This window comes from Alosa pseudoharengus, unplaced genomic scaffold (assembly GCF_046254945.1).
Source record: "Alosa pseudoharengus isolate Yale_2024_CS ecotype anadromous, Long Island Sound unplaced genomic scaffold, YU_APseudo_1.1 YU_APseudo_1.1_scf_22, whole genome shotgun sequence".
Taxonomy (NCBI): domain Eukaryota; kingdom Metazoa; phylum Chordata; class Actinopteri; order Clupeiformes; family Clupeidae; genus Alosa; species Alosa pseudoharengus.
The window spans coordinates 29,921,084-29,992,513 of record NW_027468680.1 but is presented as its reverse complement, the minus strand read 5'-3'; the positions used below and the strand labels follow the sequence as shown (position 1 = coordinate 29,992,513).

The 71,430-nt window shown below is 41.6% G+C and overlaps 5 protein-coding genes across 7 annotated transcripts in view; 2 read left to right on the top strand and 3 right to left on the bottom strand.

The window, feature by feature from the left end:
- Positions 1–20,355: 20,355 nt before the first annotated feature.
- cgref1 (cell growth regulator with EF-hand domain 1) lies at positions 20,356–24,853 on the top strand. Its single transcript, XM_076300033.1, has 6 exons — positions 20,356–20,808; positions 21,086–21,184; positions 21,964–22,035; positions 22,622–22,692; positions 22,885–23,009; positions 23,386–24,853. The coding sequence occupies exons 2-6, from the start codon at positions 21,105–21,107 to the stop codon at positions 23,857–23,859; spliced, it is 822 nt and encodes a 273-aa protein (XP_076156148.1). The 5' UTR covers positions 20,356–20,808; positions 21,086–21,104; the 3' UTR covers positions 23,860–24,853.
- Positions 24,854–29,353: 4,500 nt separating this feature from the next.
- ctsba (cathepsin Ba) lies at positions 29,354–35,719 on the bottom strand. 2 transcript variants are annotated; one of them, XM_076299660.1, is made up of 10 exons: positions 35,577–35,719; positions 34,021–34,144; positions 33,633–33,718; positions 33,064–33,178; positions 32,763–32,878; positions 31,196–31,281; positions 30,556–30,702; positions 30,260–30,376; positions 30,007–30,135; positions 29,354–29,845 (listed from the first exon to the last, which is right to left on the bottom strand). In XM_076299660.1, exons 2-10 carry the CDS (start codon positions 34,141–34,143, stop codon positions 29,772–29,774), a joined length of 993 nt encoding a protein of 330 aa, XP_076155775.1. In that variant the 5' UTR covers position 34,144; positions 35,577–35,719; the 3' UTR covers positions 29,354–29,771. The 2 variants fall into 2 exon arrangements, with proteins under 2 accessions (XP_076155775.1, XP_076155776.1); XM_076299661.1 differs by having other exon boundaries at positions 35,573–35,712.
- A 4,138-nt stretch (positions 35,720–39,857) lies between these two features.
- On the bottom strand, positions 39,858–44,407 carry tmem30aa (transmembrane protein 30Aa). The gene is made up of 7 exons (XM_076299659.1): positions 43,916–44,407; positions 43,672–43,791; positions 42,841–42,948; positions 42,573–42,660; positions 42,334–42,480; positions 42,020–42,232; positions 39,858–41,599 (listed from the first exon to the last, which is right to left on the bottom strand). The coding sequence occupies exons 1-7, from the start codon at positions 44,162–44,164 to the stop codon at positions 41,406–41,408; spliced, it is 1,119 nt and encodes a 372-aa protein (XP_076155774.1). The 5' UTR covers positions 44,165–44,407; the 3' UTR covers positions 39,858–41,405.
- A 413-nt stretch (positions 44,408–44,820) lies between these two features.
- Positions 44,821–66,481, bottom strand: LOC143139093 (filamin-A-interacting protein 1-like). Of its 2 annotated transcripts, XM_076299657.1 has the most exons (7): positions 66,256–66,481; positions 58,105–58,393; positions 56,118–56,297; positions 55,782–55,853; positions 55,161–55,339; positions 46,613–49,406; positions 44,821–45,598 (listed from the first exon to the last, which is right to left on the bottom strand). In XM_076299657.1, exons 2-7 carry the CDS (start codon positions 58,384–58,386, stop codon positions 45,389–45,391), a joined length of 3,717 nt encoding a protein of 1,238 aa, XP_076155772.1. In that variant the 5' UTR covers positions 58,387–58,393; positions 66,256–66,481; the 3' UTR covers positions 44,821–45,388. The 2 variants fall into 2 exon arrangements, with proteins under 2 accessions (XP_076155772.1, XP_076155773.1); XM_076299658.1 differs by lacking the exon at positions 55,782–55,853 and having other exon boundaries at positions 66,256–66,479.
- A 4,475-nt stretch (positions 66,482–70,956) lies between these two features.
- The window catches only part of adi1 (acireductone dioxygenase 1), a 3,319-nt gene continuing 2,845 nt past the window's right edge, over positions 70,957–71,430 (top strand). The window contains exon 1 of the mRNA XM_076299656.1: positions 70,957–71,153. Within this exon, the coding sequence (XP_076155771.1) occupies positions 71,037–71,153 (117 nt within the window). The 5' untranslated portion in view covers positions 70,957–71,036. The remainder of the gene's footprint in view (positions 71,154–71,430) is intronic.

The following is a 71,430-nucleotide window of genomic DNA, read 5'->3' as shown; positions in this document are numbered from 1 at the left end:
ACAGGCCAAAAGGCATGTTTTTTAATTACAGCGCCCCCTAGAGGTCAAAGGTCACCAGATTTCTTGAGCGTCCCCCTGATTGGGTCCTGAGTCCATGTACTTAGTTTGGTTATGATAGATCAATGGGTTGCTGAGATATGAGCTCACTTCCTGTTTGGCGGCTTCGCCACAAATTTCGATTGGCTGTTACGCGCGAACGGTTTTAGTTCCGGAGACAAAAAGCAATGCATTAATGAGGCATGGTCTGTAGATGCTATCTGTGAAGTTTGGTGTCGATTGGACAAAATATGTGACCCCTGATACATTTTAAGTGATTTTGATGAAATCCAAAATGGCGGAAAATCCATCATGGCGGAAAATGACGTCATAGGGTGCGTTGAACTCGGCTTGGTCCAAGGATTCCAACGATACCGCATTTGTGACAATCGGGCATACGGGTCAAAAGTTACGTGCGTGAACGCAAGTCCAACTTTGGCCTGTTGGTGGCGCTAGAGTGGTCAAGGTGCCAACATGAAACTTGGTGAAATTAATCATGGGACTGTCCCCAATCGGTGTGCCAAATTTCACAACTTTTTACCAGACGGTTCTATGGGCTGCCATAGACTCCAATGGCAGAGGAAAGATGTTTAATAATAATAATAATAATAGTAAGAAATCATAGAAACACAATGGGTGCCTTCGCAGCTTCGCTGCTTGGCCCCCAATAAATATAGCTGCAAGCAGCAATGTGGGGGCCAAGCAGACTGTTCAGCAGGCCAGATTTGCCATGCAACTCAATGCCGTGGCATCAGGCATATAGCATTAAGCAGTCACAGCAAGTTCCATGTCAAACAACCCAAGAATGGCTGAGTTACAAGGTCAAGTTTCACATCAAAACATAACTGATTTTGTGGGGCTGAACCAGGGCTGAGAGTCGCCGCCCCCTCACCCAGCCAACCCACCGCCACTACCCGTCCCACCCCGCCCCACCCTTGCACGCACGCATTAGAATGAACTTGATGGAACTCGGTGTCATCAGTTTCACATCAAAAATAAAATTACAGAGCCCCCTAGAGGTCAAAGGTCACCAAATTTCTTGAGCGTCCTCCTGGTGGGTCCTGAGGACCATGTACTAAGTTTTGTTTTTGATACATGAAAGCGTTGCTGAGATATGAGCTCACTTCCTGTTTGGCGGCTTCGCCGCAAATTTCGATTGGCTGTTACAGGCGAACGCTTCAGTCAATTGTTCCAGAAAAAAATACACTGATAAGGCATGGTCTGAAGATGGTCTCTGCCAATTTTGGCGAGGATCAGCTGAAATTTGTGACTTGCGAATACTTATTCATGTTTTTGATTAAATCCAATATGGCGGCCAAATCAATTATGTTGATGTCACAAGTTGTCCTCTGTTGACCTAAGGACCTTCCACAGTATTGTCAGATACCACTAGTGCATTTTAATTCTAAGCACAACAGCAGCTAAAGGCCAAAAGGCATGTGTCTTAATTGCAGCGCCCCCTAGAGGTCAAAGGTTACCAAAATTTTTGAGCGTCCTCTTGATGGGGTCAGTAGTCTATATACTACGTTTGGTTATGATACATGAAAGGGTTGCTGAGATATGAGTTCACTTCCTGTTTGGCGGCTTCGCCACAAAATTTGATTGGCTGTTACGGGCGAACGGTTTTATTTCCGAAGACAAAAAGTAATGCGCTAAAGTAGCGTGTTCTGTAGATGATGTGTGTGAAGTTTGGTGTCGATTGGACAAAATTTGTGACCAGAGAAGCCGTTTTAGTGTTTTTGATAAAATCCAAAATGGCGGAAAATCCATCATGGCGGAAAATGACGTCATAGGGTGCGTTGAACTCGTCTTGGCCCAAGGAATCCAACGATACCTCATTTTTGACAATCGGTCATACGGGTCAGAAGTTACGTGCGTGAACGCACGTCCAACTTTGGCCTGTTGGTGGCGCTAGAGCGGTCAAGGTGCCAACATGAAACTTGGTGAAATTGACCATGAGACTGTCCTCAATCAGTGTGCCAAATTTCACAACTTTTCACCAGACGGTTCTATGGGCTGCCATAGACTCCAATGGCGGAAGAAAGATGTTAAATAATAATAATAAGAAGAAATCATAGAAACACAATGGTTGCCTCGCAGCTTCGCTGCTTGGCCCCCAAATATAGCTGCAAGCAGCAATGAGGGGGCCAAGCAGTTGAGCAGGAGTTGTCATGGCAACCCAATGTTGCTACATTATACACACACCCAATTAACCCCCCCTGTCCCACACACACACATATACACAGATAAACTTCTTCCCCCACACACCCCAATAACCCCCCACACATATGCATACCTCAAACATCACCAAATTTATTGTGCGTAGTCAGGTTGTAGTCACAAGTCCACATACCAAGTTTGGTGTCGATACAAGAAAGTGTTGATAATTGTAGCACCCCTAGTGGTCAAAGCTCACTAAATATATTGTGCGTCTTCAGGATGTGTTCCCGAGTCCATGTACCAAGTTTGGTGTCGATACGATAAAGTTTTTCTAATTATAGCGCCCCTAGTGGTCAAAGGTCACTAAACGTATTGTCCTTATTCAGGATGTGGTCCCGAGTCCAGGTACCAAGTTTGGTGTCGATACGAGAAAGTGTTGCAAATTATAGCACCCCTAGTGGTCAAACGTTGCTAAAATTATTGTCTGTCCTCAGGATGAGGTCCCAAGTCCATATACTAAGTTTGGTTTCAATATGTGAAAGCATTGCTGAAATATGAGCCCACTTCTTGTGATTATAGCGCCACCTATAGGTCAAAAGTCATCAAATTTATTGAGCCTCCTCCTAATTGGGTCCTGAGACCCTGTACTGAGTTTGGTGTTGATACGCAAAAGCCTTGCTGAGATCACTTCACTTCCTGTTTGGCGGCTTCGCCGCCAAACTTGATTGGTCAAGACGGGCGATGGGTTTTGAATATGGGTCCAAAAAGCAATGTGTTTGTGAGTCATGGTCTGAAGATCATCTGAACCAAGTTTCATGAAAATCGGATGAACTTTGTGACCTTTGATGCCTTTTAAGTGATTTTGATTAAATCCAATATGGCGGCCAGATCAATTATGTTGACATCACAAAATCACATCTGTCAGCCTTAGGACCTCCCAGAGACATCACTAGTATATTAACATTAACATTAACAGACACCAATAGTAAGTTTTAATTCCAAACACATCACCCGTTACAGGCCAAAATGTAATTTTGCTTATTATAGCGCCACCTATAGGTCAAAAGTCATCAAATTTATTGAGCCTTCTCCTTATTGGGTCCTGACCCCATGTACTGAGTTTGGTTTTGATACGTTAAAGCTTTACTGAGATATTACTTCGCTTCCTGTTTGGCGGCTTCGCCGCCAAACTTGATTGGTCGTCTCAGGCAACCGGTTTTGAATATGTCTCCAAAAAGCAATGCGTTTATGAGTCATGGTCTGACGATCATCTGCGTCAAGTTTCGTGAAAATCGGAGAAACTTTCTGACCTTTGATGCCTTTTAAGTGTTTTTGATGACATCCAATATGGCGGTCGAATAAATTATGTTGACGTCACATGTTGGCATGTTTCGGCCTAAGGACCTCTCAAGGTATTAACAGATATCACTAATATGCTTTAATTCTAAACACATGACCCGTTACAGGCTAAAACATAATTTTGCTAATTATAGCGCCACCTATAGGTCAAAAGTCATCAAATTTATTGAGCCTCCTCCTAATTGGGTACTGAGACCCTGTACTGAGTTTGGTGTTGATACGCGAAAGCCTTGCTGAGATATCACTTCACTTCCTGTTTGGCGGCTTCGCCGCCAAACTTGATTGGTCGTCACAGGCAACCGGTTTTGAATATGTCTCCAAAAAGCAATGCGTTTATGAGTCATGGTCTGACGATCATCTGCGTCAAGTTTCGTGAAAATCGGACAAACTTTGCGAACTTTGATGCCTTTTAAGTGTTTTTGATGAAATACAATATGGCGGAAGATCCAACATGGCGGAAATTGACGTCATGGGGTGCGTTGAGTTCGGCCTCATCCAAGACTTCCAAAGATATTGCGATATTCAAAATCGGGCATACGGTTCAAAAGTTAATTGCATGGATGCAATGTCAACTTTGACCCATTGGTGGCGCTAGACTCTCTATGGTTCAGGCATAAAACTTGCTCAAATTAATTTTTATACTGTCCCGAATCAATGTGCCAAATTTCACAACTTTTTACTGTACGGTTCTATGGGCTGCCATAGACTTCAATGACAGCGGAAAGATGTGTAATAATAATAATAAATATAACCGCAAGCGGTGATTTACGGGGTCCGAGCAAAACGAACATGATGGCATAGCTTTTTAGTTTTACATATGCTTTGATTGTTTGGGCACAATTGTTCAAAAGAAACGTGATCAGATTTCGGTTATCGAATTTCAGTTACCGGATTTCAGCTATCGGATTGGATCAAATCTTGAAAATGGGTTGTTCAAAGGGAAACAAGGATCCTGAAATTGGATTAGATCACATAATCTATTCTTGGTTTTGATCTGGATAAAACCTTCACTTTGTGTCGTTCAAAACTTTTGAGTTGGATTGGAATAAATTTGATGCATAAAATTAGGATTACCCTGTGCTGTAACATTATAGTGTGCTAACCTCCACAACCCAACAGTATTCTAACAATACTTGATTCTACAGGACTATTTATTTGTTGTGGATAAGATGAAGGGTTTGATAATGGAAGGCAGTGTTTCCCACAGAATTGAATTGTATTTGTGGTGGTGGGTTCTGTGTCGGAGTCAATAAGATAAACAGCGTATAATTATACAGTTATACTTGCCTTGCACTACAAGTCCATATTGACAAGTAGCTGTAATGCTGTAATGTTATAGTGTGCTAACCTCCACAACCCAACAGCATTCTATTCTAGTATGCCAACCTCCACAACCCAACAGTATTTTAACACTAATGCTTCAGGTGGGATTTGAACACTCAACATAAGGATGACCAGTACAAGGCATTATCCCACTAAGCCACTGTCAATCCTACATCTTTGCCAGTCACATTCACATGGTGAAAATGTGTATTGGTTAACACACAAGAAAAACTCCAAGTATACATTTGACAATAAAATGAAGGGCTTTCCTGAAAGAGAACACCTGAAAACGTTTGGAAATTCTGGGACAATTAGACATTTGTAGAGAAGAACAGTAATTGATGAAATATAAATATGATAGACTTAATGATGAAGGAAAAATAGTAAACAAAGAAGTTCCCCTATATGTCTTCGAGTGTGTCGGCATTCTGATTCTTGGCAACTAATGAGTGTGAATGTTGATTGCCTGATGTCATTCAGGTGCTGTTCAATGGTGTGACTCTTCAATAACCAATAGCATGTGCATCTTGAGCCTAAAGCTCTAGCAGGATTCGAACTCTCAACCTAACAAACACCAGCACTAGGCATTATCCCTCTGAGCCACTAACAATCCGACATATTAGGCAGTCACATTCACATGGTGAAAATGTGTGTTGGTAAACACACAAGAAAAACTCCAAGTATACATTTGACAATAAAATGAAGGGCTTTCCTGAAAGAGTACACCTGAAAACTTTTGGATATTCTGGGGCAATTAGACATTTATAGAGAAGAACAGTAATGGATGAAATATAAATATGATAGACTTAATGATGAAGGAAAAATAATAAACAAAGAAGTTCCCCTATATGTCATAGAGTGTGTCGGCATTCTGATTCTTGGCAACTAATGAGTGTGAATGTTAATTGCCTGATGTCATTCAGGTGCTGTTCAATGGTGTCAATCTTCAATAACCAATAGCATGTGCATCTTGAGCTTCAAGCTCTAGCAGGATTCGAACTCTCAACCTAACAAACACCAGCAGTGTGTAATGAGTGTGAATGTTAATTGCCTGATGTCATTCAGGTGCTGTTCAATGGTGTGACTCAGAAGGCTCAATGGTATGGAGTGATGACACGGAGATGGCAGGTTTCGGTGCAACACAAGTTAACTTTATTTGAGTTTCAATTCATCTGTTCTTTTGTTCTTTACTTGTATGTGTGCTGCATCAAAGAGGAAACAAACAGAAAATGGAGTAATCAGTGAAATGGGGTAAATCAGTACAGATCCCAACTCACAAACAAACCAATTGACATTTGAACAATAAACTGAAATCATATGGCTATATAAGGTACAACTAAACAATACTTGACATCCCAAGTCAACCAACATCACCTAATCATCTCTCACATGGGACTCCAACACAGCAAACCAACAAACAAAGACCTTAACTTTACACATGATGGCAGAGCTACTCTACAAACTGATAAACATCACAAAAGTCATAGTGAGGGTGATTAAAGTGATGACTTACGTTAACTCAAAGACGCACACAGAGCAGGACACACTGGAGTGCTGGGTTGAGATGAACAAAAGAGCGAACTGAGGGCGAGCAAACAATTTATCCTGGTCTGAGCCCCTGCTCCGGAGCTACAGGGTTTCCCAGCGGGTAAACTTTGGAAAGATTTGCAAAGATTTGGAAAAGATTTTTGAAAGACTACAGTCTCAGACCCTCTCACATCTAAAGACAAGTAGTAGAGTTTTAAGTCACAGACTATGATTTTGCAATGACTAGGGATCTTGCAGGGTCACTATTTACAAGACTGCAACATGATTCCTTTAAATTATTACCCATTGTGCAATAGATAAACAGGAACTGAAAATTATAGCCTACTAAACTCAAAGTCGTATTTTCATGTTTCTGCAGCATTGTTTCATGCGTGACATCCTTAACCGATATAGAGTTGTTCTGTCAAGTGGAAGAGCCGACTAAATATGTATAAGAAATTACAAATATTATAAGAATAACAAATAATTATAGGCTACAGCTTATAATTATACAGTATTGACAAGTAGCTGTAATGTTATAGTGTGTTATCCTCCACAACCCAACAGCATTCTATTGTAGTATGCTAACATCCACAACTCACTAATGCTTCAAGTGGGATTTGAACTCTCAACCTAAGGATCACCAGTACAAGGCATTATCCCACTGAGCCACTGTCAATCCTACATGTTGGCCAGTCACATTCACATGGTGAAAATGTGTATTGGTAAACACACAAGAAAAACTCCAAGCATGGAGGGGCGATTAGACATTTGTAGAGATGAACACTAATAGATTAAATATAAATATGATAGACTTAATGATGAAGGAAAAATAGTAAACAAAGAAGTTCCCCTGAATGTCATAGAGTGTCTCGGCATTCTGATTCTTGGCAACTGATGAGTGTGAATGTTGATTGCCTGATGTCATTCAGGTGCTGTTCAATGGTGTGAATCTTCAATAACCAATAGTATTTGAGCTAGAGCCTAAAGCACTACCGGGAATTCGAACCCTCAACCTAACAAACACCAGCACTAGGCATTATCCCACTGAGCCACTGACAATCCTACATATTGAGTAGTCACATTCACATGGTGAAAATGTGTGTTGGTAAACACACAAGAAAAACTCCAAGTATATATTTGACAATAAAATGAAGGGCTTTCCTGAAAAAATACACCTGAAAACTTTTGGATATTCTGGGGCAATTAGACATTTATAGAGAAGAACAGTAATGGATGAAATATAAATATGATGGACTTAATGATGAAGGGAAAATAATAAACAAAGAAGTTCCCCTATATGTCATAGAGTGTGTCGGCATTCTGATTCTTGGCAACTAATGAGCGTGAATGTTAATTGTCTGATGTCATTCAGGTGCTGTTCAATAGTGTGAATCTTCAATAACCAATAGCATGTGCATCTTGAGCCTAAAGCTCTAGCAGGATTCGAACTCTCAACCTAACAAACACCAGCACTAGGCATTATCCCACTCAGCCACTGACAATCATACACATTGAGCAGTCACATTCAAATGGTGAAAATGTGTGTTGGCAAACACACAACATCAAGAAAATTCCTAGCATACATTTGACAATAGAATTAAGGGCTTTATAAAAAAGAGTACATATCTGAAAATGTGCACTGTTAATGGTATCCACCTAATGATGGTTGTATGGTTGTTATCCAAGAAAAAAAAATTACTCATATAGGAATATAGGTGATATAGGAGAAATGGGCTGAGTGGTCGAACTTTATTGGCCTTTATCTCTGAAATGGAACAACGTATCCAAATTCTTTTGATAACTTTTGTGAGGCTTTGTCTAAACATTGTCTGTGAGAATTTTGGTGAAGATTTGATAATTTTTGAAGCCTGTGAAACTTTTTATGATGTTTGGCTTTTCTCTGAAATTGTGGCAAAAGTAAACATTTTTAGAGCATAAGACCAGGGTGAAAAAGATGCATCTGAATGTAGAGATTAATATGATGAAAGAATTTTGAGTCTAGGTAAATCTGGTAAGGAGAAATAAGCGTTTTTGACAAGAGCACCACCTTTGGGTGCAGTACCCCAAATTTGGGTTATGGGTAGTGGGGGGTACTGGTAACAATACTTGAAAATGTCAAGTTTCTAGGACTTACGGTTTATAGGAATATAGGTGATCTAGGAAAAAAGGCCTAAGTGGTCTAACTTTATTGGCCTATATCTCTGAAATGGAACAAAATATCAAAATTCTGAGCGATAACTTTTGTGAGGCTTGGTCTAAACATTGTCTGTGAGAATTTTGGTGAAGATTCGATTATTTTTGAAGAGTGTGAAACTTTTTATAATGTTTGGCTTTTCCATGAAATTGTGGAAAAAGTAAACATTTGTAGACCATAAGACCAGGGCCAAAAAGATGCATCTGAGTTTAGAGATTAATATTCTAAAAGAATTTTGAGTCTAGGTGAATCTGGTAAGGAGAAATAAGCATAATTAACTTTTTTTTTCAATAGCGCCACCTTTGGGTGCAGTACCCCAAATTTTGGGTTATGGGTAGAGGGGGGTACTGGTAACCATACCTGAAAATTTCAAGAGTTTTGGAGTTACGGTTTAGGCTGCAGTATGACTTTTACAGAATTTTGGCCAAAAAATGAACGGTACAGAAACAATAGGGTTCCTGCAGCTACGCTGCTCGGACCCCTAAATATAGCTGCAAGCAGCAATGTGGGGGCCAAGCAGTTTAACAGGAGTTGTCATGGCAACCCAATGTTGCTACATTATACACACACCCAATTACCCCCCCCCCTGTCCCACACACACACATATACACAGATAAACTTCTTCCCCCACACACCCCAATAACCCCCCACACATATGCATACCTCAAACATCACCAAATTTATTGTGCGTAGTCAGGTTGTAGTCACAAGTCCACATACCAAGTTTGGTGTCGATACAAGAAAGTGTTGATAATTGTAGCACCCCTAGTGGTCAAAGCTCACTAAATATATTGTGCCTCTTCAGGATGTGTTCCCGAGTCCATGTACCAAGTTTGGTGTCGATACAATAAAGTTTTTCTAATTATAGCGCCCCTAGTGGTCAAAGGTCACTAAATGTATTGTCCTTATTCAGGATGTGGTCCCGAGTCCAGGTACCAAGTTTGGTGTCGATACGAGAAAGTGTTGCAAATTATAGCACCCCTAGTGGTCAAACGTTGCTAAAATTATTGTATGTCCTCAGGATGTGGTCCCGAGTCAATGAGCCAAGTTTGGTTTCAATACGTGAAAGCATTGCTGAAATATGAGCCCAATTCCTGTGATTATAGCGCCACATAGTGGTCAAAATTTACCACATTTCTTGAGTGTCCTCCTGATTGGGTCCTGAGCCCATATACCTAGTTTGGTTTTGCTACGTGAAAGCATTGCTGAGATATCACTTCACTTCCTGTTTGGCGGCTTCGCCGCCAAACTTGATTGGTCGTCACAGGCAACCGGTTTGGAATATGTCTCCAAAAAGCAATGCGTTTATGAGTCATGGTCTGACGATCATCTGCGTCAAGTTTCGTGAAAATCGGACAAACTTTATGACCTTTGATGCCTTTTAAGTGTTTTTGATGAAATCCAATATGGCGGTCGGATCAATTAAGTTGACGTCAGATGTTGGCATGTGTCGGCCTAAGGACCTCTCAAGGTATTAACAGATATCACTAATATGCTTTAATTCCAAACACATGACCCGTTACAGGCTAAAACATAATTTTGCTAATTATAGCGCCACCTATAGGTCAAAAGTCATCAAATTTATTGAGCCTCCTCCTAATTGGGTACTGAGACCCTGTAGTGAGTTTGGTGTTGATACGCGAAAGCCTTGCTGAGATTACTTCACTTCCTGTTTGGCGGCTTCGCCGCCAAACTTGATTGGTCACCACGGGCGACGGGTTTTGAATATGGCTCCCAAAAGCAATGCATTTATGAGTCATGGTCTGAAGATCATCTTCGTCAAGTTTCGTGAAAATCGGACAAACTTTGCCAACTTTGATGCCTTTTAGGTGTTTTTGATTAAATCCAATATGGCAGCCTGATCAATTACGTTTACCCCATAAATTGACATCTGCGTTGAGTTCGGTCTCATCCAAGGATTCCAAATATACCTTAATGTTCAAAATGTGGTGTACCATTCAAACGTTATGTGCATAGATGTAATAAAAAATTTGAAATGTTGGTGGCGCTAGAGCACTCAAAGTGCAGACTTGAAACTTTGATAAATTAAAGATATGACTGAACCGAATCAATGTGCCGAATATCCCAACTTTTTACTGTATGGTTTAATGGCAAATTAGCGTTTCGTTATAATAATAATAATAATAATAAGAATACGTAGAATCACTATGGGTTGCCTCGCAGCTTCGCTGCTTGGCCCCCAATAAGAAAAGGTAGAATCACTAAGGGTTGCCGCGCAGCTTCGCTGCTTGGCCCCCAATAATAATAATAATAAAAATGATAAAATAGTAAACTACCAAACTACAAACACAAACTTAACTAAATATATATAAAAAAGAAAATAGAAAAGGTATACAGTATAGTACCCAAGACAAAATAAACAAACAGAAATGATAATAATGATAATAAATTAGCAGAGACATGAGTGGAATCATTCACTATTTAAGGAAAGCAATTTTATATAAGTGGGTCTTTAGACTAGATCTGAAAACAGCCACAGATGGTGCAGATTTGATGTTATAAGGGAGGCTGTTCCAAAGCTTGGGTGCTCTAACTGCAAATGATCGGTCACCCCTAGTTGACAGTTTACTTTCTGGAACAACTAAAAGTCCCAGGCTGGAGGATCTGAGGGGCCGAGCTGGACAGTAGGGGAGTAATAAATCTGTTAAATAGTCAGGTGCCAAACCATGTAATGCTTTATAGGTAATAATGTCACTATCTGTCATTAGCTGTCTTCCTTTGTTTACTTTTATGACTGCCCTCTTGTGGCCCCTTTGTGTACTGCTTCTCCCATGTGCTTTTGTTTTCCCCCCCTTGAGTGTTTAATTGTTTGCCACCTGCCCCTGATGGGTCTGGCTTAATTGTTTGATCGCTTCCCCTACTTAAGCTCGGTTCACCCTGTGCTCTGTGTCAGGTTGTCTGTCCGTCTCTGAGAGTGTGCTCCGTTCAGTAAGTCCTCTGTGTGTCCCCTTGTTGGATTCTGACTAGTCACTGCCAAGCTCATCATTTTGCCTTTTGGAATTTTTGTGAAGTTCTCTGTTTTTGGCCCTTTGAACTGCCTGTACTACTGTGGACATTTGCTTATGCAGTCTTTTGAGTTAGTTTTTTTTCTGTTGACTTTTATATGGACCACAACCAGTTTAACTTCTGAGCTTTTTCCCTTTGTTGGATTTTTTGTCGTCCACGTGCGAAATAATAAAAGCACTGAAAGGAACTGCTATTGGGTCTCCCTGTCTGTACTTTAACAGTACAACCTGACCAAGATGGACCCAGCAGACCACCAGCTGAGGAGCGCCCTTGAACAGCAAGGAATTGTGCTTGGAAGACACTCCACCCAATTGGACGCAGTAGCTGCAAGTGTCAGGGACCTGGCTGCTCAGATTCAGCCCCTGCAGCTAGCACGCTCAGCTTCTGCTTCAACACCTGCAGCCATCCATGAGCCTCGTCTGCCCCCACCTGAGAAATACTCGGGTGAGCCCGGCACTTGCCGCTCCTTTCTTACTCAGTGCTCACTCATTTTCCAACTTCAACCTGCCACCTTCCCTTCTGACCAAGCTAAAGTAGCGTATGTTCTCACTCAACTCTCTGGTCGAGCAAGAGAATGGGGAACAGCGTTATGGGAGGCAGAGTCACCGGTCTGTGAGGACTTCCGTGAGTTCTCTAACGAGATGAAGAGAGTCTTCGACCGCTCTAAATATGGCCATGAGGCTGTACGGGAGCTGCTACACATGCGTCAGGGCCGCCGGTCTGTTTCAGAGTTCGCCATTGATTTCCAGACCCTGGCAACATCCACTTCCTGGAATGCGGGAGCCATCTTTGACACCTTCTTGAATGGCCTTTCGGATGAAATCAAGGATGAGTTGGTGTCACATGATCTCCCATCAACCTGCGAGGAGTTGATCGACCTAGCCATCAGAGTTGACACTAGGCTACAACAGCGCCCGGGTAGAAGATCCTTCTCCTTTCGCCCCAGACCGGCCAGCAACATGGTCACCACTCAGCCAACTACCAGCACTTCCGACCCAGAGCCTATGCAGGTGGACCATGCCCGCCTGACCCCAGCAGAGAGACAGAGGCGAATGACCAATCGATCCTGTCTGTACTGTGGCCAGGTAGGGCACTTCATCGCTTCCTGCCCAGTAAAATCCAGCGCTCATCAGTAGCTAGAGGGGTACTGGTGAGTGTGACGGCCATAACACCCTCCTCTGCGCAACATTCTCTCCTCCCGGCCACCTTGAGCTTCGGCCGTCTCCAACAACAATTGATGGCTCTGGTGGATTCGGGGGCTGAGGCGAACTTCATTGACGCCTCCCTTTTGACCCAGTTGCAACTACCCACTACTGCCCTTCACAGACCCCTGGTGGCTAATGCATTGGATGGTCGGTGGCTGGCCAACATCACCCACATCAGTGAGCCGGTGAGTCTATGCCTTTCTGGTAATCACCATGAACAGTTGTCCTTTTATGTTATTGATTCTCCTCAAGCTCCTATAGTTCTTGGCCACCCCTGGTTAGTGAAGCATAATCCACACATTGACTGGGTAAATAAACTTATTGTGGGCTGGAGTCCTCTCTGCCATTCCCAATGTCTCCTCCAGGCGCAGACACAGTCTCCTGTCTCCAATCCAGCGGAGGAGTTTCCAGACCTCTCAGCAGTCCCGTCTCAATATCTGGACCTCAAGGCAGTTTTCAGTAAGTCCAGAGCCTCTTCCCTCCCCCCACTATGATTGTGCGATTGATCTGCTCCCTGGCACATCCCCTCCTAGAGGGCGACTGTATTCTCTGTCTCGTCCCGAAACTGAGGCCATGAATAAATATGTTCAAGAGTCTCTGGCAGCGGGCATCATCAGACCCTCCTCCTCTCCTGCCGGTGCTGGATTTTTTTTTGTTGGGAAAAAGGATGGATCACTTCGACCCTGTATTGACTACCGAGGTTCTCCCATCAAGAACAGGTACCCCCTTCCTTTAATGTCCTCTGCCTTTGAATTACTGCAAGAAGCCACTGTGTTCACTAAACTGGACCTAAGAAACGCCTACCATCTAGTCCGCATTCGAGAGGGAGATGAATGGAAGACAGCCTTTAACACCACCACGGGTCACTATGAATATCTGGTAATGCCTTTTGGACTGACCAATGCCCCTGCCGTTTTCCAGTCATTGGTCAACGATGTGCTAAGAGACATGATTAATCAGTTTGTTTTTGTCTTTTTGGATGACATCTTGATTTTTTCCAGATCTCTCTCTGAGCACACTTCACATGTCCATAGAGTCCTCCAATGACTACTCGAGAACCAGCTCTTTGTGAAATCTGAGAAATGCGAATTCCATCGCGACACCATGGGCTTCCTTGGATACGTGGTCTCAGCCGGAACTCTCAAGATGGACTATCCCAAGATCAAGGCAGTGGTGGAGTGGCCAACACCATCATCTCGTCGTGAACTTCAGCGTTTTCTCGGGTTCGCCAACTTTTACCGGCGCTTCATACGAAGTTACAGCACTCTGGCGGCTCCCCTCACCGCCTTGACCTCGTCCAAGATCAAGTTCCACTGGTCCCCTGAAGCTGAGAACGCATTTCAGGCCCTGAAACAACGCTTCACTTCAGCCCCGGTCCTAGTCCATCCAGACCCTGCCCGACAGTTCATAGTGGAGGTTGACGCTTCTGATATCGGTGTGGGAGCTGTGCTGTCTCAAAGATCTGCCAAGGACAACAAGGTTCATCCCTGTGCCTTTTTCCCCCTCCGCCACATCCATCCCACCTTTCACGTGTCCAAGATCAAGCCCTTCATCACTAGCCCCATGCACCCTTCCCCAAAACCCCCCCCACCTCCCCGGTTAGTTGATGGCGGGGAGGCTTTCACTGTGCGCCGTCTGTTGGATGTCCAACGGAGGGGTCGGGGTCTCCAGTACCTCGTGGACTGGGAGGGCTACGGCCCTGAGGAAAGGTGCTGGATCCCGGCCCGTCACATCTTGGACCCATCTCTCATTGCTGACTTCAAGCGCCAGAGACTTTTTGACTCTTAAGTGACGCCATGGGGCGTCTTCGGGGGGAGAGTACTGTCACTATCTGTCATTAGCTGTCTTCCTTTGTTTACTTTTATGCCTGCCCTCTTGTGGCCCCTTTGTGTACTGCTTCTCCCATGTGCTTTTGTTTTTCCCCCCTTGAGTGTTTAATTGTTTGCCACCTGCCCCTGATGGGTCTGGCTTAATTGTTTGATCGCTTCCCCTACTTAAGCTCGGTTCACCCTGTGCTCTGTGTCAGGTTGTCTGTCCGTCTCTGAGAGTGTGCTCCGTTCAGTAAGTCCTCTGTGTGTCCCCTTGTTGGATTCTGACTAGTCACTGCCAAGCTCATCATTTTGCCTTTTGGAATTTTTGTGAAGTTCTCTGTTTTTGGCCCTTTGAACTGCCTGTACTACTGTGGACATTTGCTTATGCAGTCTTTTGAGTTTGTTTTTTTTCTGTTGACTTTTATATGGACCACAACCAGTTTAACTTCTGAGCTTTTTCCCTTTGTTGGATTTTTTGTCGTCCACGTGCAAAATAATAAAAGCACTGAAAGGAACTGCTATCGGGTCTCCCTGTCTGTACTTTAACAAATAAGGAGGATTTTAAAATCAATCCTAAAACTCACTGGTAACCAGTGAAGATTGGCCAGAACTGGGGTGATGTGTTCCCTAAATTTAGACTTTGTCAAAAGTCTGGCTGCTGAATTCTGAACAGTTTGTAAACGAGAGATGGAATGACTATTTAAACAGGTGAATAAGGCGTTGCAGTAATCAAGTCTAGATGAGACAAATGCATGTATAATTCTCTGTGTCCTTTAAAGAAAGCATTGATCTGATTTTGGAAATGTTTCTCAGTTGATAATAACAGGACTGCACAAGGAGTTTTACATGTTGGTCAAATTTTAAATCTGTATCAAATAAAACCCCTAAGTTTCTAGAAGTAGTCTTGTTATTTGAGGCTAAATTTCCAAGAAAAGTCTTAGCTTGATTATAGACTTTGTCAGGGCCAATGAAAAGGACTTCTGTTTCGTCAGAGTTAAGCTGTAGGAAATTCTGAGACATCCAGTCTTTCACATCAGCTATGCAATCCTGCAGCTTGTTAAGCATGTTTGGTTTGACTGAGAGGTACAGCTGTGTGTCATCAGCATAGCAGTGAAATGATATGTTATGGCGGTGAATTATGTGGCCTAGAGGTAACATATACAGGGAAAACAATATTGGTCCTAAAATTGAACCTTGGGGAACACCGCAAGTAATAGCTGAGGTAGAGGAAGTACAATTACCTATTGAAACAAAAAATGTCCTGTTGGACAAATAGGATATGAACCAGTCCAAAGCAGGACCCGTTATGCCAACCCATTCTCTTAGTCTTCTAATTAAAATAGCATGATCAATGGCATCAAAAGCAGCGGTGAGATCCAGCAACACCAAAACAGAGTGCTCACCAGAATCAGCTGCCATTAGTAGATCATTGGTTACCCTGATAGGAGCAGTTTCAGTGCTATGCATAGGACGAAAACCTGACTGAAATTTCTCCAGGATGCTATTGCCGTTTAACACTTCAGAAAGTTGCATCAAGACCACCTTTTCCAGAATTTTGGAGATAAAGGGCAATTTAGAGATTGGACGAAAGTTTTTTAGAATGGAAGGATCAAGGCCAGGTTTTTTTAGGAGGGGCTGGACACTGGCTGTCATGAAAAGGTCAGGGACACACCCTGAGGAAAGAGAATTATTTAAGATTGATAGCAGACTAGGGCCTATAGCACTAAACACTTTTTTGAGAAGAGTGGCTGGTAAAATGTCTAAAGGACTAGATGAAGGATTCATTGCTGCAACAATGTCAGTGAGAGTCTGTATAGAGATAGGTCTAAAACAGCTCAGGTTATTAGGGCAAGAAGGGGGGCATGGAACATTAGCAAGAGACATCGGAGATGGGATATTTGACCTAATATTAGCAATCTTATCAATAAAAAATTATAAAAACTTTTCACACTCATCAGCAGAGGATGCCAATACAGTGGCGGGAGTAGGATTCAGGAGGCGATCAATAGTATTGAACAGGAATCTAGAATTGTTTCGATTGTTAGCAATAAGGTTTGAAAAATACTGTGATCTGGCATCTTTGACTGCTTTGTTAAAGGAGGAAGTTAGTTCTTTCAAATGTTGGTAATGAACCAGAAGCTTAGTGGCTTTCCATTTGCGTTCAGTTCTCCTACACAGTCTTTTGAGGCTACGTATTTCATTAGTGATCCAGGGAGATTTGTTAACAATAGGTTTCCTTTTAGTTTTAAGAGGAGCTACAGTATCTAGTATGGTGGTGCATAACTCATTAAATGTGTTAAGCATGTCATCTGTATCTTGTAACCCACCAGCATCAGGCATGGTATCACTAAGCTTGTTAAACAAAGAAGAGAAATGAAACTTTAATCATTTGAAGTTAAACCAATGAAATGTAACTAGCTATCCAAAGTCCCGGATCATCACATCGCCTTAGATCTGCAGATTTACAGTCAGCTGTACAGTCATGCCCAGCTTAGGACAAATGGTCCCCTCACTGCGCGGACATGCACCCTGACCTCCCTCTCACACCCGGCCCCACCCGAAAGGGTGCTGTGACATCACTTCAGAGCACAAGAGCATAGCTGCCAGTCCCACTTCCTGGGCAGCCTCCACCCCCCCCCCCCCTCCCCCAACCCTACACTCTGCTCTGCACTGGCGATGTTGGTTTAGCCGGTGAGAAAGGGAGGGGATCACGTCATGCGAGTGCTTGTTCTCTCTCCTCCACCTCCCTTGTTACTACCATGCCGCGGGCCAATCGCACTACCAGTCATCACAGTATATGGCACAGCCAGCGCAGCGCTTCCATTTGCGTAGCGCTCTCTAACATGCTCTACTTGGTACTGGAGCTGCATGGCTTTTCTGCTGAGTCTGGAAGGGGAGGCAGAGATGATGGGGTGGGGTGGGTGTGGGTGTGGAGGTCCATAAGATGGATGGTATACCAGAGAATGTGTTGGTTACAGTGTTTTTCATTAATAATAGTGCATCAGCTTTTTATTTGTGTGCAAAAGACTGATTGGGCAGATGCTGTTACAGAACCTCTTGCTCTGCACCAGTGGGAGTAAGGAATGGCCTGACACATGCTTACAAAACTTGGGCTGAGTTTCTTGTCATTGCTGGAACTGCATCCATGTCGAGTCCTGCAGCACACAGTTTCAACAGCTAAAAACCAACTTCAGACTCCAAGAGGACTTATTGATCGACTTTTGAGTGCAATAATCACCCTGCATATCTAAAGGGACTGTGCTTTGGCAGGTTTAAAGCTTCATGGTATTTGAGTTATTTTAAACTTGTACATCTATTTCAACACAGTAAATGTAAATACATTTGGGGCACATCTCATTTATTGTAGGCTACCTGCTATATTGATCCTTGTTGGCAGAGTTACTGTATATAAAAATCTGACTGAAAATGCATTAGATACTTTTAGATATTGGTTGTACTTGGGAAGATCCATGCAACTGTCCATCTTCAACACACCTGGGATGTCAAGTAAACCAAATTGGCAAAACAGTCAGTTAGTGATATATCTTCCCATGCTTGTGGAATACACACACACACACAACATAAAAAACGACCAATAAACCTACAATTAATTTATCTGTGGGATGGACAGAGAAGGCTACAGTGAGATCTTTCCCCATTAAATGTAATTGTATTATGACATCAGTCCAGATTGAATGGACAGCAGGAGAATCGATGGCTTTCGCCTGGTCCCAAGGGTACCTAGCTGACCCTCTGCCCTGAGAAGTGTAAGATAAACAGATGCATTCGATTTTTTCCAATGACTTTTCATGTACAGGAACCAGGAGCCACTGTCTCAATCCCACTTATCCATCAATGGGAGGCTTTTGTCTTGATTATACTACTCCCTGTACAATACATACAGTACTGTACCACATATAGCAGACTGGAGGATGCTCATGACACAACATAAAAACATTAGCTCTATGGTTTAGACCTAGCACACTTTACAAAATATTAAAAACAGTATGTGATAGACCAATATGTCATATGTACAAAATACCTTTAAATAGACGTCATACTATGGTGGTGTGGCGTAGGGGTTAAGGAGCTGGGCTAGCATGCAGTAGGTTGAAAATGTTGTCGGTTCAATTCCCGGCTTCTACAGTTGTGCCCTTGAGCAAGGCACTTAACAAATTGCTCCGATGACAATGGCCCTTGTAATATAATTGACATAGTAAGTCGCTTTGAATAGAAGCGTCTGCTAAATGAATTAATAAACTGAATTAACTATGTCATGCCTTGTGCGCATTGTCATTCTATGTCAACTCATTCTCCACAGGTGCAAGTGACTCTGTGCAAGTAATTCTACAGATGCCTCTGGCGTGCTGGTATGTGTTATTACAGGTAATGAATGCCTTACAGGCTGGTGAATAGGTGAGATTGACAGGCATGGAAGTCCGCTAAGTCAAGAGGGAGGGAGAGCTGAGAGCCTCATGTCTGGCTCTTTACCCGCCTTTGATCTCCCTCTCTCCTTCACTCTCTCTCTCCTTTCTATCTCTCTCTCTCCCGACTTTCTCTTTACAGCAATCAGCTGTTTTTGCCTCTTTTTTTAGTAGCTTCTCCAACCTCTCTTGCTCTGTCTCGCTCCCCCACTCCCCCCACTCTCACTGTCCATACCTTTCTTTTCTTTTTCCCTTGCCCCCCCCTCTCTCGCTATCTTCTCCATCCTCACACACACCGTGTCCTTCTTAATGCCCTCTACATGGCTGAAAAGAAGAATTTAAATGTTAAAAATGTGTTGAATGTTAAACGTTGAATGTTGATGTGTTTAGATGTCCATGTGATTAGAATTTGCTTGAAACTTGATAACTGTCAGACTGTGTACTGAGGTTTATTGATACCTGAAGTCGAGTTCGGCAACTGCATAGTAATAGGTGTGGGCTAACTGTAACTTCTTTTTAAAAAATGTAAGACACACACTCAAAGCACACAAACACAGTTATTATTACACAAATATTTCTTATTCACTTCTTCAGCTTTATTTGTTGGTCACAGATTTCACACAATACACTAGTATTTTTGTTTTTTGTCCTCATTATGTAGTAGTTTGATGACAGTGTCATAGAGGACTTTGCCTTCTCTGATTTTTTGATGATCGGAGAAGCTATTGGAAACCATGAATAACTAGAGATAACATAGATAACTAGAGGAGCACTCAGAGAGTGCAGGACTCCACCAAAGTCAAATGTGCTATCTCACAATTGAATTTAAAAGGATGTGAAAAAAGACATCAACTCCAAAAGGATCCACTCCCCATTGTAATGGATTCTACTTTGGCCCATGCGACAGCCTTTCGACACATTTCATGGAAGATTGGGATAGTCGACTGCATGAAGTAAGGGGGCCATCTACTGGTGTATTTTAGCACAAACAACTCGATTAACAAGAAATAACTTGCTGTATTTCACAATTAGTAACATAATGTAGCCTATGCTATGCCTTCCAGAATAGGCATACTAGCAACCTATCACAGTGCGCCCTTTGCAAGGACACTGTCCATAATCCATTCTGCTAATAAATCTATTTATTACAATATAATAGCCATACGTTTTAGTTTCGCCCCCAGAGGCCAACCTTATTTATGCACTGTGGTTTGAACAGGGTAGAGTAGCCTACTGTAGCCTATTATGCTACTGTGCCGGTGCGCCCCACCCAGTTTTATTTTTAATCCATGTGGATTCTGGATGGATATGATCCAGGTACTTTGCCGTGAATGTTAACTAGAAAATATAGACTAGACGTTATAGTAGTCTAATGTCAAATATTGACCAGGGTCTCCACCTATCGAGCTGCTTTGTCATTTGTGCGCACTATGATATCTTGAAGGAGAACGTTGAGACAGAGCAGTAGCTTACGCATTGACATTCTACTACTCTCGCTGCTTAGTCAGCTACATCGACGTGGCGATGAGAAACGGCGGAAGGCGGACCTTGCCGCAGCAAAACGCTATAGGAGTAGATTGTGAGATATTGTTAGGGCCGCGACACGTCCCTGGTATCCACGTGTACCCTGTCATTGATCATAACATAGCACACTAGCGATCGCAGTAGCCTATAGCCTACCGACCGACGACCATCGGCTCTCACTACCAGGAGAAGCAAGACCTCAGTATCAAAGCAAGGTAGGCTACGTTTGGTTGTAGCGCATGCATGTTTTTACCTCAAAATGATGCTTCGGGATGTTTGTAGGCTACGGCTAGGCTATACCAGCGGTATATTTACATAACCTAGTCTACTGTTACATTGCCGTTAAAATGTGTCGCTACATTTGTAGACAGCGTAGCCTATACAGTCGCAGGTATAGTCTGCTTAATGAAAGTTTGTTTTGTGATGTGAACTCAAATAAGCATGTAGAGTGGACGTGGAACATGTAGTTTACATGCTTGTCTCTCCGTGCAGCCCTGTCTTCAGCGTGGAAATGTTTGCGGCGGCGGTGGTCCCCCTGCTCCTCGCACCGCTCCTCATCCAGGGTGCTCCGCAGGGTCAAGAACCTGAGAGGTAGGCTACGATAGCTTACTGTACTGGGGATTGATATTACAAACACTATCTCGTTTGGTCTCTGTCTTTAGGCCCATTTCGAATATAGAATGTCATTTGTTTCTGGAAAACCAGCAACGATGCTTCTTCGTCATTTGTTTTAGAACATGATGCAAATGTGCACCTTTGGACTCAGGTGTGTTGTATGCCCCACCTAAACGGATGAGCCACGCACCCATATCTCTTGATCTTTTGCATAATGACTTGTCTGTCAGTGAAGTAGGTCACACATAGTAGCCTAAAGTGGCAAATAGTGGCAGACTGATATGTTTGTTGTGTGGCTGTTCTTTGTTTGATCAGATCACTCAACTCTTCTTATTGGGGTGAATGGTTTATCCATCTTCTTACAATTCAAGTTTTATTTATATAGCGCCTTTCGTGCAAACAGCAATTCAAGGTGCTTAACAGCACATAAAAATAAGATAAAACAAAAAGAATAATAAAATCAATAAAATATCTGTACAAATATAAATAAAAATCAAGGTGCAAAAGTCATAAAATATGAAGAGATGTATACACACATGCATATGCATGCAGAACAGACACATCAAGACCTAAAATTCAAAAAGGTCAGGGATTTAAGAGAAGGCAAGGCTAAAAAGGTATGTCTTAAGATGTTTCTTAAAAAATCACACATTATCATTTGTGTATTACACTTTGACATTTCTGTCAGCTGAAGGAGTAAATGTTGTGTGCTCTTTTTTGTGACATTGTGCTCCGTTTTGACCTTGTCCTTAAAGGCCAGAGTCCACAGGTGACAGTCTGCCTCTTACGCTGGTCAATCCCTTTGGTTCTGCAGATGAGAGCCGCAGGTAGGCTACAGCCAAATCTGTCTTATCCTTTTTCAATTTCCCAAGGAAATAGCAAATTGCTTTAATTTTCTCACATGGGAAAATTTCATGCAGCCTGTGTGCTTTTGTTGGGTAATCAGTCCAGTAGCAGGGGTACAAAGTCTTTACACACATCTGAGATTATGGTGTGATTTCAACAGGTGAAGACAAGGACATGGGCATGGCACCTGTGTCGGAAAAACAGAACTAGACTACAGCACAGTCCATTTGTTTCACAATTGTTTTGCTTCCCAATTTCATGTCTAAGCAACTTTCACATTCCCTAAAATGTCAAGCCTGGGCACACAGTTTAGGTCCAATGTTATACATTTGTACAGTATAATGTATACATAATGTACATAATGTATGAATATACATTTCTGGCTTTGTGGATGGAAATTACCTCACGATTAATATCATTACACACTACAAAAGGAAAATGCCAAAACTGCTCTTCCTTCAGTGGATTGACACATATTGCTTTAGCTCACTAGAAGTTACTGTGATTCAAAATGACTTATCACCTTTGTATTGTGCTGTTTTTAACTCATCTCTGATCTTTTAACAGACTCTTACAGAGCTATATTAAGGCTAATTTGAACGAACAGGCAAATCCAGATGTCAGTACTCGGGAACAAGGTGAAGATCGATCACCCTAGTTATTATTAGCCTATCTTCTTCTTTTTCAGCAGTGTCAAAGACTGCACAGTCCAAAAGCTCCTTAAGATATGTTTCTTCTTTGACGTTCTTTTTGTTAAAGTGGTGTGGTGTGGTGCTATGTGGTCTATGTGGTCGCACTTAATAATTAGGCCTCTTCCTCCCATCCTCCAGAGGTCTTCTTCCTCTTCTCCCTTCATGACTATGACAAAAGCAATCAGCTGGATGGCCTTGAGCTAATGAAGCTGTTGTCAGATTTTCTGTCACATCTTTCGCAGACCCCCAAATCAACTGATGGAGTGAGTTTTTTTTATGTCTTATTAGGGGTGTTGCTAGAGATTGTACATATTTTATCCATATTGTTATTCTATACTACCGGACGGACGTCAATGGGCTCCTTTCCAAAATGCAGAGCAAATTCAACAGGTTGTCTGTATTCACCCAGGCTAATTCTATGCTACTTAAAGACAATACACTTTTGTGCAACCACTTTGCAATTATAACTGCCTTAATTAAATATGACCTTGATTGGGTCTGCCAGCAGAGGCTTTCTGGGTGATCCAATTATGTAGGTCCCTGAGGTCCTCATCAGATATGGTTAAACATTACATCCCTCTGGATTTGTTCTTGGAGAAAACAGTAACTGATCACCTTGCTGTCTATCTCCGTCCTCAGGTGGTTGCCATGGTGGACTATCTCCTGCAAACTCAGGATCAGAACCAGGACGGCCTCCTGGCTCCGTCCGAGCTGCTCTCCCCACCCATCCAAGCCAGCAAGTTGGAGCCCATCCCGGAGGCTGACCCCGCAGTAGAGTCCGACTCTGCAGGTGGTGCCCAGGATAAGCCGAAGGAAGAGGCCTCCCCGCAGCAGGACGGACCATCTGACACTGCCAATGAGCAGGAGCATCCGCAAGTGGAGGGCGAACAGCAAGTGCAGCCGTCTGAGGAGGAGAGAGGGGCACAGGGGGAGGGACAGGCGCCTGAGGAGCAGAATGTGGGTAACCTAGGAGACGCAGGGGAGAAGGAACAGCCAGAGGCAAAGTCTGCCGAGGAACAGCAGCAGCAGGCTGAGGGGCAGAGGTTAGAATCGAATGTCGTGGAGAACCATCCGAATCATGCTCCTGTGCACCAAGGACAGCCTGAGATGTAGAGAGGGGACGCTGCTTGTGCTGTGTGCAGTGCCGGTGGTCTGCCCATGAGAATAATGCCTATGCAGACTGGAAACAGGAGTCAGCCATATACAGTAGGACAGACTGTTAATGGATGCTGTGGTTGTCATGGCCAAGTGATTCAAAACTATTTTGTCTCACGTTGTCTGGAGAACGTTTTTTTTATCATTATATATATATTTTTAAATAATTCTGGATGGAAATTCAACAAAATAGGAATATCATTGCTTGATTTTAAAATTCAGGATGGAATCTTATTTAATACCTGCCCATATTAATATGTAAATAATTTCTTGATAAATTGTATTAATGCACTTTACACCACATACACTTCTATATGGTTAGAAGTATGTGCATCCTAAAACAACTATGCATTTTCAGACAGAAGGTCTGTAAACAAAGTGTTTGTGCCTAATCTTCATTGCTATAGAGAATAGATTTGTTCCCAGTCTCAAATTTACTTTCAGTGCTGTGGTACACTTAAGTAGTCAATCACTTATGTATTTGCACTATTAACTAGACTTGAATAATTGCGTTATGCTGCCATAATTGTCATGTTTGCCACACTATGGGGATTTTATATCTAATGTGTAGAAGTCTTTTGCTGATTGATTTGTATATAATTGTGTGTGTATGTGTATTTAGGGAAATCGACCCTTCATTACAGCTAAACACCACAACCAATGGGATATGACTAGATTGTTTCTGGAACACCACTCACTGTTTATTCCCACAAAACAAGTCTTACTCTGTCTGCTGTAAGATTACGTGCGTTTAGAGTTTACATTTCTTCACAAACACAAATCCAATGCATATAATGCAAACAATACATGTGCGTTTGAGGCATTTCTGACCATACTTAAAAATCAGCCATTATGTATTACAGGTGAAATAGAGCATCTGCAAGCATCAAAACTACTTAAAAAGGAAACTCCAGCCAAAACCAAGTTCCTGGTTTTAATCTATGAGACACTCTTGGATTGGTGGGATTGGGGGGGGGGGGGGGGTTCTTCCAGAAGGGACATAATGATAGATGGGGTGGGTTGCAGTGAAAATAAAGTGCCAAGTGCTTAAGAGAGTGTTGGTGTTAAAGGGACACCAGGCAACGTTTTTGTGTTAATTACTCATCTTCGTAAGTCGGTATATGGTTAAATGACTCATTACAGGGCGATTGAAGACTCTCTCGCCCGCCCCTACTGCCTGTAGGAAGAATATCCCGCTTGCAAGTTCAGTGTATCATACCCGGCAACTAAAGCAGTTTCAGTTTCCATCCTGCATCCACAGCACAGAGGGAGGCTAACGAAACGCTAGCGATTGTTGCTAACGTGTGTATAATGGCAGAGCCGGCAAAGAAGCAGCGAAAACCCTTGACGGAAGATGCAAAGAAAAGGAAAAGAGCTTCAGACCGAGCGAGGGGGAGTTTCGTAGAGAAAAAGCATCAGGCTTGCCTGGTGTCCCTTTAACTGCACTTTATTTTAGTATTCAGAAAATGCTGTTGACATGCACAATCAAGTGAGCTGCATTGAACTAAAGTGCATGGGCCGTACATCATTTAGAAACAATAGCCCAAGGGGAGACCGACATGGAAGAGACATTTAGAGAGAATTGTATTTATTCACAGAAGTATGAACTGCAAAGTACAAATCCAAGCCCTGCAACCCAATTTCAAAAGAAATACTAACTTATAAAACACACCATCATCATGATGATATAGATCAGAGGTGGGACCAAGTCACTGTTTGGCAAGTCACAAGTAAGTCCCAAGTCTTAGCAGTCAAGTCCAAGTCAAGTCCCAAGTAAATACAGAGAAGGGCAAGTCGAGTCCAAGTCCAAGTCACATCAAAGCCAAGTCGAGTCCAAGTCCCAATCTTTTTCAAGTCCTGAACAAGTCATCAGGTACTCTTCACTTAATAATGCCATTATTAGACTATCGATCATTTTAGCACTTCCATCTAATCCACAGTATTGTTTTTTTTATAAATACAGATTAAAATATGTGTCTTGTAATCTTTTACGACATATGTGTAATATACACATGTGCATACCGGAGTAATCTGTACAAAACTGATAGTTACATGACACTCAGCACAGCTGCAAATATATATATTGTTTTTCCAAATTGCGGAGCCCACTGTAAGGATGAGTAATAATTTGACTGATGGTATTTCACTGCGCTAGGCCACAGATTTGCCTGCAAACAATTTATTAGGCTGTCTGCCAGTGCCGACTCATAAGGGAAGCCAAGGTCAACACTTTTATATTATTTAAAAGATAATAATGACAGTAATTTTGTTTTAAAGTATTAATTTCTTAAGAAATACTACACATTTGATGCTGTTTATCTCATTTGTAAATGGTGCACTGTCACTTTAAGCCCATTGTGTCATTGTGTGCCACTGTCCACACGTTCTCATAATGATCTTTTTTTTACCAGCTCCGTTCAAATATAGCCTATGGCTAGTCCACAAACTCAAACATTGTTTGTGCCACATGTATAGCACAATATTAACAACGATAAGCATGATATTAAGTTGGCACAAACAGCTTTCATTCCTTTGGAAAGAGAAGCATGTATGACATGATGCTTGCTTGACATTTTCTGTTTGCAATTAAAAGTTTCAGACCTCTCAAGTCTCACGCATTGAGCGTGAGACACACGCATTTCAATGACTTCACACGCTCACACATGGCATTTCTCACTCCGAGAAATTATTAACTTGCCCGCACAGAAAATTCTAAGGGCTACAAACGTGTCACACAACGTTGCTGTCTGTGCGCTCATTCAGCTCAGGGAGCTGCTGTTCAGTTACTAACCTATCGGCCAATCAGAAAATAGGATTTCTCAACCAATCAGAAAATAGTTTTGTTTTGATGTGGGTCTGCAACGTGGAGACTGCTGGTCCGCGGAGTCGTGGAGTGAAATTAGGCCTGGTGCTTCGTCTGATAATTTGTTGCGCAGTTGATCGAGATACTGCGGACCGACAAAAAAAGAAAACAAACGTTTCTGCTATCGATGTCATTAAACATGGAGCCATACAATAAAGTGGGGGTAGGCCCTATGAGCGTTCATTCAATGCAGGCGTCTGCGCTAGAGAAACTGAAACTAATCGTTGGTATCAAAGCTTGCTTCAACCTGTTGAATGCTAATTGTTTAACGACACTTAGTAGAACAACGTTGATTTTTGGAACTTCCATAGAAACAGAGCAGAGACTATATAATACACTGTATAGCACTGTGTATTGTATAATCAAATTTGAATATAACGTGGCCAAAAGCTATTGTAGCCTTCTTTCTATCTGTTAAAGATCAACAGATCAGTGATTTACGCCTATCTGCTCGCCAAAAAAGCTGGTATTGTGTTTCCTGAATCCTTACATTCAGGCATTCAAATTAAACTTCATAAAAAACATGTATTTTTTTTCTCCATTTCCTACAAATGTATGATGCTTGCATGAGGGAAACATCCCAAAACAATAGCACCCATATAATTGTTGCTGTTTTGAGAAGTATTTATTTTCTTATGCAAGCATCATGCAACCATGTAAATGAAACCAATTATATCTTACATTAGTAAAGCGGTCCTCTGATGTGCATGTCACAAAACATTTAAGTGAAAGTGCATGTATAACAATATAGGCATAATAATGATTGTGATAATGATAATTACAATTTGATTTGGAGGGAGTGGGGTTGGGTACGTGTAGATGAGCCCTATGACCCCAAAGTCTGCCATGACTGGGCCTCAGGTCAAAGAAGTTTGAGAAAGGCTGGTCTACATAACCTGCATCAGATTGAGGTTTGCAGTGATGCGCCTGAGGGCACGGGTTGAGGACCCAGTACTTTTTTTTTTACTTTGAATCTTGGAAAAAAAAAAATATATATATATATATATATATTGACCTACCTACCGACCCATTTTTTATTTATTTTTTTGGCTGTTACTGCAAACAAGAATATTTTTAAGGATGGCCTCATGACTGTGAAAATGGCTGACATTGAACCACAGTGTTTTAAATGGGAGCCCCCAGTATCAGTCATCAAGGCATCAAAATCTGCCACAAACACAACACACAACATCACTCATAAACACACACACACGGACAGAACCACCACTGTTCAAGAGACCATTTTGGGGCTAAATGTGCTTTTTCTCATTTGGTTGTTTTGTTTGTTTAGAGCAGAATGAGCCACTGCTGTTCAAAGGGCCCATTTGGGTGAAATTATTATTATAATTTATGTTATTATTATTTACTATAGGGTTCTAGAATAAATAAAACAGTGTGTTTGAAATAATGGAATTTGTGCTCGCTCATGAAGCTGGGTCGATGGGACATGGGGAGAGTCGGTCTGTTGATCGGGGGAGGGGGCGTGGCGCCACGAGTAGTTCAGTAGTTCAGTGTCAATGCCACGCCCCCTCCCCCCTGAGAAACAAAGTCTCACTCCTTGCAAACTTCAAAACTTGAGAGCCCTGATTAAAAGTGAATTATGAGCCTGGTAGCCACCTAGCTACAGTAGCTGAGTGGAATTGCGTTTCAATCGGCATATCATGTGCTTCATGTAAATAAATTATTGAATACTTCAAGACTCACCAGTTCCATTAAACAAGGCAAAGACAACTCATAATATTCTTGTCCACTTTCCAAATCACAGTGAGTGCAGCTATGTCATAGTGACCTGGATATCATAGTTTATAACAGTAACGTAAGCCTAGGCTACAGTAGGCTAGTGAGAACCGGATAAATTCACAATCTCCTCTAATCTCGTATTTGTTGCCTTCACGATTTCCTTTTATATGTTTCTTATATTTAAAAGAAGATATCAATCATCATCAACAATGACAAGCCAGCTGGAACCTACTCGTTTTCTCTCCCTCACGTGCGTGCTTAGATGCGTTCTCAATTAAATGCAGTAGCCTAGGCTAGCATAAGTTCAAGTTGGATCTTAATGGAGAGGACTCGAAAAGTATCAACTTTATGTAACATGTTGTTGGTGCTTTTTGACATTAAACGTTCTCTAACAAGAGTGCAAATCAGTTTGCAGTAAAGCTACTAGTGATTGGCTAAATGTTGGTCCTTCCTCTGTCTCTTGGTGCCCTACGCGTGTGGGGGTAGCAGCAGTACTGAACTGTGCTCTGGCCGCTTGTCCCCGCTATTTATTTATTTTTTTTAGTCGTGGGAAATCGTCTCTGGGGTGACTGGTCCACGATCAGGAAATGTAGTGTTTGATTCGAGACATGTCAAGTCATCACAAGTCAAAGAGGCAAAGTCCGAGTCAAGTCTCGAGTGAATAGTATTCAAGTCCAAGTCGAGTCGCAAGTCATGTCGAATTTTATCAAGTCAAGTCTGAAGTCATTAAAATCATGACTCGAGTCTGACTCGAGTCCAAGTCATGTGACTCGAGTCCACAATTCTGATATAGATGAGCATTTAAAAAAAAAGAAGGTATTACATATAAAAGCATCAACACAGACACCGTTTGATCTATAAATCAGGTCAGAACAAGCATGTTTGATATCCACAATAGTTTCAATACTACAATGACTCTTATTCTAGTGGTTCAATTGTGCAAAGTAAAAGACCCTGTTCACATAGTTGCAATTCAGTACTATTCACTCAGTCACACACTCAATAAAAATCACTCTTAAAAAACTAAAACAAAATGTGGAGCATGTCTGAAGCCATTTAAAAAGGAGGCCACATCATAATGACTACTAAGAAACAAAGTGTCCAACTCTGCATCAGGCAGCACTAAGCCTTAAGCCACAAGTCAAGTCACATGTCACCTACAGTACAGCGGTTGGGCAGTGTTTTATGTGGATGTCTCTAGAGGGCGGAGGACGCAGTGAGTGCAGTAGCAGCCGCCTCAACCTCAGTCTTCACCAACCACAGGACATTATGCAGGGATGCCTGCAACAATCTCAGACTCAATGCCACAATGATCTGATCCTCTGAGGATTCTGAAAAAGCCTAATGGGAAGGAAAAAGAAAATCATGCATCAATATCACAATATAACATTTCCAACAATCAACTTGGGTTAAGATAAAGCAGAAACCTAAATATGTATAAATGAAGCCTGTAATAAAAACCCTGGCAATATTCAGAATACAGAAATATTCTTACTACATACCATTCTCTCCCCAATCAGTGTTCCAGGAGTTAGCACACAGCCAGTAGGGGGTGTCGTTATCTACTCCCCAGCCAAGGACCTTAATAGCATGACCTCCGACCTCAGACCCAGTCACATGCTGGTACACTCCTGGGGGCAGGCAATACAACAGTAGTCACCATTACCCAGGTCTGGTTAACACACCTACTATAGTTGAGGAATGGTTAAATAACTGGCTCCAACAGACAGACTAAGATTGAACAGCAGTGCTCACCACCCTTGTACAGCAGGAAGTCCTCGTAGACAGAGAAGGCGCCCTCTACTGGCCCATTTTCAGAGATCTCCCTCATAATCTGCTTCTCACTCGCTCCCACACTGTAGGAGGTTTTCCCTGCAAACATTCAATTAAAAAATGTGGGGAAAAGAGAGAAAGTGTTACATCACCTCCACCGATTTATCTACAATACAACAACATCAACAACCTTAACAATTTACAAATATTCAGTTCTGGTAAACTTCAGTTAATAAAATGACTACAGGGTGAGACCACAAGGGCCGACACACACTTACCAAAGTGTTTATCAGCTTTGTAGGCAGGGGTGTATCCATCGGCACACTTCTTCGTACATCTGGGCGTGTCACCACCCTCTCCAGTGCACGGGGGTCGAGAACCATTCACATGGTGCTCACAGGGCTCAATGGTGTAGGGACGGCAGCCTGTTCCAGTTTAAATTTTATTTATGATTTATTTGATAGATATTGTACATAGACAAACTGAGAATTGACATCTGATACAAGGGTCATCGTGTCAATTTGTAACACCGGTCCCCTGAGGGGCTTTTGTGAATTGAATTCAGTACAATACACAAAACTGATCACAGTACAGTAGCAATAACAATAATGCACATGATACAAAGAGGAATTGGTACAGCACAGCAATAACACACAAATAAAAAGACAGACCAAACATATCTACAGTAAATAGTAATGGCATGTCTGGCCATTAGAGGGCACAACAATGCCTGTGCCAAATGGGATTGGAAAAACTGGCCGTGGATAAAACTTGACTAGGTAGGCACTTAGACAAACACAACAGGTTCATCAAGTTGACAGGCCAAAGATCTAAGGGTGCCAGAACTTTTTTTAAATTAACAATATAATTTACAACATGATAATTACACCCCTACAACAAGGGGTGTCATGAACTCACCAATATGAGAGTTGTAGAGTCCGCCCGACACCAGCCCCTCAGTGGTCCAGAAGTCCCATGCTGCAGATGGGTAGCCACCATTGCACCTGTTTACCAAAATTACACAAGTAATCAATCAAAAGAAATGCAAATACCAACAAATACTTCCAATTCCTAAACTGATGAGTAAGTAACAGGTCATCTTTTCAAGTCACTACCCCTCCAAAAGAAAAAAAAAAAAATGCTCCAGTGATATCATAATTTGATAAGCACAAAAGCTTTATATAAAGCACTGAACTTTTGATACAAACTCTGCACAGAAAGACAGTCAAATAGCAACCACTGAATGGCGCAAAGTCATAAGAAAAGGCTTACTTCCTCCAAAACCAATGGCAAAATTAGTGTTTCTCAACCACTGGCGGAACCATTCTGAATGGGTTGCAGAGTGCCTGTGCCTTCAGAGCTTTAATGACTTTTGTAGAAGACTGTCTACATGCACTGTGGCTCTTATTTTGGAAAGGTAAAAGCAGAGTCTTCACAGCTCTCGTGTCTTAATCACAGAGGACAAAAAGGGCAGAGGGCAGAAGATGCATTATTGCATGCCAAAGTCTCAGCTGGAGCATCCCAAACGTGAACAGGGAGAGCCAAGACTTACTACCCATTACTGACTTTTGTAATTTGATACATACTACATACAGTTTTGTGTAGGAAAGAACATACATGTTCGCATAATGAGATCATGTCATGAACACAACGTGAAGTTTCAATTATTTTAGTTGGGCAAAAGGTGGAGCAAATGACGTCCCAACTCAACAGCACGATTAAAAATGATCTACTAAACAATCACTGATGTAGACATAGTGAGAGAAAGTGGAATAGAACATTATGTCCAATATTCCAATATATGGTTTAATGTTCTGCATTTTGCCCAATATTCCAATGTGGTTTAATGTTCTGCATTTCTCATTAGTAGGTCACTTTGATACTAAAAGTATGATTCTATGTAATGACTGTATGATATCTGTACTGTCCCTGTGTATATCTCTGTGTGACTTTGCAGTGTTTGGCTGCGTCAGTAGCTATCTGCTCCGGATTGCCAGGCTGCCACTAATCAGGGTCTGATTCAGTGTAGTCCACGTGAGATGGGATGACCAACGCCATCTCCCGTCAGCCTGGAAGGATACTTAAACTCTAACTATTTCCTTGTCTAGTTAGAGCAGCTGATGGATCTTTAGGTGAAGTCATGCTGTCTCTCCCTTGATGCACATCATTGTAAATAAACTCTGTTCCTGATTTTTCATACTATTGGTCTGACTGGGTCTCTATTAAATCTATGGTATCAAAATTACCATCAATAGGGTGGTGTGTTATGCATACAGGAATACATTTTGGCCACATTTACATTTATTCATTTTTCTGTGTTTTGTGGTTTGAATGTTTTCAAATTTGTGTTGCAACTTCATGACCTTGGGAGACCGGTTTTGAACTGATCTGGTTCACAAAGAGCTACATAGAGATTAACACAGGCACTCATGCCATGGCAGCAGAGAATGAGGGGAGCTTCAGACACTCCAGAACCATCACTCACCCCATCCCACAGGACTCGCAGCAGGTCAGCAGGTCCTCAGAGGAAATCTCCACACTCACTTTGCCATCGCTGTGAATGCACACGCGGTCAGACATGGCCTCAGCAGCACCAAAAGCCTACAGGCAAGGAGGAAACTCATGCTGAGGAGGGAGTCCGGCCACTGGACATTGGTGAACAGCTGTGTTACTTCTATTAATGTTTGACAAATAAATATTTAACCAAGACTTTGGCACAACTGGACTCCATGGAAAGCTCCTAGTGATAAGGCAGGAGTGGCCGGCTGTAGGGACAAGTTCCTTACCCAGCAGGAACCGCATGAGCCCTGGTCCCTGATCTCTTTGATGGTGGGGCAGTTAGGCCAGTTCTCACGTGAGTCAAAGTTATCAGGCAGTGCCATATCCCCAGCATACTGCACCCTAGAGAGAGACAGAGACAGAGACAGAGACAGAGACAGAGACAGAGACACTTACTTGAGTGGGGCATTTCTAGCCAGTGCTACCGCTGGTGGGAGTGATGACAACATTTCCTCTTGACATTTTAATTCACGTAGCCTGCATCTCTACACAAAATCCTTCAGCTTCCTGTGAAGTGACTGCTGACCTCTTCATATGACAAATGAAGGTTACATTTCCTCTTTCACATGTGCAATTATAGTAAATACAATTCTAAAAGTTCAAACTAATAAAAAAAAAAAAGAAGTCTGCTCTTTTTTTCTTTTGCATTTCTCTTAAACCAAGACTAAGCCACGAATGACATTTAATATTCCGTTCCATCAGGTTTCACTTCCTCTGACAAGTGAGTGTGCAAGATACTCCTGACTAAATGTCTCAATTCCTCTTTGAATGTTCCCCCAGTAACTAACACACTCACGTGATGGGGAGCCTCGGTCCTTTCAGTAGAGTACCACACAGCTTCTGCACATAGCTGTAGTCCACATTGTGAAAGTTGTGGCCAGCCTTCAAAGGAGCAAGTTGTAGGATTAAAACAATGATATGCTCAAGGACACGCCACTGAGTTTCACTTGCTCACATCTAAGATTATTGAAGATCAAGCCAGTGTACAAATATTTGGATGGGTTTGACCGCTCTACAAATTGATACACCAACATACGAGTGTTCTAAGTAAATGTAGATGTGAATTTGCCAAAAAGAAACTTGAGATATTGCACACACATGGGATTATGTTACAGTTTTTTTATTTTCGCTTCCTTGATGGAAGCTCAGGGTGATTCCTGATAGTTGGGTGGGGAAAGTCTTACCGTCCATGTGGTGTTGGCCTTGTTAATGTAGTTCACCATTTCATTCGAGAGAGGAGGGAGACGCGGTCTAGCCCAGCTGCTTGCCAGTGCAGCGACGAAACACAGACAAACCAAACGCCACATTCTACAAAAGAAAAGTCAATATGATTACAGTAAGGTCCCCATCCCAAATACCACTACATAAACGTTCAATAACATTCTGTCCTAAGAGAGGAGGTTGTCACAAGGAACCAGTGATGCACAAACAAGGGTCTCTTTCAGACACAGTCATGCACAGTGAAGAGACTTATAAGTCTGGACTTGAGCTCAAGTCCCCTTAATTTATTGTATTTGCATAACTAAATCAAGAGGGCATGACAAGGACTCTTAAGCAAGCTAAAGTAGAACCTTCATCTTCCCTTTAGGATCCACCTGCTAGTACACAAGGACACAAGCACTTTATTACCGTATGCATGGACATTCTTCCTGTTTACTTTTTGTATTGACTGACGCCAGAAACAGTTCAAAACTCAAGTTTAGGTTTCCGATTAAGGCTCAGAGATGTCATTTTTCCATTTCAACCGACAGGCAGGAACATGCTTTGCGTAGGTTACTTCACTTGGCTACAAAGAGCGTGTCATGGGGCGCATGAATCACCATCAGAATCACTTCCTCAACGACGTCAGGTGATCGATTAATGCACTTTGTCAGCAGATCTAATACGAAACTTTAGAAACCCAGGACAGGCTACACATGAGGAAATTATCAGGAGGAACTACAACTCCATTAGTGATTTTTTTTTATTGTCGTTGGTTGGACCTTGCCTTGATCACAGATTTGCCTGTAAACTAGAAGTCAACGAAGCATGACAAACAAACAATATCGCCTTGTTTCATAGGAGCGTACGCCCAATGCATGCACTAGGTTACACATAGGGACCACATTGTTTCGTTTTAAGATCAAGGTCAAGGATCATTGATGTATTATGCATTGATGTCATACGTATGTGCATGACTTTTCGTGTTGGGTGTTTTGTGCAGCTACCAGAGACAAGTAACAACATGTAACACGTAATAGAGCTAACGTTAGGCCTCCTCCCAATCTAGTTTTCACAACAAATTGCGCATAAATGTAAACATGATGAACCTGCGAAGGACCGACTCGAGACCAACATACAACTTTGATTTCTCTCAACACTACGGAATACGGCAAACGGTAGCTTGTTTTGAGTTTAGCACTAACACATGAGCATAAAGTTATCCATAGTAGTAACTTCGCACATAGACGTTACGGGTGGCTTGTACGTTAACGTTACAATAATACACAGTACCTTCCCACAATAATTAAAGTTATCCACACTTCCACACTAAAAATCTCTGCCCGATAGCTAGCTGCTGGATGTGCGCCCACAAAACTAAAGTAAACATCATGACCTACTTTCCTCTTGTTTTATAGCCCACTGATCAATATGTACGATGCTAGCATCAGCGGCTAAAGATAGCTGGTGAGCTATCTCTCTTTTCCTGTTGCCTTCGCATTACTGTGAATAAGATAGATGAAACGCACAGCCTACCTACCTGTCCACTGCTTGACACGCTGATAAGGGTTTGAATTTGACGAGGCGCCTGAGAGATGGATTTTCTATGCACTCATTGCTTTCGGTTCTGTTTTTAAATAGAAGTTTTCAATCACGTGGTCTGTCATGTGAACATCTGTCTGGTGACTCTCACGTGATATAAAATCTGTGATACGCAGTGATCGTACCCTATGGATCGTACACAGGAAAATCCTAAAGTAGCTTTCAAAAGTAGTTGTATGAGAACTGCTTTTTGTATTTTATGATGTCGTCGACACCCACCACGACTGTTTTCAAACAGTGTGCAGACTTTGAATATGCGCAGATTGCGCACCTCTACATCTATGCGCATATCTCCACCAGGGGCACTGTTGTGCGCAGCACAGATGAGCGTGGCCTGAGGTTCAACATTGATAAGACCTACATTGGTCATGATTCATCACTTGTCGAAATCTGATGTTGGAAAACATGCTGACCAACGTTTTGACAACATCGTGACTCAAACCACATGAAGTGTCTAAACCAGTAAGACAATGTATCTGCAACTCAACAAGTTTGCTGCAATGTGATGCACATTGTGATGACTTTCATTATATTCATAGGGTTCTGTCGCGGTCAGAGGACATATTCAGCTGCACTTAGACCGCACAGTCTTCAGAAAGCGTGCAAATCCATACTGTACACACAGAGAGACATATCCTTCACACATCCCCATGACACACTTCTCCTGCCCTGTAAAGTCATACGTCATCCAAATCTAGGGCCCCACACAAGGATCAACCTAACCTAGGGGTCCCCGGTGTGGTTTATACTACAGGCACACCCTGGGCATGCATTGGATGGCTCCATAGCAAAATCCGAAACAAAAATGATGAAAAAAACATGTCTAGTGGACTGTATAGTGAACAATTACACAAAATACATCTTACCGCTCCAGTCACTAATATCTGGACCTTATTCCACAGATAAGTTGGTAAACATTTACATTATCTTATAATACTCCAATATGTCTGGAATTATAAATAAAAGTGTAAATAATGTTTTTTTTTTACTTTAAAATATTGTCAAAAGTTGTAAATATTCCTAGAGTATCCTAGTGCTATGTAATCCTGTTGTATATGTCATTCAGTTGAATGGGCATAAAAAGATAAGTATAAGTATATATACTCTTTTGATCCCGTGAGGGAAATTTGGTCTCTGCATTTAACCCAATCCGTGAATTAGTGAAACACACTGCACACAGTGAACACACAGTGAGGTGAAGCACACACTAATCCCGGCGCAGTGAGCTGCCTGCAACAACAGCGGCGCTCGGGGAGCAGTGAGGAGTTAGGTGCCTTGCTCAAGGGCACTTCAGCTGTGGTCGGGGTTCGAACCGGAGTCCGAAGTGCTAACCAGTAGGCCACGGCTGCCCACAGATTCCATAATTATATTTTGCCAATTTACAAAAAACTCATTATATATAAACTTGTTTTAATGATAAATTGTTCATGTTAACATAGTCCAGAGAGTGGTGGTGGTCACAGAGGTACTAACAACATATCATAGTCATGTGACCTAACAATTATTTTTTTCATACAAAAATTAAAGTCCCCTTCTTAACTTTTAAATAATAAAATATAGGTTTGGTGTTCCTATCAATTAGAAACACTAAGATATAATAACTGTTGCCATATGGCAACACCATACAGTAGAGGGTTAACTGTAGGCTTATGTTGTGGATTCACTTGGCCACTTGTAAAGCAGTTTAAGCCCAGTATAAGCCTATATAGCCTAGGCTACATTTCTAAACATTTTGATAAGCATCAAAAAGCCTGTCTGGACCCTTCAATGAATGCCAAGCAGAAAAGTAGGCCCCTAGCCTTGGCCTCATTGGGTAGTCTGCCTATACACAGGAAACAGGTCTCTAATTTTCTCTTCCTACCCATAACATCTGGGGTGCCGCATGAATCGTGCTGGCAGGTCTGATCTGGCCCCTTATGTTTGACACCCCTGCACTATGTTGTAAATATGTTTTTGATATTACGTAATGACCAGAGGTGTGGACTTGAATTACATTTGGACTCGAGTCAGACTTGAGTCACGATTTTGATGACTTCAGACTCAACTTGACAAAATTAGAAATGACTTGCAACTCAACTTGGACTTTATTGACTCGAGACTTGACTCAGACTTGGCCCCTTTGAGTAAAATTGTAAAATGGTAAAATTATTTGTATCTTATCAAAATATAACTATTTCCTGCCCATACCAACTTCAGCACAGCAGTTCATCTAAGGTTACACCTGCAACATATTTTGCATGGAATGCAGGGTCTCTTATCGATGAGAAGGAAATGCAGTAGCAGCAAAAACTGTCTTGTCCTGTTATTAGTGTCCCGAGAAACCTAGCCACTGTCCTGAGTAGTGTCCTGAGACACGCAGCCACTGTCCTGTGTCTGTCCTGTCCTGTTAGTAGTGTCCTGAGACACCCAGCCACTGTCCTGTGACTGTCCTGTCCTGTTAGTAGTGTCCTGTGACACCCAGCAACTGTCCTGTGACTGTCCTGTCCTGTTATCCTGAGACACCCAGCCACTGTCCCGTGACTGCCCTGTCCTGTTAGTGCCCCGTGACACTCAGCCACTGTCTAAAACAGAATTCTAAACGTTTTATACAGGACAGGACAGTCACTGGACCGTGACAGAGCTCCAGAGCTCCTACAAGCCCTCTACTACTACAGAGGAGAAAGGGCCCGTGAGCTAAAGCAATTGTTTTTCAGTCCTTGAACAATCATGCACAAACCGTATGGGACAAACACAGAATAGCCACAGAACTTTTGCAAAGATATGCTTCCATTGGCTACATCAGACGAGCAAGCTTTTTTTCTTTTACTATCTATGCATGCGAGCAGTGTGTATGCGCTCTGCTTCCGTTGTTGTTTAAAGATTCAGAGCCAAAGGCCCAGTTACACTTTGTAAGGTATCACCAATATCAAGTTAATGTTACAGATGTATAGTCTACAATTAAATATCTATTAAATCCCAGTTGAGGATGTTTTAGAGCGTGATCTGCAGGCAACTTGTTGGCTATTTTCAGAAAGTGCGCTGTGGGTGCCTCATAGGTGCCCCTGTCCCTCATAGGTGCACCTTGTTGGACACCCCTGCTGTAAGCTGTTTGAGTGTTACCTACTACTACTATATTGTGTAACTGTAACAAGCTGCATATTAAGGCAAGCAAAAGAGAATGTGCAGGACTGAGCAGTGGTCATATTTGAGATACATCTAGTGGTATAAATTGTATGCAGATTTATGTTTTAATGATTAAGCTGGTGTTCTCAATGGCCTGGCTGACAGTCTGTCTGCTGTATGTACTATTTTCCCTGTATGAAACTTTCAATTGTGTCTTCACTGTATCAGTCATTGTTATTTTCACTTCACTTAAAGCTGCAGTTGGCAAGATCATATTTACTGAAACCGACACTATGCTCCGACAGAACAACATAAATCAGCCGGTTTTAGAAAAAAAACCTGCACTTCTACCTCCACCTAGAGCCTGTTATTTGTTTTGCAAAAATCCACAGTTCTTCTGGTCCAATCAGAGCAGGGCTGTGTGAGATCTGACTTTCAATCACAGTCTGGTGCGCACTGACGAGCACAAACTCGATGAGAGGGTGCTCGGTGATAGTGGGGGAGGGGCATGAGAGTTGTAAACATTCAAAATTTTGGCTAAGTCCCTTCAATCTGTCAGATTTGCCAACTGCAATACAAGCTGATGTGCATAACTAGTGCATTGAGGTTTGTCATCTCAGTCCTCATTCAAGATGCGGATAGGCTGTGGATAGCAGCTTTTTCATCAGTCTCTCAGTGCTGGCTTTCAGGCAACAGTAACCCAGACAGAGAAGAGGCTATTGTTGGGATGACTGGGGTCTCTGATAATATTCTTGAGTATGCTTGTTCATCAATAAGGTGCAGTAGGGAGTTATCTTGTGTGCATGCTCTCACACTCAAACATTACAGTTTGATAGTGAGCAGTTTACAATGACAGAATGCATTGTGGGTATTAAATGTTTTCAAGGTCATTAATGGATTAAGGCATCCTTGGGTCATTCTCCCATTTGCATCCCTTTGCAGGGTTGTCTGGTAAATCCACTGAGAAAACTTGACAAAGTCCCATCATCAGTTCACATGACACCAGTTTTTTCATTGCCGTTTTTTGAAGGGTATTACCAAACACAAGATCCAGCAGATTGGCTGTGATGTGTGGTAGGTGTGGTGTGCAACCGCTCACTAAAACCAGACAATGAAATGTGGAGTAAGCAGGATCATTTATTCATTTTAGCAATCTCCAGCTGTCAAAAATCAAGGTGTAGCCCTATTACAAAAAATATGATTACATTTTCTTTTACAGTGTCTACAAAGCTCAGCGCACATGCCTATCTATGCACATCTAATGGCTCACATGGCTGACTTTTGCTGTATCACATAATTAGGCATGCATAGACAACATGTCAATATACTTGTCAATAGACAAAAAAATTGGGGAGGCTCAAATACCAAATCCAGTTTTGAAGGGGTCTACAGTTGCCTCATATGTTTGTGCTTGTTATTTTGACAAAATATTTAGCTAGATACTGTAAAAGAAAGTGTAAGCAACAGCATACAATAAATAATCCCCAGGTACTGCTTTAAAATGTATGTCAATTTTAAAGTGCATTTTTATGATACTACAACATTTGGGTTATTTCAAACCAGTGAAAACAAATAAGACAAATAAGATCATCCAACACAACAATGAATGATTATCAACTCAAAATGATCTGGTCACAATAAATACAACAAAGAGTGTAAAATGTTAAATAACAAAATAAAAACCAAAAAAGAAATAAATATAGCCCTTGATGAGATACATAAACAAAAACTGCAACATGCATATGAAATGTCAGATATAATGAGGTCAATCTGATCCAATAAACATAAAGAAGCAAAACTAAGCAAGAAGCAGGTGTGATTCATACTGACATCAATGTGCAACCCCTATGTAAAATGAATGAAAATATTTGCTTCAGGTTATGGCTGCAAAATGTACATGAATAATAGCTTATATTAAGCTATCAGTACCACACTCATTACATTCAGTTGGACAAGACAACACATAGGGAACGGAAAAGCAAGAACATCCTTCAATTTGCATGGGCATCCTTCAATCTGTAGTTCTGAGTTAAAGAATAATTTTGATTGGGATGGTACACTGCATATATTCTGTAGTAGAGTGTGGCATAGATTATCTTAACAATTTTGGTAAAATCAGGGTAACTGGTTTCAAGTATAAAATACTAAATTGTGTTGCTTAGGGTATTGTGCTTGATTTCGAGATCGATGCTGTATCTGTAACTGTAGAGCTTTTTAAAACAAACAGCCACTGCAATCCAACAATATTTGGCAGGATACTGTAACTACATGATTAAACTAGGCCCTTAAAATTACTTCTGTCAAGTAAAATACACAGCAGACGGTATCTCTAAAGAATACTGAATACTTATTCTGAAACTGAATAAAGAATTCTGTAAAGAATGTCACCACCAGCATTAATAACTTAAGAGCACTAAATTCTGTGCACTGCGATAATAATCCAAAATTTCAGTTGGTTAATTTCCCTATACTTTATACAGTATTTGACCTCTGTATGAAATAATTTGTATACACTTGACAATGTATATGGATTTAATGTCTTAAATAACTTTGGAGCACCACTCAATTTTTTACACAGAAAATGAGCCAATGGGAAAGCCAGTAGTCCATGCAAGGGTTCAGCAGCTACACAGGAATGTGCGTGAGCACCTCAGGTGATGTCTTCTCAGTTGGGGATGTCTGCGTTGTTGTTCCTGCTGCCGTACTTGTGGTGAATGAAGAGGAGAACCACGCCCAAGAAGAAACACACAGAGCCTACAGTGATGTAAGCAATGCCAAGGAATGGGTTTTTCCCTCCCATCCAGGAGATGGTGCTCAGAATCATACGCTTACGGCCTTCAAAGCTGCGCACAGGGTAATCTGGGATCAGGTCATTAAGGGAAAAGATGTATATGTAACTAAACAAACAACTGGGCACATTAAGTATGACGCTTATAGCTTTGAAACTTTGAAAAAGAGATCCAAAACATGTTTGTGTATACCTCAGAGGCAATTATATGAAACAGCAGTCATTCTATTAACACCATCTGTTAACCAATTAGAAAAGAGTAAGCAGTATTTCGTCACCAGGGTATAACACACAGTATTTTCATATAGGTAACATTAAACTGCCACAACCGCCCTAGTTGTGAATAATACACTAAAACAGCCTTTGATTTCCCACACCTGCAACACATTTACTCATACTTCATGACTTATTAATTGTATATTTTGACTGTGCATATACTGACTCACACACATTTTTTTTCAAGTTGATGCTCAATATGTGTAAAAGGATACTGTAGGTGACGTTCAGTGTGTAGTTTCCTCTGGGTAGTGTTGGCATCATGTTGTCCTTCTTCTTCTGGATGATGCGGTAAAGCTTTCTGAAAGTGGGAAGGGCAGCTGTGCGCATCCACACAATAAAGTCTTCATTGACAAAGCCATTGTTGTCAGGGTCGCTGGGGTCGAGCTCAAAGACAGGTTTCCGCCAGTTGACAGGCTTGGCTGTGCCTGAAATAAAATATGCATAACATTAACAATTAAATTAATCTTTCTGTCTTCATCAGCAATCTAATGCTCATATAATGATTTCATATCACAAGACAGGTTACCTGCAAATGAAGCTGTTAGATTGTTGTTGTTTCCTCCTGGGTTCCTGAATTTCACATGCTTGTCAGTCCACCAAGCAATGCCCTTCTTTACTAATGGTATGGGAATGCTAGTACCATTTGGAAAATTGTAAAACAGCTCCAAGGTATCTGATTAATAATAATAAGTAAAACACAAGTAAAACACAGAGTTCATTGTCATTACTTAATATAAAATCATGAATCATACAACATTATCTTACCATTAAAGAGACTGTTAGCAATAGCACCACAAGGGGCTATGGGTGATCCCTGACTAGAGCGGTAAGGTTCACATTCCTTACTTGGATTCTAGAAAAACAAGAGGAAAGGTATAAATACATACATGTACATTTCCCAATAAATTTCATTTCTTAAACAAAACAACATTTCCCAGTTTCATTAAGGATATGAAAACATACTCTTATGGTACAATATTTTTGCCATCAGGACAAATTAAACAAATCAAAGAAGACATCAAACTGTACATACCAATAATGAACTTTTATCACCATTCAACTGGCTATCATCCCTAGATTTCACATAACGCCTGTGGTTCTGGTAGAAGTTGGACAAGCCGTAGTACATGAAGACATTGCTCTGGAGAAAATATGAACATCAATGACATGCACAATCACTGTAGCTGCACTGGCAAACAGCAAATAGTACACAATAATACGTTCATTCATTCAACCTTTAATTCTCGATCCATTCAACCTCTAATTCTGGAAAAGTCATTGAGGGTAGACCTAATTTTCGATTAGATTACAATCACAATGAAAACCGTACACAATAGTTGTAGAACAGTTACAACTACTGTACACCAAAACAAATACTCTGTATTACAATGGAGAATGAAGCATACCGAAAAAACACATAATCAACCGTGATACTTTATTGCCACACAACAATGTTGGTGTTTTTTGTTATCAAGTTCTTCATACACCCAGTACAGTGAGATTACATTTTCAACAGCTTGTCCAAATATTGAAATAGTCTATCGATCTGTCCACACAAAAGCGGCACAGAAACAATAGGACAAGGCAAAGCACTTTTAGGTGAAAGTGTAATCAATGAAAAGCTATTTAGAAGTAAGTCTAATCAATATTTGATGAAAGCCAATGTTATTCTTGTTCTGTTCACAAGAAGGGCATCAGGTACAGATCAATGTCACAGATAATTTTGCTATAGTGTGAGATGTAACCCATAGTGTAATAATTTAAATCACATAAAAAAAATAAAGTATATAAATTCTATAAAAACCTATATAACTGCTTGATCGATAAAGCCTTCAAAATACTCGAACAACACAAGATTGCCTACCTCAAATGGTTGGTCAAGAGAGAATGGAATCGAACATTGGCAGGGAGTTGTATTATTCCAGGTGTAATTGAAAGAGCAAACATAGCAAGGACTGGACTCCTCTACTCCTGTGTAGTCGATCTGAAATCGTGCAAACTTGTGCATGAGCTGTTGTCTTATAAGTGGCAGAACTGAGGACACGAAAACTTTTGACATTCACCAAAAAATAATTCTTTGGTTGGATAACCAAAGACACGGGGCTCACCTCAAACTCTTTTATGTTGTTGGAAGTGACGAAGAGGCCAATGCCAATAGGGATGAAGATCAGCCCGATCACGAAAAACGCTGGGAGGACAGTGCCAGCTGTCAGAATTGGCTGCCAAGCTGGTAATCGTTGTTGTTTAAACGCCGTGTTATCGGGCTTCTTGCTCTTAATAACACCTGCTCCACCGGGACCTACGGCTCCTGAATGATGACCGTCCTCTTCTTTAGCATTGTAGCTCGACGCCATCATTGCTGCTAGCTAATTGGATGTCACCCGACTTAGTAACGTTATTCAACCTAAACACTGTGTCAGACGCGGAATCTGAGCAGTTTGATGGCTATTCACTCCGATCGATTGATTTAAAACAAATACGATAAATCCTCAACAGGTAGTAACGTTATTATAAGTGCACAGCTACATAGCGTTTCCCATACTCTGAGCTGCACTTCTTTCAGTTTGTGATTTACCCATAGACAGGGTGGTAAACACGGAAGCTTTGCGTAATGACGTCAACAAACGCTTTCAGTTTCCTCATTCCACTGGAGGGCAGCGTTCCTCCTGCTGGCACAGAGCGGCTCTGTGCTGGCCTAATGTGCAATTTGTAGGCCTACAATTCAACTCCAAAAAGTAATCTTCTGATTACATACTTAGTTAGTTTATTGATAGTTTAGTGTTTCTATCACAATTTATTATTGAAATCAATGGTAGCCTAGCCTATTTCTCCCATCGAGATTTGTAGACATTGTGTAAGGTCTAAGTTACTATCACAAGCTGTCCTGAGATGCAGAGCAGATCATATAGGCTTTTAAATATTGAAATCTGAACACTGGTGTAGCCAGTTCAGTGATCTTCTTAATGTTAGATCTTCTAAAAAATATCTAAAACATATTTTTTTCGCACATCCCTCAAAAGAAATGAAAACCTTTTTATTTCAAAATGATTCATTCAATAAACAATAAAAAACCATTTTAGCTACTTTGTAGAAGATATGGCATCAACAGTTACAATGAACAACATAAAAATAGTATCACAAAGTCCCACTTAGTGAGATGGTTATGAATACAGAAAAGCAGTTATCGTTTTAGTCATTTAGCAGCATGTCACAGCAGGACATCACCTTTGTTCACTCAATTATGATTAATACTAAGAAAAGATCCCAAGCTGATCCTAAACATAGATGTTAAATAGTTTTGTCTACCAGTATATTGACTTTCGGAGAGTCTGTATTCAAAACACATGAACAGCAATGTATCTACTCAAGGCTTTGTGGCCAAAGACCCAGCACCAGTGTACCCAGATCTTTTGTTAGCTGTGTACACTCAAGACAGGAACAGATTTGCACAAACAAATGATGCCACCTGACTTGTTTTAGGAAATGGTCTTTAGAGTACAGTTCACAGTTTGAGCTGTTAAACTCCCTGACTGCTTCAAAAAGCAGGGTTGTTTTATTGTGAAATGTCCGCTTTTAAAAATTCAACTTTTCCCTCCGCTCAGAAAGGAAGCACCACTGATTGTAGACTTCTTCAGCTCTATTCTCATTGACTGGCCATCTGCGCGTGCCTCCATCTTCATTGCACTGGAGATGCCAAGGGCTCCCAACACTGCCTTCCCTGTTTTCATACCACGGGACATGGGGATTCGGCTTGCTCCAGACTTAGGGGAGAGAATGTCTTGTACTGGTTGCTATAGGGTTAACAGAAGAGAGAGTGAAGTGATAAGAGAAGAGAGGGAGAGAGTATAACAGAAATGGGGAAAGATTAGGGTAAGAAGTAAGATTAAGATACAGTAATAGAGTAATAAAAGCTCTGCAGTAGCCATGTTGTGCAATCATGGAAACTGGAAATTGATTGTGATTGATTTTTCACTACTTAAACACCTTTTGTGGGATTTGTACATATGAAATGTTATTGTGCATTGTGACACACTGGAGGACAGCACTTTCATTGTGAAGGAAAGCTTGTGGCTTTTATGCTAAACTGTTCTGTTGTTTCCACTGTTTCCCATATTATGCTATGTTACATTTGTTAAATGCTCATTTAAGATATAAGTTAAACTAATGAAACAATTTCTAATTTCACAGGGATGTTGTGGGGCAGCCGTGGCCTACTGGTTAGCGCTTCGCACTTGTAACCGGAGGGTTGCCTGTTCGAACCCCGACCAGTAGGAACGGCTGAAGTGCCCTTGAGCAAGGCACCTAACCCCTCACTGCTCCCCGAGCGCCGCTGTTGTTGCAGGCAGCTCACTGCGCTGGGATTAGTGTGTGCTTCACCTCACTGTGTGTTCACTGTGTGCTGAGTGTGTTTCACTAATTCACGGATTGGGATAAATGCAGAGACCAAATTTCCCTCACGGGATCAAAAGAGTATATATACTTATATATATATATATATATATATATATGTTCTGTCAGTGACCTATAAAAATAAGGACGACATATACTTTACCTTATTAATTTGAAATTGCATTGTTATTGTCTATCTATGTCCTTCAGAATAGTGCTCTTCTTTTGGCCCCCAGTTATCTCAATAGGTGATCATTCCCCAATTTTCAATTATACAAAATGAGCCAAGGTACACATTTTTACAGTTAGAGCTTAGGTTATGTCTTCCTTCAAAGAAAAGCCTGCCGTGAGTTGATCTAACAGACAATTAATCTACTTATGAGATATAGCCCATCACATAGAAGTCCAGCACTCACCACAGACAGCACTGGTCTTGCTGGGGCTGTGCACACTGGGGTGATGGTGATACTGCTCGTCACTTTGCTGGCTGCAGCCTTGGGAGTTAAGGAACTCTGGCGTGGGGAGCGCAGGACCGTTCCAGTCGAGATCTCCTTGCCCTCAGCTGCCTCAGCAGGTGACCTGATAGCCCCCATATGGTTGCTGCTTTCAGAAGGCTTCTTGAACTGAGAGCCCAAGTGAATGTGAATTTTGTTGTCCTCGGTGGTGACGATGTTGGAGCTGCACGCATATTTTTTAATAGGTGCGGGCACCATCTGCTTCTCAGGGGTCACCTTGAAAACAGCCCGACCAGTTATCATCTCCTGTGGTTCTGGAGAGCTTGAGACGTCTGAGAGTGAGGAAGTGCTGACGGACATGATTGAGACAGGTGACATGGATCTGTCTGAGCAGGGGATCCTGCTTTCAGGAGATTTTGCCCTGGAGATGGTTGTGATTGTGACTGGGGACTTGGCCCTCTCTGGCCCCCGTGGACATTCACTAGTTCTGTTTTTTGTGGGAGTGATGTGCGGGGTGGTAGGAATGATCGTTATGCGAGGCTTCTGAAGGCCCTGATTTGAGATCACTGTTGTACTTGAGTAAATGTTGGAGGTAGGCGCACTTGTGATTTCAAGGGTTGCCTGGCTGTTCTGGGGGTCTGGAGTTACCCTGATATGTAAAGGTTGCCCTTGTTTTTGGGACAAGGTGAGCTCAGCAGGTGAGCACTCCCCGTTTATTTGCAGAGACTTGTCAGAGCCATTGTGACTGCTGTCCTTCTTCCTCATCCAGGGAATCCAGGACTTCCTCATGTCACTAGCCGCAGAGGGGTAGCGGTCAACAGTTGATCGTTCTGTCGATTTTTTGAGGCATCGTTGTCGAAGGTTACTCATGATATGATTTTCCTCTTGCACAGACTTCTTGATAAACACAGCAGGTGTGTCCTCCTCAATAGTATCATTGGTCACTGGGTCAGTCTGCACTCCAGTAGATGTCATTGGAACGTCCATCATCCTCCGCCCATTTGTGCTTGGCCTTAGGGCGCGACTGTAACGCTTAGTAACCTCAAGCTCTTTGCTGAGGTTGAGAACCTCATTGCTTATGCTCTTCTTCTTGTCTTCTTCTTCAAGAAAACGTTGTTGAAGGACTCTGTAGTCCACTTGCAGTTGTGAGAGCTGGTCTTCTTTGTTCAGAAGTTCATGGATCTTCTCCTTCAGGGCAAGTACGTCAGCCTCCAGGTCCCTGTTTTTAGCCTCTTCTGCCAGGCATCGCTGCCGTAATTCTGCCTCCTGGATCACAGTCTCACCTCTTTCTATTGCTTTATTAAATGCAATTTGACTTTTCATCTCCTCTACTTGTTGAAAGAGATTGTTTGCCTTATCCTGCTCTGTCTTGAACTTTTTTTCTAACATGTCATACTCATCTTCAGTTTTGATGAGATCTCCCTCCACAACCTCGAGTTGTTTCAGACGATTCTTCAGCCTCTCAATTTCCATAGTCAGTTCTTTTATTCTACTCTCATCCTGTCTACTTTCATCTAACGGTCTACCTGATTCTTGCTTTAACATATATTTGGCAGATTCCTTTTCTACTCCCTCTAGCCCATTAAGTTTCTGTGTCAATATACATACTCTTGTGCTGATCTCCTTATTAATGTCTTCCTCAATAACCAGCTTAGACTTTAGTTCATCCCTCTCTTTTGTAAGAATTGACATTTTGGTTTCCATTTCTGACTTGAATTTCAAAAGCTTTTTGCTTTCCTCAATCAGTCTCTCAGTAACTTCCATTACTTTCTCTTGCTCAGCCTTGTACAGTTTGCTCAACTCATCCCTTTTCTTTTCTTCTGATCTTATTCTCTCTGCCATGCTCTTGCGTTCATTAAACATCACAACAGTAACAGATTTTAGCTTTATAAGGTCATCCTTAAGGGCTAATTCTGCCTTCTCCAGTTTTAACTCACTTGACTCTAGTTCTTTCACACGGATCTTCAGTGCCACTAGTTCATCTGTTAGCTCTTTTGAGAGACTCTGCTCTTTTTCCAAAGCAATCTGGAGCTGCGAACAATCAGTTCGACTAAAACTAAAGGACCCCTCCAGTTTCTCCAGCTCAGCCATCTTCACCTGAAGTCTCTCAACCTCCAGCTTTAGCTCTTTGCCTTGGCACTCCTCCTCTTGGAGTTTCTTACGCAACTCTTTACAATGTGTTTCTGTTTTGGTGATCTCCTCGTCCTTGCCCTCCATTTCTAGAACTTTCTTACGGAGGTTCTCCAACTCCGCCATGAGGTTTGAGTTTCCATATTCTCCCTGGCTAATTTTGTCCCTGAGCTCCTGTAATTCATCAGCTGATTTCTGCAGTGCTCCATTGGTCTCTTCTAGAGCTTCGATTTTTGATGTCAGCCCAGCCACCTTTTGTCGCAACTGTTTTTTCTGGGACTCTTGACTTGTTAGCTTGGCAGTCATCTCTTCATGCTCCTTCGCAATCTTTGTTGACGTTTCCTTTAACTCTGTCTCTAGCGTGAGAACTTTCTGACTGTCCTCTTTTGCCTGGTTGCCAACCTCACTGAGCTTCAGCTCCTTCTCCTGGAGGTTTTGAGTAAGCTCCTTGGTCTTCTGGTTTTGCTGATCAATCTGTTCGAGGTGGAGCTGTCGTTCATCTACAAGCATGAGCGCAAAGGATTTGAGTTTCACAAGCTCTGCTCTGACCTTCTCCAAACGTTTGGTGTTCTCTTTGTCTTTGCGCACTTGATATGCTTTCTCTTGCTCCAACAATCTCTTCAACCTATAGTGAGATATATAAAAGAAACAGATTATACGTTAAAATAATGTACATGTATCATCATTTGTACAATGTATTAATCATTTACCAAGATACATACACTCAGCACCACCATGATTTCACTCTTATACTTTTTCAGAACAGGGAGGGAACCTCTTTTTGGATTTAGATGTATCTTAATAAAACACTAAACCTGATCATCAATGTTGCTGGGCAGTATTCCTGTGTATTGTTGTCCAGGCAAATTCCTGTTGATGTTGGCCAGCATTTTTTTTCTGGAGAACTTTAGTCAGCAGTAGGCAAATTGTCATGATCACCAGTCAGAACACATGGAACCGGTTTTGTAGTTGCCCAGCAACATTGCACAAAAAGTTGCCCCATCTCCACATTTAGAAAGGTGGCAATATCTCAACTACAGGAAATCATTATATTTCCAACTGAACTTTACTGCTTAACTGCAAATGAATTGCCCATGTTGCCCAAGATATTCACAGTGTGCCCTGACTATACAGTAGTTGAGATTAGGCATGTCGAATGGATATGGCACAGTGAAGCAATGGCACTGGGGGCAAAGCGGGTGACACTGTAGGCTGAACTCTCATGTGATTCTTCCTGCTGGCATTTAACATGCTTCTCACACTTGATCAAGCCAGAGAGCCTCACCAGCACAAACACACAGACTTGCCAGCCAAAAGTGTTCCTACTGTTTTCTGCACTAGTGGCTGGAACCGTGACCAAAAATCCAAAATGGAAGTGAATGTTTAACTAAGCCCCTTAGTGGGCTATCTTCCCCCCCTTCCCTTCTTCTCACACTGTCTATGCATAGCCTTTCTTTGAAGACCCAGCAAGAGACATATGTATTCAAATACACAAGAACTTTCTTCAAAGGAATGTGACAGCTCTTGCCTTAAATGTATATGTTAACACTGAGGACAAACAAGGTCTGGCTAACTTTGTGCAAAACAATTTTTTTTAAAATGTTATTATAGTACAAGTGATAGCCTGTCACCATTTTGTAATAGCCCAACCACAATGTAAAACTTACCCTCTAGTGTGGATGTGCCACAGGTAAGTCCCTTTTAGAAAATCCTCAATTCTATCTTGCTAATGCAATAACATTAGACCTCTGCTCCTCAACGACTGAAACATCAAATTCCAACACATGCTGTTACACCAATGAACAGTGAAAAATGTGCAAAGTTGCACAGGCATAGGCTGGTGATGTCATCATGCCCTTATATGGCACACATTTGTAAAGGCTTGGCCGGGTCTCCAAGGAGGTGGGATTATGTCCGTGGGGAGGCTGTTCTTCACTCTCCCTTTCATTGGTTCCTCCCCCCTGTTTATTACTGATAAATTCTGGGCTGAGTTTTGCCATGAGTAGAAATGACCACATGATTTCAGTGGCTGGGGAAAATTAGTGCAGCTGACCAATTTTCTGTACCCTAGGACCTGTCTTTCTTTGTTCACAGTTTCCTCAGTAGAACATTTTGTCAGATAGCAACGATGCAGGCATGGCTGATTTTCATTTGTTTTTCAAACACATGCTAATTTACTTGTATTCAAATCATTTGAGATACACAAGAACACACAAAAACAGGTGGTACTCCTAAGAGAAAATGAAAATGCCAAAGCAATAATTTTGTGTGTTATTTTAGAATGTCTAAATCTACATCTAAAACATGGCATAAAATCATGTCAGCAACGTTGAGAAGTGGGAATGAGATGAGGGAAACGTGTATACACTTCCAGTATACTTTCATGCCCATGTTGAGTTTTTCATCTAATGTAAAAAAAGCTAGTTAGTTAACACAACACAAACAAGTCCTGTCATTGATCAAACTCAGATTTACTCCTGCCCGCAGGGTATCGGACTGCCCCGACCATGTCACACTCTATATTTATATACACACTTCTCACAGTCATTAACACCTTTTGAAACTCTCCCCTCAGTTTACTCTCACGCAAAGGGCAGAGGCATGTGGCCAATGTTAAAGACAATCCAGATTTAGGTCACAACACTTACTCTCATCTAGAATCAGGGCAAAGGCCAGGCAAAATCTGCTGTTACTCTGAAATGGATGGGTTGGATTTAAACATCGATAAATACAGCTTTGTCCATAGCTGTGGGCATTGAAATCACAATTAAAGAGAGCTGTTGTTGCTGCAATATGTTGACCTCATGGATTTATTCTTACTTACTTATTATCAAGAAAGTCATCACTGCATTCAAACTTGAATAGAAACAATGCTGTTATGATTCAACACTATAGTATGGTCCCCAATTTTGATATTTCAAGCACATTTATGTACATTCAGCTAAAAGACACACAAGTCTGTGTGTGTGTTTCCATAAGTGTGGAATAAACACTTTCCTAATAAGGAGAACAGTTGTGCAGGTGTGGGTTCAAAACTTGAGGTTGATTCCATTCAGGACAACCTTAATGGAATCACGCAATAAAATCAAGTGGTCAAAATTAAATGAAAACATTGGATGGAAACTCTCCCGGCATTAGGAACATCCATTCATTCAGTACATAGTGCACTGTATAGTGAATCACTACTGGAATTGGAATTACAGGCAAAGAATGGAGGAAAGAAGGTGTCAGAGTAAGCATGTTGACCTTGGCCTTCAAAATTTCCCAACCAGCTGCACAAAAATACTAACATTTTCATAAACGCTCTCTGATGCCAGACCAATCTTGACACACTAATTATGCTATTGACAGACAAGTTCAGGTCTCTTGGCAGAGGTCACTATGGTGATTTTGTCTTTCCTTAAGAGGTACCTAACATGATTTGCATATGGAAAGCCATGTGTTTTTTCATTCCAGTGTGCCAGTAGACCGCTGAGGGAGGAAGGCATGAGCGCTATCTGGGCTGATATGGCCTAAAAAAGGTTGGAAAGCAGGACAAGGAAAGAAAAACCTTTATACAAATACACCGTCATATAAAAAACAAACTTGGGCATGGTAGAGACTAAAAATTTGCATCTGAGTTTATCTACAAGCTTTATATAGGTGTGTGTATGTGTGTGTGTGTGTGTGTGTGTATGTACGTGTGTGCGTGCGTGTTTGGATGTGTGTGGCGTGTGTGCGTCTGTGAGTGTGTGTGTGTGTGAGAGAGAGAGAGAGAGAGAGAGAGAGAAACTGAGGTGATTGAGGTCATTCTCTGATACCAGAAGTTTGACAGCCCATGTTGGATTCTGTCTTTTCATGACTACATTAAAGTGGAATGTGATATCAGGCCCTCTGCTCAGTGGCAGTGCTGCTGGACCTGGAGTGGAGTGGTAACACCTGTCTGGCAGGGAGGCAACTAGAGAGCATTTCTAGCCAACCAGGCCATAGGAAATACCCTGGCAGATTAAGATATGCTTTAGTCCAGAGAGGACTCCAGTTCCAGGTCAGCTCATAGTCTGTCTTATTTTGCTGAGAAGGCAAAATGCAGTGCAGTAGCGATAGTCTTTAATAAACAGTCCAAATGAAACCAAGATCCATGCACAGCCTGGTTAGGTGCAGGTAGATTGCAGGAACATACCTAAATAGCAAAAATAAGATTGCTCTACCGCACACTGTTGATATGTGACAAGGCATATGAAAATGTGATACGATGTGATACGTCTAAGTTCAAGTGTCTCTGCCATGGGACATCTAACAGAGCATGAAACTTGAGTAATCCCGGTCAGCCATAAATGGACCCTAGGCCGGGTTCAAGTGGATTTTCTTTCTCTGATGAGATCCATGTGAAAATTCTCTCTCTTCTCGCTCATCTCTAGCCTCTTCAGCCTTTGATGCTGACAGCTTTGACATTGATTTAGCCTCCCTGTCTCCCCCCAAGGTCTTTTGCCAGTAAACGCAGGGGAGAAGGCCTTGTAAAGTAGGAGCGTTTCATGCTCCATCTGTCTGGCGCGAGGCTATTTGAAGTTTATGACTTGTGAGACTGGACCCATGTTCTGACCTGATGTTGGCCGGAGTAAGTCACTGTGTCCGCTGTCCGGCCCAAATCACCTCATCTCTGCTCATCTGTCAGCCTATGCAAATTAACCATGCAAAACAACTAGACCTCCCAGCACAGCAACTCCTCAACCAATGTGATCCGTATGGGTGAGGCAACCAAATAAGCATTTAACTACAGCACAAATCTCAAGAGATTCACCCCATGTCAGTCAAATCTCACGTGGAAGATGACCCTTTACATGCAGAAAGGGGTTTGCAGTACACACAGACAGCAATACTGTGGCCATAACGCAGACTAAATATGTTTGGTCATCTGTGGATTTCAAACCTGATGACTGGACATATACCTTTACACATAACTCAAGAAGGGATGTTTTAAAATAAAAAAATACATGAATTAGGAGGCATCTGAAAGAAAACATATTGAATGATATTGAATGTTTCTTTTTGTCTGGTAAAAATCTGAATAAACCCTGCATTAACCCTTTTCTTAGGACGTTTTACATCAACATTATGTCTAAGACTTTGAATCATTCTTTTGTGTTTCTTGGTCCTTCTAATGAATGAACAGTTTAATCACTTGTCTGATGGCACAGATCCCTGTGTGGCCCCTCTCTTTCCTTTTCATGTGTGCAGCTTCTTTCTTTCTCTCTGTTTTGCACGCACCATGTCCTTCTCCATTGATGTGGGCCCACCAGCGATTCCTCTCTACATCTCTGCACCAACTGTCTCTAGTTTTTGTCCTACATGAGCACGGTGTGGGACACACTTGCTGTGGCCATGGCGATGAACCCTGTGCAGTGACCCTTGGACTGAGTGTCATGGGAGCCTAGTTTAGTGCACTGAGCTGTGAGATAACATCATATAAACAGAGGAGACAGGAGCAGGAGGTTTGGGGGACGGGAGACTGGACCTCAAACTCTGTCTAGATTGTTGTCCCACTGACCTAATCATTGATTGATATAGACACATGGTTTTCAGTGGGCTTAACTCAGTGTTTCTCAAACTTCAGACCAAGCACCACTTAATCAATAAAAAAGAACTCATGGACAAAAAAAGAGTAGACCTACTTCAACAGTATATTACACAATAGGCCTACTCACTGAACCACCTTGCTTATAGTGTTAGAGGATTCATATGATTTGAACTGGCGTAGCTTACATAGGCAATGTTGCAGAACTGTTTGGATTTACATACAAGTTGGTTCAATATTGCAAACAACTCATCTATATTTTAGCATATCTGCTCGCGGACCACTTGGGATAGCTTGCGGACCACACTTTGAGAAACACTGGCTTCACCGATATGAAGAGATGTATATGCTGATTTGTTGTGAAAGGCTTTTGGTCACAAAATAACAAATAACCTGCGACCAACGATGACGCATTGTGAACTGTCAGCACTTCCACTCTTCAAGTACTGGGAAGCAGGCAGGGAACGTATAGATTCCCCACAAGGTGGACACACCCTTTTTCAACCACTCCTGTCTTGCAGGTGCTACAGAAGCCTTTATGCAAAAAATACCAGACGTAGGAGCTGTTTCTGTTCTCATGCCACCACACTCATTAAGTAACTACTGTAAACATCACAGTTTCAGTCCCATATCTGATGCATATTATTGTTATCATCACCACACATGTGCACTTCATGCATGTCTTTTTCTGTTTTCTATAATCTGTATTTTGCTTGCATATTGTGTATTGTAAATGTAAATAATATATTTGTTATTTGTATATTGTACAAATGGCTTGTATTCTGATTCTGAGTGTGATGTCCACTGCTGGTTTTGTCCTCTCCTCACCTCTCTCTCTCCTGTTCCAGCAGGTTGGTGAAATCATCGCTCTTGTTCATGTAGTCGGCATGCTTGCGCTTCTCGATGTCCAGCTCGTGGAGGGTGCGACGGTGGCATTTCTCCACCATCAGGAGCTGCTCCAGCATACGACGATACGCCTCCTTGTGCTTATCCTGCAACTGGTCCAGCTGGAGAGACCACACACACACACACACACACACACACACACACACACACACACACACACACACACACACACACACACACACACACACACACACAAAGGTTATTAAAGAAATACTGGTGAAATACTGGTGAAATTGAAATCTGGTGAAATTCATGTTTCATTTTTGATTGGCAATGATTGGCATTATTCTCTACATTTTAGAACAGAAAATCTGACTGTACCGCTGCCCTTAATCAAGGCACCAAAGCATATATTAATGATATACTGTGATGTATAATGATCACTTGAAATGTGATGAAATTTTGTTTCTATAATACTTAATAATTGTATTGTTCTCCACATTTGTTGGTGGGATTTGTCATTTAGAAACAGAGGATCTGACTGTACCGCTGTCATTTTGTTTGAAGCTACTTGATTTGTAGTCTGGGAATCCTCTTACAAACCTTTGGCAAATTTGGGATTTGCTCGGCAACTCCGTCTGGCCAAGAAGCCATTGAAGCCCATTTCCAATGTCCCTAAAACCCGGGCATGCAAATACAGTTGAATGCACCAGTTTAAGTTTCATTTCACTGCTAGTTACGCCCCTGCTGGAAGTCGTAAGTCCATGAACCTTTTCCAGACCCACTCCCAATTCCAATAGAGAAGGTCTGCCTGCTAACCAGGCTATTTCATTTGATAAACTGTTCATTTTAATATTAATATAATGTTTATTGATGTCATTGTAAGTCGCTTTAGACAAACACATCTGTTCAATACCTTAGACATCAACATAAACATACCGCTGCAATGGGCTTCTCGTAGACGTCGTCCTTGTGGCCCTTGGAGTGCAGGAGGAGGCCGTCTCTCTGCAGGGCCTGCAGGGCTTTGGTGGGGCCCACAGAGCCGTAACGGGACTCCAGGCCTCCTGCGTCTCCCTGGCAATGCTGAGACCTCAGCACCCGGATCACATCCTCACGTGCCTACGGGCACAAAGTCACAGAGTCGCAATCAGAGCAAGAAAGCATTTATTTCACATTGTTAAGGGTTATGTAAGTTGATTGTCTTTCTGTATGCTTTCAAATACATTCAAATGCTGAATTGGTGTAAAAATTGGTGTTTTTCCAAATCATAATATGATGCTTTGCATTTCTTATGCTTGGAGAGCATATATTAGATAGATAGATAGATAGATAGATACTGTAGATAGATAGATAGATAGATAGATAGATAGATAGAGAGATAGATAAGATAGATGAGAGAAGAAAGAGAGAGAGAGAGAGAAAGAGTAATTATAAAATCAGATGAATGCAGTAAAAAGTAGATCAATAAAATTGTGAATATGATGAACAATTCAATGTTATCTTGCAGCTGAAATCATGTAAAAGCATAACACACATATATATGTAAGAAAGCCACTGGACTTTAAGACAAAAACACGAAACTTGCACCATTACAGACACAACATAGACATAGAGCAGACTATCTTGTCTCTTGCACTGATTTGCAGTCATCCTCAGTAAAACCTATCAAAGACACTAGATGGAGCCAGACTCTAAGTATGAATCTTTTGGCCCCACGTTCTCAAGTAACAGCTTTGTTGGCCCACCCGCATTGTAAAAAGGCATCATATTTTAGCACTGTAAATCTGTAAGTAAGTAAGTGTGAGCATCCATGATCTAATGTGCCCCAAATACACATGTGAATGTGTGAATGAAGTGTGATCCCAGTTTTAGGAACAGTCTGATGAGGTGTCAGATCCACCGTGCTGCTTCCAGGTCCTAAAATTCTGTTTCTGTAAGGATAAACGAACCAGGCTTGGCATATTAGAGATATTCCTTCCAACATGCCATTGTGGGACTGCAGTAAGCATTTTTCGCCACTAGCTTATGTCACTTTGCACTTACATATTGTTACATTCAACAAGCTATTGCATTGTGGTTGTACATACAGTATTTCTTTATAATCAGGTGTTTTTTTTGCCATGTGGTTACAACATATTTATCTTGTTTTCTAATATGCCCGTGCCATGTTACCACATATTCAAAACTTATTTTAGAACTACTGGCACATGTTCCTTATGAGGAACCATCAGTGGCCCAGTTTTTTGTTTTAGTCAACAATACCAACAGTGTGTTATATTTATATAGTGCTTTATCTATTCACCTAAGAACAATGCACTCCACACACTTGTGCTCTCTGGCCCAGCCTGAGTACACGCTGTCCACAGCCGGCCTCTGATACGATGGAAAAACCCTCCAGAGAGGCCACGCCGAGGAAGCTGAAGGGACGCAGGAGAACTGGAGGCCAAGAGCTGAACTTGCCTGGAGGCTGACCAAATACAGCGCGAGGCCCAGGCCCACCCAGCCCCGAGATCACTTCCAGGAAATAAGGCTGTTTTTCAAAAGGGCCCTGGGTCTGACCAGAGCGTTACACTAATGAGTGTGCTGACAGTGCTATCGGTGCAATGTCCGAAAATTACAGTGCAGCGCAGCGTGCACGCCACTATCCTAGCGCTGGGCAGTTATAACTGCTGTTAGCACAAAGTGATGTGACAATGAGCAGCTGGATGTTGAAGAAGAATGATGATAAATGGGACATAGTCTTGCAAGGATAAAGTAATTGTTCAGTGGTTTATCCACTATCATTACTGCGCTATGCAGTAGTGCTTCCACCAAGGCTGATGTCTGACGGGGCAGTTTATAGTATTTGGTACCACACTGCACTGATGGAAAGCAATCTATTGACAGAAGGTTTAAAAAGTCAGCGTAATCTTTTCTTTGACATTACCTGAACCTCCCCTTCCATGATTCCCAGAAGTTTCAGAAGGTCATCTTTGGACAGGTCCCTCAGCCCGGGGTTTAGGTGATTGTTTTCTGTGGACTTCTCGTCTGTTTTCTCAGTCCCTGAAAGCTCCTGCTCTGCGTCATCCTTTTGCTGTTCTTTCAGCGTCTTACTCTTGTCAGGGGCATGCAGTTTGCAGTCCTCCTCTTGGCTGATTTCATGAGGTCCGCAGGGAACAACCAACACGCCATTAACAGTGCTGTCCATGCTATTGCTTTTCGATCGCATCTTCTACCTTTATAAAAAAAGGACATTGGAAAATTAGTATTAGTGCAAAGTATGTAATTACACACATTTGAAATCATTTGATGTCTATTTCAATAGCTAACCTAACATGTAACCCCAAATAAGGTTCAAAGATATGCCTTGGGACCTCCACCATGCTTTACATGTATTTTATATCACTAACCAGTGTATTACACTGAAGTGAAATGAAGCATGCTGTAAAGGGTGACCAATGTATGAAGCAGAACAACAAGAGGCCTAAGTGCTTGCAGGAAAGTGTTGAACCCAACACCCCTCCTGCTGACATCATTGAACCTCCCTGCAGCACCTGGCTCATGCCACAAGCTTCCACCCTGAGCTCACACACTCTCCCTCTGTTTCCCTCATCGCCCAGAGCTGTGATTATTCAGCGCCTCTGCTAGGCATGGGAGCTGCGCGCTGACCGCAGACATGCACTGATCTCTCAGGGATGCGTATGCGGGTGCGGGAGCCAAGTAGCACAGGGCAGGGAGTGGACACATCAGTAATAACAGCTTTCGTCTGGCAGGCTGTCCAATGAAAATAAGATGGGGTAAAACATTTGGCCACAATCTACTCAAACCTGGGCTTGTACAGAGGGAAAATTTGGCTTATTGTCATTCTTTTGTGATACTACCAAGGATCCTAGTTGCTTAATAGAACTGTGTGAATTGTGATAAAATATCCAGAATATCCAAAATACAAGTAGTATTAATAGTAGCAGATGGTCTTGATAAGTTTATCCATGCATAATGCAAATTACATTCTGCCTTTCTCTGCCTACATTGGTGAAAATTACCAACAGAATTTTATTCATAGCTCAGATGTGAGCATTTCTTTATATTCAACGCCTAATTGCAACTATAAATTGAACACTACACTACTTGCTTGGCTCAGTTTCTGTGATGAACAGAAATAACACATTTTTATCAATCATGAACTCAACCTAAATGCATGCAAATCTGAAAATAAAGGGTGATTTCCTGCCCCATCACATTATCAGACACACAAGCACACAAACTGACTTCAAGAACCCGTCGGACATTCCTGTTTGTCTATATCACAGCACATGGGTGTGGGAAAATGCTCGAATAAGTCGAATAAGTAACCTTCACTAATAGCCTACACCACTCATGCACAGCAGTTTCCTCAGGTACTGGAGCAAACAAATCACAGAGGTAGCCTACAGTACAGCACTTAGTTCTTATCATGAATTTGAGGAGGTTTATCACGCCCAGAAAACACCAACAGGCACAGACATGTGCCCATGTATAGCTAGGCTAGGTAGGCGTTATACCCTTGAGGAGAACCTCTGTCTTCAGCTGTTAACATGGAAATGAACAAGGCAATCAATTAAACATATCTACATAGGAAGACATATTTATCAATCCCTGACATCTTTGACAGGTTTGCGTGGCCTGTACATAGGGCCTTTGGTTTAACTCTGTGGAGAAGGTACTGACACAGCCTTAAAGTCCAGGACAAAACAAGTTACGCTGTGAATATCTGTTAATTGAACTAATCATAAGCTTTGGTTGTTTCAGGTATGTGAACTTCCGAATTTACATGTATTGCTATAAGTGAATGAAAATTCAGTCTGGGCCAGTCATAAAATGAAAGGTAAATGATAAAACAAGCCAACAAACACCCATCAGAGCTCTGTGTCTGATGCCAGTCTCCTAATACTTTTGTGCAATAGTCATGTAAGTCAGAATCAATATAGATAAGTACACATTCATAATGTCGAAAGCCCCCCATTCAATGCCTGAGTTATGCTCTTCTGACCAGCTGCTTGTAGCCTATATTGACCCTTCAGCTATATATAGTTGGCTCTTTTGTTGAGAGACTCCATCTCACCCAATGGGTTTGATGGAATGCTGTTTCAATTTTCTGCCGCCATTCTAATTAGTCTTATGGCCATAGTTGTCTTTATGGTCTGGCTAAACACACCAGAGAAAAAGCCCAAGTTGTTGATGCAAAGAGGGTGTATTAAATATCTGCACAAACCATCAAGGTTAAGGCAACAGGGTTAGGCTGTAAAATGCATCGGGGAACCCTGTGTTTAAGGTCTCCTTCCTGTCCTGCAGTATGTGGGAATGTTCAGTCTGGAGCCAGGCCTACTCTGAGTTACACATGTCCTGGGTTGGGTATTTGGACTAGGCATAACTGTCCAGTGAACAAACTCGGTGGACCCAAATACAAAACCTTTTCGATAACACATTGTATAACCATTGTGTTACAATACAATCACCAACGGCGTATTAAATATGAGGTTGCTGTGTATTCTTCAATATGTGTTCATTTCAAATGCGGTGGTAAGGCAGGACTAAGGGAGAAGATTCTGGGCAGCATTTCCTCCACAACTTGAGAACTTTTGGCTACAAGAACTGCAACTGTTCCAGCTGTCGGTTAGCTTGGGCTATTTATAGGACCTTCCTACACCTGTGCATTTGGGTTGGAAGGGTGGGAGAAACAGCGAGAGTATATTGCCCTATCAGTAATCAACATTCCAACAGACATCTCCCGTAGTCAATACCCGGCCTTTATGACTCCCGCGTGGGACCCCAACCCCTCAGACGTTAATGGCAGAGTAGTATTTCTGTGACTGGGCGAGCCACTTTCTGTGGACAGGGCACATTCCCATTTGCCGTCTATTTTGGTCTGTTTGTGATGTGTGTTATTTTGAACCTTTCTCTCTCGGTTTGTGATGCTCCCACGTGTCATGGGGACGCACCACACCTCAGGTCACCCTGTGCTGTTGGGGTCACCAGTAGATAGTGTGGTGCTGAGGGACGTAGGAAGGAGTCTGGAGTCTACTCATTTTGAACTTATTTTTTGATATTTTACTTTCTGCACAAATAAGATCCAAGCCTTGTGCACACTTTTTTATTCCAATTAAATTCCAATATGTGATTTTTAATAATATACTTAATATAAAAATAAAGTGGAAATGGAATCCGACTTTGCTTTCATAATCGACTGCTGATCTACCGTCAGATTTCTTAAAAAGGCATTCTCAGTAGACTAAGTAGAATTAGCAGAAATGCTCCTTGCCTTTGTAACACTCTATGGGCATGTGTGACACTGTTGCCTGATAGACCACTGCTGATCTCTGCTCTTGCAGTGGTCTTGTGTTGTTTTGGTGAAATCAAATCAAGCATGTTCAACAAGGTGTTTGTGTTCCCGCAGGGGTCTAAGGGGCGGCAGACAGCCCTGCTGTGTGCTCCTAATTTGGCCTCTGAAGTCAGCTTTTGAAGATCATCCCTCTCAGTGCTGCACCGGGCAGCTGTCCAAATGCCAGATTCCTCCGCTGCCATTGAAGAAATGACCGATTTCATTGGACATGTCACACATCAGCTGCGGGGAGACTAAATAAGGGCACTGGGAAGCTCCGGCAAAAACGCGGACGTTCCGTAAGAGAGGATGTCAGCGCATATTCCTCACATAAACACAGACAAGTGCCGCAGACAGCGCTGGTTGAGGCAAAGGGAACATGAGGGAAAGACCTACTGTAGACACAACCTTAGAGATACTGTCACCCTGCCTAAACACATAAGGCTTCACAATGTCACAAAAATAGAGAACATTATTCTTTGAAGTCCTCAGAAAATGTTGCATCTGTAAGAGAATGTTTTTGCTATAATGCAACAAAAACAGTGATATATGAATGGCCCCAGAGGCAAACATTCAGTCACACAACCAAGCGCCCGTGACTTGGTCACAGAATAGTTTAAGCCACTGAAAGACTGCATGGTATGTCCTGCAAACATTTCTAATCATGAGGGATCTTTTTCCACTCTCCTCAGCTCCACTCCACTCAGTACCTTTCACTTCATGACAGCATCAACAGTTTGGACAATCTCCAGTTGATCTTACTGTATATAGTGATAGGCCTCTATTTATATCCCACGGCGATATTTCTCTTGCTGACATGTCCTGCTCAGGCAGAATGTCATTTTGCATACTAGGTTTCAACTAGTAGTATCCTTTTTATATGCCTCAGAAATATAGTGCTCAAACTTTGAGAGGGCCACTTGCTGTTGCTCCATGCATGAGGCTCAGGCAGTTTTATGTCCTTCTGACCCATGTGCACAGTGCTCTCTTGCCCTTGCAGTATGAAATCAATGATGAGGTCATGAGTGTTGTATTTTATGCATGGCATAAAACCGATGAATCCAATCAAGCTTGCTGAGTTTGGGGAGTTTTTAAGACTTGGTGTCCATGCCCACAGTGACTGTGCTATTTCAAGCCAGTTACCTCACTCAGCACATACATCACTCATTCAAGCCAAACAAGGCCCTAAGTAATTGCAAAAGTAATTTTCAGGGCCTAACGTGTAAATGAAATACTGTTAATGGGCTAAGCTGCATGGCTACACCATAAGCTTGACCTCCTGAGAAAGCAGAATGGGGAATATCATCCGTAAGCCAACACCTAGAGGCCACACTGCCTCCGGTGTCATGACATCATTTCAAGTCACCTTAAAAGGGTCCTCCAAGGGGGAGGAGTTCTGTGCGAAATTCAGGTTCAAGTCGAGGTATTAATAGAACCTTTAAATGACACCAAGGTGACACTCAAATACTGTATACTAAGTCAGTAGGTTCCTTTACTTGGATGTTCTAGGCTTTTGGATCACCAATATCCAGTGTAATAAGACATTCACTGCATCACCACGTCTCAAATGTGTTCATTTTTACTTTACACATTCATGTACAGAGACTCACTGCCCTTATAATGTGTGGACTCTTACTGAGTTAAAGACTACGTTTGCAAGAGGAATGATTAAAAACACATCTGCATACTACAACAAGCTCTCACGGGTAATCATTTCATGATCTTGGTATAAAATTCTTGACTCTGATATGTACATCTACCAAAACCAGAGATGAAAAGTAAAGCTTACATTGCAGAAGATGATCCACACCAGCTAAGCTCTCATGAATGAAGCTGTTTTTGCACCAGAAGCCTCTTGCTGATAAACACTGACTAATGCCGTGACATCACTGTCCAAGTGCTGTCCAAGAAGTGCCCAGCCTAGCATACAGTCTCTACTTAGGTTGAAGGCATATTCTTTTGAAGAAATGACAGAACAAAAGAGTCACTGCCGGCCTCTATGGTGTTCCCACAACAAACAACAGACTCTATGGCAGTCAGCTACTGAGTTTTGATATGAGCGGTCATAATCTTGTGTGAGAACAAAGGTCAACTCATTTATACAAGGTATGGGGACGTTTTCAAAGAACAACATAACTAGCCATAATTACTGACTAGCCAATTATATGAGGAGGTACACTCTTTTCAGACACAAGATTAACCTTGTAGCAGTTCCTTCATTTGATAGATTACAAGTAAGGGTACTTTTCACTGTGGATCATTTGCTACTCCAAAGTATGCTAGACAAACAGTCATAAATTTGCTTTATGGGATGGTAGTCAAATTACGGAAACCAAAGGCAGTTTAAACAGCTGATGTTTGTGCCCTTGTTTTTACAAAAGCTTATTTCACTGTGGAAGACCTGTCAAATGACAACCATACATTACAGCTGTGAAACCACTCATAAACAATAACTAGAAGGCAAAGCAACACAATGTAGTTCTTATCCCTCATAATAACTGATTCAAACTCGTTTTGATGCCAGTGCCACACTGACATACAATAAGAGGAATGGAGTCTCTTATTGCCTAATGCATGTCCGGACGACTGATATTGCACTACGTCATGCTGTTGTAGTGGGTAGGAGCATGACCCTTTTCACTGGTTTTAGACTAATTAGGTCTTAGTCTTAGCGCTAAATGGGTACCCAGTACGTTGATTATTAACGAAATGGGGAATTCTAAACATTGTGTTACTTTAAATGAGTTTTGAGTGATGTCCCCTGAACTACATATGACTCACTATTTCACAGGTTTCAAAGGGGGTCTTTAATATAAGATGGCAGGTTGCGCACAGCATTTAACACCAACCATATCATCAACCTGTAGAGTCTGTGGAGTCGCCTCTCCTGTAGGGATCTAGGGGTATCAGCCTGTCAGTCTGGCTCCACTCAGGGTGTCTGCTTTGGTGTCAGACATGCTGCACCTCACTCTGCTGTCCCAAGCCACTACACACTCACACTCCTCTCTTACCCAACCCACTCCTCTCTTACCCAGTACAAGATGGAGGACTGTATCCCAGAAACAGGCAGATCACTGAAGTGTGAGTCTTGAACTCAAAATTCCAAGTGGTGAACGAGCTCAAAGACTTCACATTTGACTGCAGTGGACAGGCATGAATTAGTGTGTGGTTATTTTTTTGGGGAGTAGTGACATTGGGTGGAAATCCACACACACACACACACACACACACACACACACACACACACGGTGGGATGACATATTGCCAGCATTACTTGTGCCTTTCTAAAAAAGCAATGTTCATAGCCACATTTAGTCATGTAATCACTCAATGCCTTATCCTGTCTTCACGTCATACTGACTGATGAACTCTTGTCCTTTGTGTTGCCTTTACTTTTTGTTGCTCTTCTTTACCCATGACTATGTTCAAAATAATGCTCATGTATTGTTGACATCATGAGTCCCATTTGTTTATTAAAGCGATCTGTTACCATCTGAATCAGACAGTTGAGTCACCTTGAGACTACAGAGTTATCTGTGAAATAGACTACAACATTATCTGTGAAATATGTAATCAACTGATTTCAGAACCTCCCCTTTTTGATATATAACTTAGTTCATGGAAGAGCATGACCTCTCAGAGCTATATCCATATTCCATATTGTGTATACAGTATGTGTTTGGGTTTTATTTGAGAAAAACTCTGCTCAAGGCAGTGTGGGCAGTAGAGTGGACAAGCGGAGGAGTGATGTCACATCCCAGCCGTTCTCTTATCATTTCCCTTGACAGGGAACAAGTGATGTGGGAAGCTAATAATGCAGTGATGTAAGGCACTGTGCATAGGGAGCCACTAATGCATCTTGTCTTAACTGCTTAATGCATGTCTAAGCTGTCTGCTCTTAAAATGAAGGAGTGGACTATTGTTTACTAAGAGAAAATGGTCTAAGTTCCTGAAAACAACCAAAAACTGATATACCGGTAGTCAAGTCAAGTCAGTTTATTTGTATGTGCATTTCACATGCACAGATATAAGACTTTCGTACAGACTTGCTTGTGTAAAATTAGTTGACTTATATTACTCAACTCTTTTAATTACTTGCTTGGACAATTGTGTCTAAATAGTCATGCTAATATATAAATTACAATGATACAAACCCAATAAGTTGATAAGAAGTTAACTAAGCCTAATGGGTTTATATAACAAACTTGATAACAAACAGGTCTACAAAGACAAGGACTAAAAACACCAAAGCTACCAGCTTTAAAATGTCAAATCATCCTTGACATTGTTAAATGTAAGAGTGCATTGTCTGAACCTCTCAGCCAACAAATAGCATGGTCATATGTCAGAGATATCCATATAGTTTTAGAAAGTTAAACTACTGCCAAAGGTGGACAAAACAATCTGAATTTGAGCTGTTTCTACCTCACCGTCCAAGTTCCTCTTGATAGCACAATTTGTCTGGATTAGCATGTCAGTGTGCAAGGTCTCAGCCATCCAGAAGGATTTAGAGTAAAGTAATTTATGTTTGCGTGTAGAGTTAGTAAGCCAGCCCATCTCAGGCAATTATACTTCTAAACTTTGAGGCATATTGCAAAACTTCATTTACAAGATCCAGAGATCACATTAGCACAGTTGGGTGATGGTTTTTACACACTGTTAAATACAGTGGCATGGAGGGGTGACAGGTCTTTTTGGGAACATTTACTGTCTTATAAAAATCAACACGGCAGTACTCACCCCTTTTACTGTGGTCCCTGGGTTCCAGGTGAGGATAATCCGTTGGCATGGAAGTAAGTCCTTATTAAATCAAACAGTTGAAAGGAAAGGCTTTCCCTTGCCTAGCTGCCCACATTGGGAGTAAATGCCATCACCAGAGAGGAGCCTGTTCACTTTGCTCACTCCCCTCCTCTCTGGAGTGTGGTCAAGGAAATTATGTTCAGTGCAGAGTAAGGTTTTCTCTCCCTTCCTCCCTCCCTCTCTCTCTCTCTCTCTCTCTCTCTCTCTCCCTCTCTCTGTCTCACACTCACTCACTCACTCACTCACTCTCTCTCTCTCACTCACTCACTCACTTACTCACTCACTCACTCTCTCTCTCTCACACACGCGCAGACACACACACACACACACACACACACAAACACACATACGCGTACATAAACACAAACACACACAATAGCCTATACAAGGTCAACCAAAAAAAAACAAAAAAGCTGAAAGTGCGAGAGAAAAAGAAAAAAAGAGAAAAGCATAAAGAGACACGACAGTAAAACCAAGATCACCAAGAGCTAAAATAAACTAATTCAATTGCGCTGCTTCAGTGGGTGACCCATCTAATTTGTCTGGAGTCCGGGTCTTCCTTTTGTTAGTCTGTCATTGCTCCTCCACTTAGAACCTGGAGCTGGGAGGATAAAAGCTAAATTTAGCCACTTTGCTCACTCACTTGAAGCCGTGAGCATCTGAGGAAGATTTGGGGGGCGGCTCTCGGACGTGACAGCTGAGCCCTCCCATTCTCTCATGTCAGGAATGTCCAGCAACAGCTACTCCACCCAGACAACCAGTCTTGGAATTGAGCACACACGGGCTAGGGTGAAATAACACTGCAGCTGTGGCTATACTGTAGCATTATTAAAATACACCACCCACACTAATGTGAGAAAGAGGAAGTCATGTTGCCTGAACGTTACATGAACCCTCTCTTTTTACAAATGAAAAGAGACATCTGTTACACAATGGGGGAAGAGGCTGGACTGCTGACATATCACCAGCTCATGGGAAAAATAACAACCACACCAGAATAAGCAGGCAGGGGAACGGATCCACTCCTCTTGGAGCTTTCCTGTGGAGCACAACCACACCCATAGAGACGAGCATGCATGCATGTGTCATAAAATTAGCCTTGTCGCACACTCTCAGCAACATGATGTAACATACTGCATTACTGTACCACAACACTACCACTTCACCATCCCTACGCAGTCCTTAGGCTACAGAATGGCCGGATGTATGTCTATCTGTCTGTCTTGATGTATACAAAAAGTATAGGTCAACACAGTGTCAAGCGTAAAAATATTCCAAGAATAATACATATATTTTTTTTTTAGTACACACCTAGCCTCTCTTAATGTTTGCGATGTCACCTTGTATTTTTCTTGTTTTGATAGACTATATTTTTGAATTCCAAAATGCATTACTCAAAGAGCGAGAGAGATTCAGCCTGTTTTCTTAATGCTTTTTCAGACTTTCCCACAGAAGTTGTGGTATCATGACAGTTGATCTTGCCAAGGCTGAGGTAATAAGGATTTAGTGTATTTTGAACGTCATAATGTCCCCACCCAATGTGGTCTGTTTCACTTAAACAGACGTTTATTTAGTTTAATTATAGTCTGAAGGTTGTCACAGTGGTGATACTCTGACAATTCAGAATGAAATGTTACATTTGTATGACGTAATCACAATCCATAACAAAGTCTCAAACCCAAATAAAACATTTGAGAAAACTTGGTACAGCACTGTCCTGAAAAAGCATTATTCTGTAGGCTGATGACCACAAGTACTATACATTTATATAAATTATGGTTCACATTGTGTCATGACATCTTAAAAACATTGAACTTGATACTTTAATGAGTATGGTGCAACAAATCTCTCATTAGGGAAATATTTTATAGGAAATCCTGATATCCTGATAAATACACCCTATCCGCTCCTAGCAATCTTTGATAGGGATTTCCTGTTTTTTAAAGACTTATCCCCACTCCGTTCTGTCTTAGATAACTAAAATCCCTGTGATGATACATATTTTCACCTCTTCAGTCTTAAACAATGGACTGTTGTGGTTTTTGGTTAACTGCCAAAATAACATGGCACAGACAAGCCAACAAAGTGCCCATGGTGGATTATGAAATACTGACAAAGCAGAATAGCACTAGATTTATCCTTGCTTTGCAGTAAGAGCATTGACAGTACAAATACAGTTAGTAATACACAGTTAGTGTCTAGTTTGAAGAACAATGTTGCAACTTAAGTTGTTAAATTGCCAGGAGAGTCACTAAGCCTTTTTTAATTTAATTTTGTGTGTGTGTGTGTGTATTTTGTAAAATGTTTTGTGAATTGTCTGTTTTGCCTTTTTTTATATATATATTTTTTATTATTATATTATATGAAGAGTTTGGTTCCAAAACACTATATCCACCATTTTAATGAATTTTCATAAATCATTTCTTTTTTTTTTTCATTTTGTTTTCCAAGTAATTTCAGTATTGGGTATTGTTATTTGATATATCTGTACTCAATCAAAACAACACAACTGCAATTTGATTGATATTACCTGAAATACACAATTAAATAGCATGACTTTTTAATGTTTTTAAAAATGGAGTTATAGCATTTTCGAACCAAACTCTTCATTTATTAACATTTTATTATTATTTGTTATAGCCTAATTATTTCAAATAAGTGTGCTGGGTTGCGGGTACGCTGGAAAGTCATGCCGCTCTGTCCAGCACCTGGATTTTTATTTTTACTGTTTATTAGGCCTATTTGTTCATTTGTTTGTTCATGCCTGTCTGTGCTAGGTTTGGGTACGCTGGCGAGTCATGCTGTTCTGTCCAGCACATAGTTGTTTTGATTCTCTTTGTTTGTAAACTCAGGGCCTTGCTGTAAAAGAGCTTAATGCTCAATCAATTCCCCCCTGAATAAACAACGGTTAATGAGGAACAAGTATCTGTCACAATAGACTACATTTATTGGCACCACTGGTAAAGATAAGCAAAACAGGGTATAGAGAATATTCTTTTAGCATTTTATATTAGTTTCAATAAGGACAACAAGGATACATTTACATCCCTTCAAAATAGATGTTTTCCTCATAGTTTCACAGTGAAAACAATCATAAAGTGCCAAAATATGTTTTTTCCCTCTCTTTGTATTCATCTTCACCAGGAGTGCCAATAAATGTGAAGGGCACTGTAGGCTACTCAATTGGTAGATTAATTAAATGATATCTGCAAAACACCAGTGTCATCAACAGAAGCTTCAGGAGGATGGCCTTTTACACAGAGTTGAAAAGAAAATGGCCAATAAGACTGGTCAATAAAAATAAAAGATTACAATGGGCAAAATAACATGGGCAATTGACAGAAGATGACAGGGGAAACGTGATAGACAGACAAAGTTGTTTTAATAACAAAGAACAGCATTTGTTGAGTGAAAAAACACTGATGGCTTCTTTAGATTTGGGGCCCCTAATATCTTACCCTACACTGCCACCATGTGGAAGCGAAGAGTGGAGTATTAGAAAGTTCTTGCCAATGCAAAGCGTAAAGTCAGTCAGATATAGAACTAAATTTGTCTCAATAATATTTGCATATGCACAGAGGGGGATCCACAAATATTTCTTGATTTGCATGTGTGTTTTGATACCTACAAATAAAAAAAAAAACATATTTGTAACTCGTATATTATTTTTTCACGTGTGGATATGTGCGACTTTCATGTGAAGAACGTCTCAGAAACACGTAGCTTTGGAAAGCGAAGAATGCGTGTGCTGGTGATCCACAAATGCAGAATCACATTCCACAAATGAAATTTTCGGTTATAAAAATGGCATTTTATTAACAAATGCACATCTATATTTGTAAAAATCAATCCTTCAAAAAATACAAAAAAGACCCTTTCAACAATAAAAACAAAAACAATGCTTGAACGTTCTATTTGGGCCCCAATCTACTTCCTCTGCATTAAGATAACATATGGAATGTTAAAAAGGAAGTCTTGTGGGCCCAACTATGATGCTGATAATGGAACTCTCTTGAAAGGGTCTATACGAGTTACAAATATGATTTTTTTTATTTGTAGGTATCAAAACATGCATGCAAATCAAGAAATATTTGTGGATCCCCCTCTGTGCATATACAAATATTATTGAGACAAATTTAGCTCTATAGCCAGAGGAGTACTTTCAGAGGAAGAAAATTTAATTAAATGTATCAAGTTGTTGGAATATGACAAAGCCCCCCCCCCCCCCCTCCCCCTTCAGATAGCCCCCTTAATTAGGCACCTTTTGACGAATTGTGATGCTGTCACACGCATCCTCACCTCCACAAAATGTAAATCGTCAATATTCACACCCACTGGCCTATTTTCACTCAGCTTGTATGGACTTTTTTGTTTAGGCTATTGGACAGACGCATTCTGAAATTAAAAATACGTATTTTTAGTCTTAGAAACGGGACTCTAGCACGCAGAGCATTACATTAATGCGTTGCGCTTTTAGATTCATATTCATATACATAATGCAATACACAATTCGCTGTGTGCAAATTTTGCAGTAGACCTCGTTATATGCAACAGCCTCTTTCTTTTTCTGCTGAACGGGGGTGGTGTGGTGACCCTGGTTGGTTAGTAGGCTATATGCGTCACTGCCAACCCTTTCCGAGTCAGGAGGTAGGCTACTGGTTGAATGGATAGCTATCTACTTTGTTGACAAACCAAAACCCTACATACATCAACAGTCAGCTATGGATGCATGGTACATGGACGATTCTGATGAAGACCAACGATTACCACATAAACTTGACCCAAACCAACCGGTATCCCTTGAGGAACTGCAGAAAATTGGAGTTTTCTATTGGAGGGTGGGTAGGTGCCTAGGTGGTGGGAACGAAGTTGACTTTAAGTAAGCGTTAACAAGAGGTTTATATAGGTCCTAGGCCTACTATAAAGTAGTGCGCTGAGTCATTTCAACCGTGTTTGGTTAAGCAGTTTGTTAATATCTCAAAGGAGTTAGTTTGGGAACTAGGCAGCTAGCCCGTAGCGTTATGTAAGGTGGGTTGCGTTTTGCCAGCGGGCTGTTCAAAGATTTGTTTCGATATTTGTATTTTGATGTATTTTCGCAAGGACTCGTTTGAGTAT

Excerpts from the sequence above, each read along its gene's own strand:
- cgref1 (XM_076300033.1), top strand. The coding sequence starts at position 21,105 with ATGTTTGCGGCGGCGGTGGTCCCCCTGCTCCTCGCACCGCTCCTCATC. Across the intron at positions 21,185-21,963 it reads CAGGGTCAAGAACCTGAGAG|GCCAGAGTCCACAGGTGACA; the intron begins GTAGGCTACGAT and ends TTGTCCTTAAAG. Across the intron at positions 23,010-23,385 it reads CCCCCAAATCAACTGATGGA|GTGGTTGCCATGGTGGACTA; the intron begins GTGAGTTTTTTT and ends CTCCGTCCTCAG.
- ctsba (XM_076299660.1), bottom strand. The coding sequence starts at position 34,143 with ATGTGGCGTTTGGTTTGTCTGTGTTTCGTCGCTGCACTGGCAAGCAGC. Across the intron at positions 33,719-34,020 it reads AGGCCAACACCACATGGACG|GCTGGCCACAACTTTCACAA; the intron begins GTAAGACTTTCC and ends GCTCCTTTGAAG. Across the intron at positions 30,136-30,259 it reads CTTCCTGCTGTACAAGGGTG|GAGTGTACCAGCATGTGACT; the intron begins GTGAGCACTGCT and ends GCCTGCCCCCAG.
- tmem30aa (XM_076299659.1), bottom strand. The coding sequence starts at position 44,164 with ATGATGGCGTCGAGCTACAATGCTAAAGAAGAGGACGGTCATCATTCA. Across the intron at positions 42,481-42,572 it reads TGCTAACAGTCTCTTTAATG|ATACCTTGGAGCTGTTTTAC; the intron begins GTAAGATAATGT and ends ATTATTAATCAG. Across the intron at positions 41,600-42,019 it reads CACACTGAACGTCACCTACA|ATTACCCTGTGCGCAGCTTT; the intron begins GTATCCTTTTAC and ends ACCTGATCCCAG.
- LOC143139093 (XM_076299657.1), bottom strand. The coding sequence starts at position 58,386 with ATGCGATCGAAAAGCAATAGCATGGACAGCACTGTTAATGGCGTGTTG. Across the intron at positions 55,854-56,117 it reads ACGAGAAGCCCATTGCAGCG|GGACATTGGAAATGGGCTTC; the intron begins GTATGTTTATGT and ends CCCGGGTTTTAG. Across the intron at positions 49,407-55,160 it reads CTGGAACAGGAGAGAGAGAG|GTTGAAGAGATTGTTGGAGC; the intron begins GTGAGGAGAGGA and ends ATCTCACTATAG.